Source organism: Phallusia mammillata, chromosome 1 (assembly GCF_965637545.1).
Source record: "Phallusia mammillata chromosome 1, kaPhaMamm4.hap1.1, whole genome shotgun sequence".
Taxonomy (NCBI): domain Eukaryota; kingdom Metazoa; phylum Chordata; class Ascidiacea; order Phlebobranchia; family Ascidiidae; genus Phallusia; species Phallusia mammillata.
The window spans coordinates 33,183,602-33,249,547 of record NC_137252.1 but is presented as its reverse complement, the minus strand read 5'-3'; the positions used below and the strand labels follow the sequence as shown (position 1 = coordinate 33,249,547).

The following is a 65,946-nucleotide window of genomic DNA, read 5'->3' as shown; positions in this document are numbered from 1 at the left end:
AGATACAGTAAAATTTTGGTTTACAACGGTGGAAAACATTTTCCAAAGACACTAGGTAACGTCCGACGCTGAGAAATTCTGTTTAATTGTCTCTGTGTTGAACCAGGCACAAGCGCAAAAGGTTAGCTGGTGTCTTTGGAAAATGTTTTCCACCGTTGTAAACCAAAATTTTACTGTATCTGTCCACAGGGGAGGTAAATTAAGTTCATCAATCCCAACAGGCGCAGAATTAATTTGATAGCGAGGTGTAGCATATTGTGCATCACACGGTGCCTGGCTACGTGTCAAAAACGGCGATGCTACCTGGTCTCTATCTGAAAACTTGACAGAATAATTTGAGCGGAGCTCAGTCTCAGAGTAATACAATACCGTTGGTGAAGTCCATGCAGAGTGGACAGGCGTATTATAAAAATGCGTCGCAGCGCTTACAGAAACGGGAACGAAACTAGCAATTGTCTGCATCATTAATTTAGGCGATTTTATCAGAAGGTTGCGTGTTCAAATCACGTCGGGGTCACCAAATTTGTACTGACCCAGTGGGTAGACAATTAACAACACTGCCGTATATCTGACTCCAATGAACAAACTAATCGCTGTCGAAACAAAACTAAAAAGACGCAAAGCCAAATTAACGTTGCCACATTATATTTTGATAAGGCATACCACGAGAGCGCCTCTTGCGGATAAACACGCAACACAAAAGTCACCGCGCCACGAATAATGCGTACTCTAGTCACCCTTATGATAACCTAGGTAACTGATTTTAAGTTTAAAACACCTCGGTCTTTATAGTATTCAGGTCAAATTTCGTTATACGGGTTTAGCTGTAAAACGTTCGCCCGAAAAGATTAACTGTGTTCTAAACCGTAATTATTCTTTAAATCGCTTTACAGAAGTGTCATATATAACATGGCTGGAGGCCGAGTAATACGTGGGTTACTGTTAACACGTTAGAAGCGATACAACGATAGCCTTAAGCAGTAATTGACCGGTCCAGTAATAAGAAAAACAAGTTTAAATAGCCGGTCAAGCTTTTGTGTGGAAAAAGGTGAGGTTTGACCGAATTTGACCGGGACGATATGACACGACAATTACACGAATTAAAATGTTTTGAATTAAAAAGTCCAAAGTCCGATGTATTTTGAATTAAAAGTCCAAGGTCCGATACAGGTCATTTTATAAATGTGTTTATGACTCCTAAATGTCAATTACGTAAAGGGTAAAAATTAAAAAATTTATGTTGATTTAACTACGATGACCTAATATGTCATTCTGCATTACAATAATTGTTCCGTACATTTAAAACAAGTTGCTTAAGTTGCATGTTGTTTACTCGGTACGTATTTCTGTTTTATCCTTTTTTATTTTATCCACTAAGTGCTCTATGGTTCCACGCTATTACCGGGGCGCGCTTACTGGACGTTACAACTTGCTCAGTGGTTTCTTGTTTGTATAAGAGCTGACGCATGTGTGATCTGCTGTGACAAGTAATTACATGACCTTCGTACCTGCATTGATGATCACAGCGATTGTTTAAAAGTCTGCAAAATGTAGCCTATTCCACATCTCAGGCAGTTTTTAATTTACCACATACAGCCAACATGAAGAAGTTCATCACTTCAATGACGTGGTTTACAAGCTACCAATACAAGTAAACTAAACACCGTTAAAAATTTGAATACTGCTAATCCCTTCTTAAATCAGTTTGCTCATAATAGTATATAGCTTTTCCATTTACCAGCATAACGATAATGTTTTTGTGCTCCTGGAACATGATTTTGTGCAAAATCTAGAGTTATATTTCTTGAACATTCTTTGTGTATTTTTCCGGCCCACTGTCTAGACTTTTTGTTTTAAATAAATATTGTGTTCAAAAAACCCCATTTAAACCTGTGGATGTGTTTTTTAGCAGTGTCAGAAACTAAAGGTGATGTACGCTAAAATGTGAAGATCAAAATGTGCGCACATTATTAGAAAATGTGCAGATGTTAAATTGCAAAAAAGGCAAGTTTTTCTGTCTTCTTTACACAAAGGATCCCATTTGCATAAATGTTGCAAACATCTACCTGTATTTTTTCAATTTGAATGGTGTTTTGTTACGTGAAGTAAGTTATAGATGCTGTTTTTCTTGTTAGATGCTGTGGATTAAATTTTTATAAAACACAATGGATCTGTAGGTCAAAATGACATAAAATGCAGCAATGTGGTTTGAAACAAATGCAGTATTAAAAACCTAATGGCTACAGTTAACCATAAATTGTGAAACTCATGCTTATGCATTGTACATCTATTATTCTTTTTTTGTTTCTTACATTGTTATGATCAAAATGTTTTTTTTTTATACCGACTGTATTATTTCAAGCCACGACACGAGCACAGTAGAGGAATTTTAAAATTACCCAACTAGAAGAAACGAACCGCTAACTGCAAGTTTTGCTTTACAATATCCACTCTAGCTTGTTTTATTAAGGGTGTGGTGCATTGGGAAGTGTGTCTAGAATTATAATTCTTGAACATTCTTTGTGTATTTTTCGGGCCAACTCTCTAGAGTTGTTGTTTTTAATAAATATAGTGTTTAAAAAAACCATTTTTAAACCTGTGGATATGTTCTTTTTCTCGCAGTGTCAGGAACTGAAGAAGTACGTGATAGCTCTATTATTGCGTGAAGATATTCAAAAGAGATGTATTTATGGTGCATTTGTAAGCAAGGTGATCGTGATCCAAAACTATCCTGCAAATGACATTTTTTAACTAATATATATTTCAGTCTCACTGCTAATCGTTTAAACTTGAAGATTTTTTACAACACACCCTTTATTTCTCCAACCAGCCTTTAAATTCATGCTCATCAAAAATAGCACAGACAACAGTAACGTAAAAGTTTTATAATTGTGAGAACTACCATAAGTTAGGTTCGTATACTCTACACATGGGTTTGAATTCGAATAATTTACGAATACCTGCATGACTGTATTCGAATGCATGAATAGTAATTTTTGAGTGAGAGCAATTCGAATGGTATTCGAATAAAACAAGTCATGTGTTTTAGTATTAATGAATTGTTGACCCAAATACAACGACATGTAATTCGAATACTATTCGAATAACCCCAAGCATGTATTCGTATTCATGAATACTTGCGCACTTTTTAAATTTCAGCAATTCGAATTGTATTCGAATTAACGGTTTCAGCTTTTTGTATTTACGAATTGTTGTTGTAAGAAGCAAACAATTCGGATGCACCAATTCGGGTATTTGTAGTTGCGGTTAGAAGGTATTCGAACAAAAAGTAGCATTTGGGTTTATGCATTCCAAAATTATTGGTAAAAATGTAAACCAACAAGCTTTGTTTTGCCACACTAGCTTGACTGATTTAAATCTCCGTCATATAAATTTTCCCAAATTTACATGAGATGTTTGCTTCACCTGTCATGCGTTGAGAACAACCTAATGTTGCTCTGTAACACAATTGTATTTATGTAACGTCATAACCAAAGTTCTATTGGTCATTGTTTTGTAACATAAACAAAAACCTGTCAAATCAGGTCACATTAACTGCCGAATCGAATTGTATCCGAATATATTTGGCAAAAATATGTGGCAACATATTCTCGACTACTCCCAGTCTGTAGGTAATCGACAATTCGAATTGTATTCGTAAAAAATGTAGTCATATATTTGATTTTACTAATCTTACGTTGCCAAAAGCAGACAACAATTCGAATAGGATTCGTAAAAAATACTGTGTATTCGAATTTGCATATTCTTAGGTTGGCAAAGACCTACAACAATTCGCATTGTATTCGTATAAATATAGTCATGTATTCGATTTTACGAATTGTTACGTTGCCAAAGACCAGCAACAATTCGGATTGTATTCGAATGAATTTACTCAAGCTTTTGTATTCATGAATCGTTGATTCAAAAGTTAATATCAACTATTCGAATTGTATTCGTACACTATCAAACGAACGCCAAAATCATTCGAATACGTCACAGTGCATTAACGGCGTCACAGTGCATTAAATTTGCTGTGAATTTCAAAGCACGAAAAAATATGTTAGGAGTAGGCTAAGTTTTTATTATTGTTTTCAGAACAAATAACTTCCAAGGCCACAAAAAAAGTCTTGGTGTGGCACAAAATCTGAGGGGCATTTTTACAAGTCCAACACCGCTTAAAACAACCGCATACTCAATATCCACGTGCCAAGTTCGTCACACATATTACAAACAACAGGGTCGTTCAAATCTTGCCCCCTATAACAGATATGGCTCAATACAATATTAAGTATACAGGCAAAGCGTAAAACTTGGTTAATTCACACATCAACTTACCTGTAAATTAACCAGGTTGTAACAAGACAATACAAAACTAGGATTTATGTCCAACTTAACTTTGCTAAAAATTTAAAACGACATGACGTCAATTACTGTTACTGTATCAAGGAAAACATAAAAATACACAATGCTTACCAGTAATTCAAGTTTCGGACACAGGTCCATTAGGTCGTCAACAGTTTTCACAAATTATTACATGATCACTTTCATGCGGTCAGCACATGTAACAGACACTGATAAACGCAAACCATGCGGTCTGATTCCGCAACCTGATTCCGACATTTTTCTTTCCGACAAAAACCTATATCGTAATTTTGTGCTGCAGTACCGAAAATAATACTCATTACTGACACCACGTGGCTGACATGTGTTCCAGACTAGTTGTGTCTGATGGCCTCGTTGTTCCTTCTCTCCTTGATATGTTGTTTATTATAGGGTTGCCATATTTTATGATTCACAATCCCTGACAAAATTTACCTCGGTTGCGTTAATCCAGTTTTTCTCAAACATTTTCGTTATTTTTTCTAAATGATCCCTTTGGCATTATTTCGAGGGCTCGCGGTCCGCAAGCCTAAATGTGTATTGAGAAAAACGAAAGTTTAATGCATGATTTTAGCTAGTTATGCAAAATTGCGCATAACAATGATCCAAATCTGACATCACAGACAAGACAAAAAGCATTACAATTGTGAGCGAACAATTGCATTCATGCAATAAAGCTTGTTTAATGTTTAGCAATGGAGATGGTCTATTCTCACTTTCACTTTGACTTAAACTTATTCAGTTGCACAAACTGATTCCAAACAAGATTATAGAATTCCACCATTTCGCGAGCTCTGCAAAATACCCCAAAGGGCCGCGGATCCCAGTTTGAGAACCGCTGCGTTAACCATTTTTGAGGTCCAAACACTTCTATTCGGGAATATATTTAGAATATTCGGAAGTCATAGGGACGACGACTCGAGTAAACGTTAGATACGATACTCTGACCCTTGTCAATTACCTTTCTGTGTAGGCTTCCGTTTAGTTAAGTTTATTAGGCTAAGATCACTACTCTTACTATCCTTGAAACGATAAGCACCTATATCAGGGGTTTCCAACCTTTACCACTTTAAAAACCATTCGGACCAATTTCACACAGAAAAAAACTAACAACGAGAGAAACAAAGACCAATTTAAATTTAAATCTGAAAAAACGTTTTTATATGTCTCACTACATTCGATTTTTGTTAGTTAGTTCTTTGCATATTAGGTACACAGTTAAGGCAAACGGAATTTCCCACGTTCCCACGTAGCATCGAATGCTGTGTTTTCTTGAGACGCGGTTTTATTTGTGTATTTAACGCGTATTGTTAGACAACTAGCAACAAACAGGTTGTTACGCGCACATATACAATGTAAAACGCAACAGTAACTTCGCGCGTTAACTTGCGCGCCGCCAGTTTACCGCTTTACGTTTCAATGGCATAGACGCGGTTGTAGCTAACTACTAGAAACTTTCTCTCGCAGTCGTTTCTCACAGCCATCATGCTGCTCATGCAATCCATAGCTCGCAAGAACGAATGGCCGCTCGACAAGATGTGTCTGCAGTGTGACGTCACAATGAAAAATAAAGAGGATTTCAACAGCCCGCCACACGAGGACGCTCGAGAAATACAGAAAAATGCGAAAATTCAGTTTAAGCCATTTGAAACCCATCAGCCACGGTGTTGAAACCTTGTCTATACGTTATGTTTAAAATGTCGACTAAAAACCTGCCAATAAGGTTACTTGGTTACGTGAATGCTGTATTGAACTCGCAAGGATGTGGGTTCGAATCCCGTCCAGCACGAAGCACGAAGCACGCAGCCTGTTCATACATCGCTAAAGCCACACAAACCAAAAACATGTAACTATCTTATCGCAGGAGCACGATGGGATACGCAAACCGGTCTAATGGCGGAATCCCATCTAAAGGAGTTAAACCCAGTAATCAGGGAGTCGAACCGGAACTGAACCCGAACCCACGAACCGGTTTGAGCAGTTAATTTCATTAAACCCGAACCGAACCCGAACCGCTAATTACGATTTTCGAAAAACCCGAACCGGAGTTCAGCCCCATATTTTGTTTTGCGTTGGACCCGAACCAGTAAAAAATGCAGTCTGTTTTGGATTTTGTGATTTTTTCCAAACAGCGGACTGACGAAAACACGAGATAGCACTTATAGGGCGTGTTAAAACTAACATTGTACAGGCAAAATTATTTTGGAGTGTGGTATAGGCAGGTAGTTGATGGGTAGAATAAAATTACAACGAATAAAAATTTGAACTGGTTAAAAAAACGCAAACCGGTTCGTATCGAATAATTTTCCCAAACCGGAACAAAACCCGAACTCGAAAATATACGTTAAAAACCTGAACCGAGCCCTTAAAACAAAACCAAGTAAACCTGAATATGACAAGCTCTTCGACTCCCTGTCAGTAATGCCGGCGATCTTTATCAAAGCTATACCCGTAGATAGACAGGAGACCAAGAACATATGCGAATGTCCTGTGTACAAGAACAAGTCTCGTGGTCCCACCTTGGTGTGGACATTCAATCTGAAGAAAAAAAAATCATCTTGATGGGTCCAGCTTTGTTGCTGCAAGTTTAAACTGTTAATGCAATGTGTAATAGTTGCTGTATTATTGATGTAGTTTTAAATGCACTTTCTAGTAAAATTGGTATTGTGTTTGTTGTATTTCTTTGTATTGTTCGCTCGAAGAGTAAAATAGAATGAATAACGAATAAATGAAACAAGCATTTATAGCTTGGATAATTGGCAATTTACATAGCACACACGAATAGTAATCACCACAAGCAAAATAGTAATGAATGCGGTACAATTAACGAATCACGTGACTGTGGAATGCGCGTACGCGAATACTGCCTTAAGGACAGTACATGAAGCGGAACCACAACAGTGTTAATGTGTTCTTTTTTTTGAAAAGTGTCACATAATAATACAGATACCACACTAGGGACGCAGAGCCAAAAAAACAGCTTCAAACGAATGTAAGGAGAAAAGCTGCGGAAGTCGAACCTTTTATACTGTCGTTTAAAGCTACGAAAGAGGGACAATTATGTAACGTAAAAGTGTCATACGTAAAAAAAGAGGTTTCGTATCAAGGTAAAGTTTTAGCTAAGCTGAGTTTTCAAGTTTATTCAACCAAAACGAAATTTAACCAAGCATGTAATTTCAGTTTAGGGGTTTTACCGCTATTATATTGTAATTTTCGGATTCGGTCACTTTTAATCTTGCTGCAATAATTATTTCTGCCCCACTGTGCAGAAGTATGTTTGGATAGGGAGGGCTGTTGTGTGGGTAATGTCTTCGCTTGCAGAACAGCTGCAATTACTGCACGAATGTGGATTTAGCAGTGATGACGCTTCACTGTATGAAGCAGAAAAACAAGTGAAAGAAATTGAACAAACATGCTCGAGAAGACTCACAAAACAAGATCTAGGTATATTTTTTATTGGTATATTTTTTGTGGTCTAGTATGATAATTTGCCTACAGATGCATAACATAACAATTTCTTATTTTATATGAATTCAAATTAGATTGTTTTAATGTAACTGTGCTGCTACAGTGACTTTTACTTGGCAAAATAAACTTAACTCAGATTACAGATTCAGTATTACTATCTTGTAATTCCCAAACTGCAGCCAACTGTTTTTATACTGATGTATCACATAAACTTATGTTTTTTTTGTTGTGTTTTAGGCTTGTATTGCTCTTTGCTGTTCAGCAAGGATGGTGGAATATTGCCCATAATTTCTAAGAATGTTGCCAAACCACAGGTAAAACACTACTCAGAAAATGCTAAACTATTTTTGCTCGGTTGCATATTCATAAAGTTTTCATCCAACTGGTATAAATTTGTGCAAAATACTTTTTTTTAATTAAAAACTTGAATTTTATCTTTGTAAGACTTGTCAAATCCAGAATCTTACTTAATATCAGCACAAAAATGTACGAGAAGGGATTCTGACATTTCTGTCCACTTTTGTGCCCCGTATTGGCTCATACGTACGACCATATGTTAGTGACATACATGGATGTTGTAATGTGGTGTATCGAAGCGACAGATTTGCAAAAAATAAAATCAAGGCCCTACAAGTTCTAGCAGAAGTAAGTTTGTTTTGTGTAAAAAATTATTGTCTGTTCTTAACCATACTTTTCTTTAGTTGATAGCTAAACGAAGTATAGCAGGGTCATTTGAACAGGAACAGATAAAAGGTTTGGTTAAAATGTTGTTTGAAGAGATTGCCACGACTAAATGTACATCAACAGGTGTGTAGAAACCAGTTTGCACTTTTAAATGTTATGTATCTTATGGATTTTAAAGTATTTAGGAAATATGATTGTTTGCATTGGATCTTTCTGACAAAAATATGCTCAATTATCTAATAGTCTTAAATCTGTCAACCAATGTATTGCTGTTTTTTAATGTGCTGATATGAAATTCAGAGCTGTTAAGTTTTGGGTTCTGGTTGCAACCTTTTTCAATTTGGTATTGTGTTATTCATTTTTTGTGTTTGTTTAATTGATTTACAAATTATACCATTTCAGTGAAAGGTCAATCATTTTACATGCTTGGTACACTGGCAAGGTGTTACCCTGAGTTTATGACAAACCACTCAGAACGACTCTTCGACATATTTCTGAGAGGACTCCGTAAAGAGGTGGATTGTAGCAACTTTGATTAAAATCCTACATTCCTTTCTATTTTTATTGCTATTCTAAAATAAATATTCTTAAAGCAGTTTTTAATGCAATTTTTTTTGTCAAAGTTTTATTGAGGAAAAAAAACATCATCAAATTTATTATTTTGCATTTGAAACAGGTAGTAAGTTGTATAGCAAATTCTGTAAAGCTTATAAGTTACTGGTTCGAAACAAAATGCATAAAAACCAAAACTCACAGTATTAATTTAATTCCCAGCCAATCCGTGACATTTGAACAAGTATAAATGTCAATTTTAGCATTTTTCATGTAAAATCATTTTTCAGTGTCTTTGTACTGTTCTTAAAATTAGTTAAAATATACATTATTTTTTCCAGATGATTACGTCCAACAAGGCTTCAGATCTCAAGCTTATTGAGGGTTATTTGTTGGGGCTTCATGCACTCTTGTTTTCATTTACTGCATCGTATGATGAAGATCCTGTTACGAGATGCAAAGAGATTTTGAGGTTTGCAAGAATGAGTTTGCAGCCACAAAATGAACTGAGTAGATTTGCTGTTCCTTTGGGTAAGTTATTAATCTTTCTTTGTTAATAAGTGGTTCAAAATAAAACAATGTGCTCAAATGTAAAAAATATGTTTTGTTTAGCAATATATTTGCCTAAAACATAAACATTAATTTCAAAATCCTATTATCAACTGAAGCTGGTGATTGTATAATGTACTTTTCATACGTTTCATTACCTTTCTGTTGTCATTTAAATGATTTACTTTTCAGCTGGAATGAAACTGCTTAAGGACCATGCAGCCCAGTTTGGTCCGCTGCTTGTAGAAAGTTACGAGTCATACTACAATGTTCTCAACTCCTGGTTTGAACACAAAAATCCACAATTAAAACATGAAGCACACGCTGCTTTGGACTCATTTTTACAACAGGTTTATAGCGACCAACTGCTTATAAAAACAATGAAACAGATTTGTTTTTTTGTTCATTTTTAGGTGGCTTCAACAATAGCTGATGAGAAAGGAGCAAGTTCAACATCCAAGCAATTGTTTATGGTCAGTATTTTTCATTCATACGTTTCACATTGCAAAGATCAATGTTAAATATAACCCAGTTTGTATGTTGGAAATTTCCTCATTTCAGAAATTTTTCTCCAGGGTGAAGTAATAGGCAACAAACGCAAATTATTTTTTACAGGCATTTTTTGTTGTTGTGTACTCTATCCTTAAGTTAAGACTATCATCAGGTAAATAAACACACGTAAATTCGTAATTGTATGATTTTGGTAACGAAAATGATTGATAACAGAAGGTAATGCACTTAATACAAGCATTACCTTTTTTCTAAGTCATGAATTTTGTTATGCTAGGTGCTTTACCATATTTTTTAAAAATTAGCTGGGTTTGTCATGCATAATGTCACAACACAACTAACATTTACAAAAATAGGTATTTTATGTTAACATTTTGCAAAAGCTGCAAAAAATCAGAAAATGGCTGCGAAATTTTTGTGTTAACTAAGAAGTAACTATTCGTTTAGTTTTTCATTCGAAAGTTTAAATTGATGATAAACTCGTCTGACACATCAAGTAAAGTGATGTCACTGGCTGTTAGAGGCTATGGATTGTTCGCTGGAGCATGTCGCCTGTTTCTGTCAAAGTCTGATGTACGTCACATGTTTTCAGAGATGATGAGCAAATGTGAACAGATGTTTTTGAGGTAAATATTTTTGTAGTATGAATGGCTGAGCACCACCATTACCATTTTTGTGCTACATTAATAATAAAATAATTGACATGACTTTGTTTGTGAAGTGGTGAAGAAGGGATCGATGACAACAAGATTCATCAACTTCCAAGTTTCATCCAATCACTTGCCAACATCACTCAGCAACTTGAGATGGATGACGATGGTATGTGATAAACAAAACAAGGTTGTATAAACCTTGAGCCAAATGTGGCCATGAAATAAAGAGTGTGTAATCCAAGAATACTTGCTTTTGAACTGAAGTTAGGCCCCTAGTTTTTTGCAAGCGAGCCTTATTCTGTTTTCTTTCTAAACATTTTTGCAGCCATATTTACACAGCTAGAAACCTTTTAGGAGGAAGTGTTATGTTATTGTGCAATTTTTTTTCATACATTTAGGTTCCAGTCAAGGTCTCTCAGAATCTTTTATGTCGTCTTTGTGTCGACTCTGTGTTCTTCTTGTCGAAAAATATCCTCGTCTGCACAGGAAATATTACTTCTTCTGTCACTCATGTATATTATCGGCAGTTCATGCTTTTGATGGAAGACCAGATGTTAGAGATGCTTTCTTGGAAAGAATAAGTCAGTGAAATTTTTTAAGCAAAAAATTAGTCAAAGTTTAAAAATATGTAAAGTGGAAATATTCTCATCTTTAATGATAACAACTCATGCCCATAAATAGTAGTGTAAAATAGGGATGTGCCAAAACTGTAAATGTTTGGTTTGGTTGAGCATCTCACGTTAATGCTTGGTGCTGGGCCGAGAATGCTTGGTGCATTGTGAAGGCACAAACATTCTTAATTCCATGCTAGTTTGGAACTATCCTCTAGGTCACCAGCGGCGTGTTAAGCTGTACAGACCCCAGAACTATGAGATATTCCAACATATGACGCATGTAATAAAACAGTCGTTTTTGTTCGTGGCTACCCTTTCGAATCATAGTTTTGTTTTACATGGGCATAAATATGCACATATAATGCCCGGGTCAGTTTGTGCAACTGCTCGGCCGAGCACCAAGCATAAAAAACAGCGATGCTCGGTACCGAGTAATCAGGTTCTGGCTTGGCTCGGCCCATCTCTAGTGTAGGATTGAACATATTTCAAAAAGTAAACATATTTTATATGGTTGGAGTACAAGTACAGTTGCCCATCTGTTTAATGTTATAACAAAATTTTAACCTGTCTGAAAACCAATTTCTTTCCTACATGTTTCACAAAACAACATAAAAAAGAATGTAAAATGCGAAACAAAACAAAAAGCATGGGTGTAGAATTTAATATCAGTGTGATATTAAAATGTAAGCTGCACGTGCGGTAGGGTAAAAATGTGTCGCAGCTTACAAGCTAAAATAAATACGGTAGTGAAAAAATTATGTTTGTCTGCATAAATAAATATTTTTGATGTTCTTCTGTCTATTTTGTATGACAAGTACTTCTTATCTTCAGCTTATCATGGTCTTATACGATCATGCTCTTATGGAGTCGTTCTTGGAGAGGAGAGAAGCAAAAATGAGGAAAGAGGCAGCTCTTTAGCTCCTCCAAGTGGTGTGGAGGGTGATGACATCATAGATGATGTAATCAATGATACTCGGACAATCACATACAAGGATTATGTTTCATTGTGGAGCAGTCTCATGTCTGAGAATAGATGGAGTGAGGTAAAATTAGTTTTTTTAAAGTGTATGCTTCTCTGCTTTGAGTCTTATTTTGCATTTTTGTAATATAATGCATGTCAAAATATAATGCTAAAGTTGATGGCTTGTTAAACTTGTATTTAGGTTTTTGAATTGGTTCATTAAGGGGTTTTAATAAATGCATAGAGAAAACTGCATCAACAATTTTAAGGACTATTTTTCTAAACTTTCAGTATTTAGCACCATTGCTCTAAATTCAAAGCGGATTTTTTTGTTGCAGACCACAGATTTTGTTGACAGATTAAATCTCGCTGTCAACAGGAAGGAACTTTGTCAAACTTTTACTTCCATATTTATAAAATCTGTTCTTAAGATTGTGACCAAGCTCAACCTGTCTGCAAGTAATACCAAGGTCTGTCATAATTTTGCTAAAAATCATCATAAAATCCCTTTGGGGGAATTTGATTTATGATTTATTTTTCTTTGGAAACAAAACTTCCAAATTACATTTAATTTATACACAATTTCTAGCCTCAGAAATTGAGCTATAATATTGATTTTTTTTTGGTTTAAAAGTTTTATGAAATTAAAATTACCAGAAAAACGAAAATCTATCTTGCAACCAAACAGACTGTTTGTTTTATTTTCAGGACCAAGATGAAGACAGCATTGCAAACCCAGGCCTTTTGGAAAACTTACAAGCTGAAAATGCAGATGATTTTAAAATTTTCATCAACATTGTCGATTTATGTTGGGATCTTCTTCCAAACGTGATGTTACTGGGATCACCAGCTGCCAAGGCTTTTTCTTTGCACTTTCAGATCACACTCCAGCAGTTAGTTGCTTTGTCAACCAGGTGAGTAATGCTTGTTTGTGTGTTTTTATGAATACTAATGAAAGGAAACAGGTGAAAAAGTAGGGTTAAGTTTTCGGTTAAATTCGCAAAAATTCTCAAAGCGTTAAACTCGAAAAAGTTTAAATTTTAAAATATGTACAACCCCTCAGGGCATTGTGTGATTATGTTGATTGAACTATGTTGCATGTCTCCAGATAGGTGCACATTGTTCTTGTATGATTTTTTTATATTATTTTTTTACTGACTATTATATTATTTACCCACTTACAGTCACCAATTCCTTTTAAAGTTTTTTAAGCATTTTAAAATCTTTTTCACTAATGAAGGTTTCCATTGGTCAGTGGTTTTTACAAGTTGTTGGCAACTATTGTGAAAATTTCCTGCAAACTCAACTACTTCTGTGTCACTAAATCTGCTGAATCATTCCTGGAAAGTCAGGGTGACTCGCAAGAAAGTATGGTTGTTACTGAAAGCGATAAAATGATGAATCTTTTTGCCAGAGATCGACAACAGACTTTGGTGCTGCTGCAAAAATTTGCTGTAGAAGTAAGTTATTAGGAGTTTGCATGCCATATATACAGTGTAACAACAATGAGCCATTTCATGACAACTAAACTAGAGACACACTGTTTTGACCTGTGATGTCCCATCAGTGAAGTTGGTAACAAGGCATACACCGTATTGGCTAGTATAGCCAGGCTATGGCACTCCAGTTTTGTTGGATTTTACAGGTTGAAAAGAACAGCCACAACTGCATATAAACCAATGTATTGTTATATTTGTTTTGTATCAAAGTTTCAGTTTTATGCCATCTTTTATGTTTCAGGTTGTGTCGAGACAAAAACAACACAAAGACGACCTGCTTGCTTCCAGTTTGTTTTTTCTTCTTAGTCTTCCAGCCAATGCAGCTGCTGGAATTATTTCTCACTTAACTCCAGCTGTACAGGTTAGTTTAGCTTGCAAAAATCTGTCAATAAAATGGTGTAAATATTGTAAATAGTTGTTTTGTTTAAAGAGGAAATTTTTAAGTTTCACAACATTTTGCAAATGTAACTTTTTTATTATGTAAACATTCACAATTTGTTCCTTGCATTGTTCCCCAGATCCGAGTTGCCAGGTTAAAATGGCGAAATTCTCGCGTATTAATTAATAGGGCCAAACCGCAATTAAGACGCTTTAAGTCAATACACAACATAACAGAATGATTGAGTTTGTTTGTTCGCCTTGCGTTTCATTTTTTTGTACGCACCTGCCACCCATGGCGCTATAGAGCTACAAGCAGTTAGCCTTATTCGCTTTTGCCGAGTGTGACGAACATGAATGGCAGAGACGTGAAAAAGTTTTAATATTGATCCACTTTTTTCTCAGAGAGCTGCAGTACTTGGACTCAGCTACTTTCCTCTTGCCAATGCGCTCATTAGTGCCCTCGAGCGGTGGAAAGAGGATTACATAAAAAATCCAACTGAGCTTAAACAAGTTATCATTTCACTGCAACCGTTTCTTGCATCAGAACAAAGTACAGAATATGGTGTTTTCAACCAACATGCTGCATAAATCATTTTAAACTTTGAACTTTTTTTGTATTTAAAGCTAAAGATTATGTGGTTCAAGAAAAAGTAAAAGTCAACAAAAAGTCAAAGTCCTCAATCAAAAAACAAAAGAATATCAAAGAGGCTGAAGAAAGCACAAGAAAAAAGGTAACGCTTTTTTTTATTGATAAATAATAAAAAAGAGCGAAAAACGGTAACAAATTACATCACACTTCAGTACATAACAGGCGACACCACTTTTTGCGGTAAGCAAGAAAGTTTCCACGTTTTTTTGATACATGACATTCTGATACACGTACTGAGTTAAGGAAGCATACAAATCTAAATACCGTCGGTTTATTTTCACTATATTTGCATTGGTAAATGACATATCTGGCACATAACAACATACAGTTCACCAATTTATCGCCGGATCCACCATTGTGGACACCAAAGAGTAAGTTCACGGGAGGTAACGTCAGTGGGACTCTGGTTCTAGCACTAATCCATGCACAAACGTTTTCCCAATACAGTCTAGTTACATGACAAGAATAAAAAACATGGTAAACGTTAAGAAAAAAAGTAACGCTATGTGTTCTTAAAACACTATTACGTCTGGCACCTCCTAGCGGAAGAAATCTGACAATAATTGAACACAAAACTGCCAGAGAGCGAGGTTTTTGTCATTACTGCTAATATAACAACACAGAAAAATGAACGCAGCGATTATTAAATGATTTGATATCAAGTGCATTTACATGTACAATCTCTCTGGTAGTTTTGTATACGGTCACCTTTTATGTCCGTGCCCAGTGTCCCTGTTAACGTAATGTCACACGAAACATTAACCGATTTAAAAATAGGCTATTGCTGCCAGGCATAATGTATAACAAAGTATTGCTCGTTCAGCAGTTTTATTATAAATAATCGACGTTTCGACGTCCTATACAAGACGCCTTCATCAGGATAATGACATAACTTGCAGGACAAAATTCCGATTTATTGACCCATAGGACTGTTGCAAAGAACTTGGCCTTATTAACCGACTTTTAGTTTGTAATCTGATTCAGCTGCCGCTTTTGTGCATGCAGATGCGATCCCGTGTTGTCAGATACCTGGGTAGTTTAGGTGGAAGTGTGCTCTCGTTCTTAAAGAAACCGGATGAGGGCAACGACGTCGCTGTAGCGGATTGGGACAAGGACATCGTCATCAAGTACGCTGTCCCGTTTCGTGACTTAAAACCTGAAATTCGACTGGGTATGTTTTTCAATTTTAGTTTTGTTGTATTATGTTTGTCGTACAAGCGCAAAAAGTTGAATATCTGCTCTCTATAGATCTATACCTCCCCCGGGTGATGGAAATCGCGTCTCAGTCGAGCGACCGACAAGCCAAGATAGCGGCGTGCGAGTTGATGCATTCTATTGTGCTGTACACGATAGGAACAAACGCTCAGACATTGAATATGAAGTCTGTCTCGGGTCTGATGCCTTCACTGTACAAGAAGTTGTTCCCAGTTCTGCTGAGACTTGCCTGTGATGTTGATCAGGTAAACTATGTTTTACCCTCAACCCATTTCAATTTTTGATTTGAGAGCATTTTTGTAACCTTCTTTCGCCAGCCATATCTAGTAGGGATGGGCCACCACTGCAAATGTTGTGTTTGGTCCGGCACCGAGCATCTCACGGTAATGCCCGGTGCTCGGCCAAGCACGCTCGTTGCATTGTGACGTCACAAACATTCCTTAATCCACGCTAGTTTTGTCTTTACGTCACCAGGGGTGTATTACGCTGTACTAGAAGTATGCGTTTTTCCACCTGATAACGCATTAAAAACACAGTTTTTTTTTCTTGGATACCCTTTAGAACAGTAGTTGCGTATGTTAGCAGGCCTTGAATATGCAAATTTAACGCTCGGGTCAGTTTGTGCAACTGCTCGGCCGAGCACCGAGCATCAAAAACAACGATGCTCGGTACCGAGTACTCGGGTTCTAACTCGGCTCAGTCACCCCAACCATCTAGTCACCTTAAAAAATGCAAATAGCTCCCTTATGGTATAATGTGTAAAAAAAGGAAATGAAAACTTCGTTTCAGCTGAAGATGCATGGAACTTTAATATAGTGGTTTAAACAACCTTCGGAGAACTTGACGTGTATGAGAATTAAGAGTTAAAGTTTTGGAAAAAATGTTAATTGCATTCCTGCCCTTCATTGGAAAATCCTGGTCATTTTTAGTCTTTTGTTTCAATTTAAAACTAAACAGGACCACATTTCAATTACAAATGATTCTATAGATTGGCATCATATTTAAGCAAATTGCTGCAACAGCTAAAGCTCTAATTTTGTTTTCGAAGGTCTGCAAGCAAATGTTCGAGCCTCTCATGAAACAAATCATTCATTGGTTCACGAATAATCAGCAATTTGAGAGTCCGTCAACGGCCACATTACTCAATGCACTTATGGTAAGTTTTAGGCGCGGTTTTCCTACTTTAATGAAGTGTTTGAGTTACAATATCAACATAGATTTAACCTCGATTGTTAAAAATATTTTCGTTTACCAGGATGGCCTGGTCGATTTCGATAACGCAGCATTGCGGGAGCTATCAGCCCAATTCCTTTGCGAGTTCTTGGCTTGGTCAGTCAAGCAGAACACGGTTAATACGTCATCATCTCCAACCAACGCCAAATCCATCTTGAAACGCATCTACAGTTTGGCTCGGCACCCGTCATCGGCAAAGAGGCTCGGAGCTACGGTGGCTTTCAATCATCTGTACAGGGTGTTCAGGTGCGTTATAGCGATGGACCAAAACTCCAATCAATCTGTGTAACTCCGGAGTGCACGACCTACAGCCGAGCATATGTAGGCTAAAAGATACATTAGGTTAAGTAAACATAAACAAGTGACTTACGGATATCTCATTGTTTACACAAAGCGTAACAATATAGATAGAAACGTCATACGTAGCCGAGAGTTATAGAAAAGGCGTTTTAATTGAAATCAATGAACGAAGTTAGTCATTAATCTTAAATTTTAAGTGAATAGAATACTAGAATAAGTTGTATTTTACTGTTTGGATTTCTTAACTGTTATTTTGAAACAAAAACATTGACACACTGGCGGTGGTTGATAAAATACGAACATGTGATGCGGCCGTCAATAGTGAAAAGGTTGTGCATCCCTGGCGTAACCGCTTAAAACTACCGGTAGCTTTCTTTCAGTGGTTGTTTGTTTCGGTCAGTTTTTGTCCTGTTTTCTAACAAGAATGGTTGGTTTTAAACTGGAATGTCCAAATTTGGTACAGAACGTTCTGTGCAGAGTGTACATATACGTTGTGTTAGTGAAGTATATTTCTATGAATTTGCCAAGGTTTTTATGCGAATAACCGGTTTGCAGTTAGCTGGATTCATCTGAGCTACGTTGGGCGTTATTGAACCCTAAGTAGAATAAATGTCTTGAATTTAGGAGTAACGTGGTTTGCATGTATTAGACCAGTGGCTGGACCGGTAAAAACTTACAAAATTTCCACGGACCGGCAACAAAAGATCGTAGTGAACCAAACGGCTAATTTGCGGACCGGTACCGGTCCGCGGACCAGCGGTTGGATACCACTGTATTAGACCATATGTTTCTTATGAACTGTGGAAGCTTCAATCACACCTACCCTATCTGCAACTGTTCTGTATATTCATTGGAGTGACGTCACACAAAATTGGTTTGTCTTAATCTGACTATTTCTCCCTAAATGGGGTTGGAATCAACAACCTTGTGTACACAAAGTAACACAAATTCTATTTTCCGTTGTATTACAGTTCTGAATCGAGTTATAGGAATAGAAATGTATATTTCATTGCAAGGCATTGTTGCGTCACACTCATTGCAACACAAAGCAGATTTACAACAAACAAAGTTCACCACTGTGACGTCATTATGATATTATTGTTTTTTTAGTTTTTCTTTTGCAATCCGCAAACTATCCTGGCTTGAGTCCATGAGTCGCTTTCGCTCTTCCTCGGTCAAATCCTTAGTTTTTTTGCAAGCTTCAATTGCTTCTGTGTAATATTTCACGGCCTCCTCATCACGTGATGTTTTTCCGCAAACGAACCCAAGGTTGTTCAAAAAGCCACCGTAGACTAGATATTTGGTTGCATCATCTCCAAACTTGCGTTTCAACAAACTTATTCCTTTCCTGATAGTTTCTTCCCACAGTTGATAGGAGCCGATCAAATATAGACTGTATCCAATATTACACAAACACTCTGCCACACATACGCATCGAATTTTGTCGTCGACTTGTGGTAGAGTTTGAATCTGGTGACGCATGTCAGCGATTAAAGGAATCACGTGATCTTTCACAATGGGTTTGTTTGTGACGTCACTGTCCACCATTGATTTGTTTGTTTCATTCAATTGCCACGCACAATCCTTTACACCTCTCGCTGCGTCGTCGGAACTTTGTTGCTTTGCATAGAAATCTGATGCAATATGGCAGAACAGGATCGACTCGCAATATTTCTTCGCAGTTCTAAGTTTTACAGCAAAAGTTTTTAATTCATTTGCTGCGGTTTTGACTTGGCTTTCAATTAACCTTGAAAGTTGTTGTTTTGTCAAATTTGCTACGTTGTATTTTCCCCGTTTCACAGAATCTGAGTATTTCTGAACCAATCGGGATTTTTCGTTACTTCCACCTGTAGAAAGAAGGAAAAACACAAAATAGTAAAAAACAGGCGGAAACAGGAAAAAAAACAGAAACGATGAAAACTTACTTTTGGGTTGAAATATTCCATCGAGATCTGTGCTAGTGACATCACCTGAAATAATCAAGCATGTTTTACTTACCAATATCTCCAAGAAGACGAAAATATGTCGCACACTCAGCCCAAATACGAAAAAAAAACTTTTTTTTTACTCCACTAGTTATATCAGCTAGCCACTGAAAGTGTTTTCTGCTGTTGGGTGTTTATTTCAAACTGACCCCGATATTTTAACATCTTTTTACAAGGCTGTTGTGGCGCAACATAGGGTGTTTTGATAGAAGTTAACATTTCTGTCCCAAAATTTGATAGTTCGCATAATTAAATGGAAGGATTTCGTCTTTGCTATCGGTTTAAATACGTACAAGCTTTAACAACCCGGAAATGAGATATGAATATTATAAATGCGCAATACTGAAATACCTTTTTGCTGTGGTGATGTGACGCCATGTGCTGCACCCATCTGTTGAGGTCGTGAACTTTGACCTGCTGGTGTGTCACGTGATGTGCTGGGAAGGTCGATGTTGATTGCTGGTCTGTTCGATTCTGTCAATCAACAAACATCGGTTGTAAACACACATGAATGACGAAAATGACGTCATCGCCATGCAAATAACGACAGAACGTTAAAGTTAAATGATATTTGTAAAGTTTTGTGTCTCGTTATTCAACCAACATTCGCTGTACCTTGGGTTGTCAGAAATGTTTGGTCACGTGGTGAAAACTGGCGAATCGGAACAAGTTGATTCTCAGCTGGTCTTTCAACTTTCAAATCCATTTGCCTCACACAATTTGTCACTTGTTCCAGAATCGCTGCTGGGTTTTGTGCGTCAACTAAACTCTGAAATTTGTCTCTAACTTCAGTTATATCTGGACGTTTTGTTGGATCGTGCTCCCAGCATCTTTTCATTTCTTCTTCCATCACTTCGACTGCTTCTTTGTCGTTGTTTTCGAGACTTGCTTTCAAATCATCAATCCCATCACAATCAGGCCTTTCACCGTTGATGATGGCATTCGTCAAGGTATTTATTTCTGTTGGTGGATAAGGCTCTTCACAAGTAAGAGACATATGGATTACCAAGCCATACCCATACACGTCGTGCTCTTTTTTCGGTCTCATAGTCACTTTTTTAAGTCAATTTTGCGTGTAGATCCCTCGTAAGCAAAATGTTTTCTGGTTTTATGTCGTTATGAACCAATTTGTGACCAGGCAAATTGTGAATAAAAGCTATTCCGTCCGCTGTTTGGACCAACTGACGAAGACGGAGTGGAATTCCTTTTGTGATTCGGTTATTGAGAAGGAAATCTCTGAGGTTACCACCTTCATAATACTGCATGACAATTCCCATGCCACACGACAGCGTCAACCAGCCATATGTCCTCACTACGTGTTCAGTTTGGGCGGTTTGCAGCTTGCCTAGTTCTTCCATGACGCTGTAAATAAAATCAGGCCTAAAATATTTGATTTTAACTCAATGTCTAATAGTGGCGGGTTCATATCCTGCCCATTCCTAACGCCTAGTGTTACTCAGAAAATAGGAACCGCAGATGATCTTGGATTTGTTATTCAACAACTTGTCACAAAATATATTTGGCACCTCCAAAATGTTCTGTTGTCTACTCTACGACATTGTTTTTAGTCAACACACCCCAAGCACATAAAAATGATTCACTGAAACATTTTGCCATGTTACATGGATTGGTCGTTTGTCGTTACTGTATCTGTCTCACACTTTGGCCACAGAGTAGCGTAGGTTGGTTTATTACGTCACAATTGATCAATGAGTTAACTAGATTTGGTATAAACTAGACAAGGTTGACTAGATTGTACAGGCGAGCGTTGTTCGCCACAGTGATATTATGAATCATTTTTGAATTGGTACAAGAAAGCTCGGGAAACCCCTGCGGAACCCCTGAGAAAGTTGTACGAAACCCCGGTTGATGAGCCCTGCTTTAATGTATAGGCGGGCTCCAAATTCAAGCCAGATTACAACTCTGAGACAATCTATGATGACAAAAAAGGCATATGGCTCTTTCTCAAGTGGCGCGGTATTTTAACATATTGCATTAAACCGCTCGTTCGCATCCACGCGAAAATAAAATTGTTTGTTTTATTTTAGGACATGCGAATAACGCACAGTCGGCGACCAAGTCGGTAAAAATTTAGCTTGAAAAAAGTACTTAGCATCTAAAACCCGGAAAGTCGTAGGATTGGAAAGTAAAAAAACCCGGGGAATATTGATTCCGGGATTTTCTATTTTTGTCCTGAAATCCCAACCCTAAATCGTACTCGGTGGTCTCTATGTGGACACCAAGATCGGGTGGGAAATAGTCGATTAAATCAAGAATACGAACACATCCACTTGTAATAAATCCAAACTCGATAGATATTTGCAACTAACCCTTAATTTTGTGCATTACAACAAAATTGGTTACATCACATTACAAAAAAGTGGTTAAGCCACAATAATAAATGGCAGAATTTCTTTTGGTGGATTTTTCAACCTGTGGCCCTGTTCGCAAAACGCTGATTTGGAGCAAGGTCGCGCCGTTTTACATTCCGCATTGTTTCGTCACATAAGCGGCCGCTCGCTTTGTGTTCATTCAAGCGTGAATTGCAGAGGTGACGTCAATAGAAACTTTTTAGTTCATTTTGTTTTTAAACGTTTTTCTCATGAGCTTTGTGCGTTCAGCCGTGAAAAGTTTTGCCGTTTCAGTCTTGTTTTGTGCTCAGCTCTTTAAGCTAAACACAGTTGGCTGCATAAAGTTTGTTGCCTTACCACTGTTTAAACCGTTCCTTTGTTTGTTTCCCGCCATGGCATTCCATGACTTTAACAGCAAGTTTGTTGAGTTTTTTATGTTTTCCGACGAGAACCACTCCGAAACTTCCAGAACCCACAATACTTGACTTTGTGTTTGGGTCGCACAGAATATCATCAGCATCAAATTCACGCAACTAAATGCAAATACTTTTGTTAACTAATGCAAAATTTTACGAACTATTACAAGTATTAAAAACTGTTAACTAATCTGACTTACATTAGATTGACTTGCCATCTTCAACTTTTGTCACTTGAAGTAAAGATTTTGTTAAACGTTTGTCAACCACTCCTTTATTCAGCAAAGTTTCAACTTAGTTCCTCTCTCAGCTGATCATGTGCTTTGATGTGAACTAACTTTGTCCCTAGATTCGCATGACTGGGTGCGGTGGCAGCGCCGTTTCATGCGAAACCATGCAAAAACATCTCAATTTAATTACGTTCACAGTAGTCATGGTGGCGAAAATGGCGTTACAGTCCATTAAATTTCGCTGTGAAGTTCAAAGCACGAAAAAATATGTTAGGAGAGGGTTTTTATTGCTGTTTCTGCAAACCAAACCAAACCTGAGTGTAGCGTCGCATCTATGGGGGCAGAGCCTTGGAATTAGCCAGTGCGAGCAACAGATTTGTCAGTTGATCAAGTTGAATTACCCTCGTGCAGATGTAACAGTTATGGCACAATATTAGGTATACAGGTGGTTAATCACACACCAACTTACCGGCGAACTAACCAGGTTGCAGCAATACAATGCACAACGCAAAGTATGCAGATCTAACTTGACTATGCTAAAATCGAAGCGACATGATGTCAACTACTGTTCCTGTAACAAGTAAAACATAAAAACACACAATGCTATGACGCAGGATAAATAGGCTCGGCAACAGTTTACATAAATTATCAGTAAACTTCCTGTTTATAGAAAGAAAAACACATATCAATCAGTTATTTCTTATTTGTTACAAGATTTCTTTCATGCGGTCAACACATTGAGCAGACACTAATAAACGCAAAACCATGCGGTCTCACACAAGGTAATTGCACCACAATGGATTTCACGTCACAAAGTCATTGTTGCGTCAGTTCGCCGTAATTTTGTGCTGCAACGCCGAAAACACGACTCATTACTGACACCGCGTGGCTGACATGTGTTTTAAGCTGGTTGTGTCTGATGGCCTCGCTGTTCCTCCTCTCCTTAAAATAATGTTTATTACCAACCTAGCAAATGAGCCACAATCAGTATCTGGGCAGTATCTGAAGGCAATTACTTAAAGACAGTCTATGTTTTATAAAATTATGCTTGTAAAATATAGTCATTTCCATCGTACAATCAACCGTGTTATGAACTCGCACTTTCAAAATGTCCCTCCTTTGCAGAGAACAGGAAACATTGGTTGATGATTACACGCTAGAGATTCTTGTCACTTTTATTGATTGCTTGGCTCTCTCACATGACGATGATTCATCACTTGGGACCGAATCTTCATGTGTACAGGTAAATTACAAGCGATCAGTTGTTGCTATTTTTTTTGTTCCAAGAACCCATCGCGAAACTAACTTCTATCACTGGTAATCATAAATACACTACCAGGATCATACCTGAAGCGTCCATGCAGACCAACGACCATGTTGCACTCGGTCCATTTATACACTCATATGTAAAGTTTTACTGCACCAGGCCCTATTGAAGACTTCATAAAGTTTTTAAGCCAAGCATTTACGCAGATGGCAAAGAATAAAAAGCTAACCTGCGGTATATATAGAATTCATACCAACGGCACGACTCTTTCAGGGACTTGCGCTTTACCATCTGAGCTACTAAGACCCTGTCCTTTTTAGTAGTATAATTATTCAAGTGACGCAACATTCATTTTAGAGTTTGAAACACATTGAACGGATTGTGAAAGCCAAGTTCAAAATCCTCAACAAACCTTCGAACAATCGTCGAATCCCGAAAGGTTTTAATCCGACTCAACCTGTTACTCTTGTCCATGTTGTGGAGTGGATGTTTGATCAATGTGGAAGACCTCAGACTGGTGAGATTATCAGTTTGAAAAACGGAACGAAAACTTGAGTAGCTTAAATTGGAAGAAAGTTAATCAAAATCATAAATGTCAGAGAGATATTGTATGTAGTGGAAACATTTCATTCCAGGAATTTTATGAATAGCTGTTGCCAAATGGAATACCTTAAAAGTCATTGTACAACGTTTTTTTTGCCAATAATGACAATGTTTAGTCAAAAAGATTAAAAATTGTAGTACGTACCTACGTTTGTGCTACTGATGTGGAACTTTTATCAGTAGGTAAGCTCTCGAAATCCGTGTGTTCTAACGTAGAAACTTTATGAACCTTTTCTGTCCGTTTTTAATGAGTAAATTTTGTTTTCAGAATGCAGACACCAGTGCATGCGACTTTTCTACGATTTCGTGAAACTGATTCCTGACGATAAACTCCGCTCTGCCACCTTGTGGATTAATAAGAAGAAGGAGAAAGACGGAACACAATATTTTGTAAAGAAGTAAGTTCAAAATGACTAGTCTTGTATGTGTGTCTGCATTTTTTTTAAAAAAGAGAAAGACTGCGCCCAAACGGATTTTTTTCCTATGCCAGGATTTATTTTTTGCCTCCAACCTCTTGATGTATTTGCTTTTTCCCCCTCATACTGTATATTGTGCGACATTTTTCGCCAATAAACAAACATGTCAGGATTTATTTCTCTGTATTAAATTAAAATATTAATATTGATTTATATTTTGTTTAGTAAAAAGCAGGCGTGTACATTCAATATGATTTCTATAATTTATGACTTAATTGCTTTTTAAAAAAGGCAAAAAAGTAATGCTTTGTTTTAAGGTTCGAAAGTGGCAATGGTGGAAATGGGATCCAGACTTACACGTTTCTCTCGTCAGTGTGCAGCAAGTTTTCGGTGAAATCCGCTTGTAACTGGTTTGATCTGGTTCTTGCTGCACTGGAGGCTTATTCGTGGCTGTTTCAAGAAAAACTACTCACACCGGTTGAAGTCCTTTGTGGTATTTTATCTTTTTAAAATTGTAAATATTTGAAAGGGTTCACTTTAAAAATTACGTCACATTCATATGTCGTCATAACGGATAATAACTTTATATTTCTATTGGTCCAATCAGTCAAAACACTTGTGTTTTTTGCTCTTTTCTTTGCATTCTTAGAACTGTGTTTTAGTCTGGTTTGCAACTAACTGTCCTATTTTTTCTTTGCAGAAAATCGATCCGCGAGTTTCCTTTTCCGAAGTCTTCGCTATTTTATCTGTGACGTAGCGCAGATAGGAATTGAGGACTTGGCTTCAAAATTGGTCAAATCAAAATCTCAAGGTATCAATCTCATTGAATTTAATTAGTTTTGATAGACAGAATATACATATCTAAGTTTAACGCGACGATTCTATGTCTCATCTCGACTAAAGTATAGTTGGCGTTAAGGGGATTGGTAACTCGATGTATCGCTAGAATAAAGCCTGACCTTAGATCTGCATTAAACAGTACACTTTATAATATTGACTACCTTTTCATGGTAACTGTGGCATTCATGAGCTTGAATTTAAGATAACATATTTTATGTCTTGTATATCATTAATGTACGATAATTTAATCTATGTCTCTGTGTACTAATAAAAAAGGATTTAAGGCACAGGTAGCAAAAAAAGTTTTTGAGCTTAGATTAGACTTAAGCATATCACACTAAAACACCCTATAACATATGGACTACATTTACTGTGGAATAGGTGAGCCTTTTAAGCTATTTGCAACAAACTTCTTGCCCAAGCTGTCACATACATTCTTTTGTACATTTAACTAAACATGAATATAATAAACCCAAGCCCATAAAAATGATAATAAACTGACAATCTAGCATTAAAATGTATTTTATTTTCAGTGTTTGTATTCACCCCACAAGACACGCAGACTTACAATCACAACAAGTGCTCACTCATAAGTAGAACTTTGCAGTTCTTTGCCATGTTGCTGCAGCGATTCCCTGACACAGTCATGAAGGTAAAACCGATTTATCAACCTGTGTTTTCATGTAAATCTTTCGACTTTTAAATCTATTTTTTTACTCCACTTTCACAAGTTTCAAAATAGTTTTACAAACTTATATGAACGTCATTTACTGCTTTGGACTATATTTTTATTTTAAATTGCTGACATGTGATTTATGTTGCTGTTAACATTTTCAGAACTATCGTGTTTTTTTGTTTGTTAGCTTTTTCGTGAATAAAATAGATTTCCTAAAAATGCTTTCAAAAAATGCAATGATGATATTTTAAACTGGTCAAGTCGAAAATCTTCTTTTATCATTTAAATTAGATTTTTAATAGTTTAACCTGTGATGTCTTTTAACTGTAACAAAAGTTTAAAACTGCGTGTTTTCAATTTCATTTTCCGAATTCTATATTCTCAGGTTATTCCGGACGACTTCTGGACGCGCGAAACTCTCTTATCACTGATTTGCACAACAACAGTTTGTCCATCAACACTTGGCTTCGATACTTTGAACGATGAAAACGTGGTGGAAAATTTACGAATGCTTTCCACCAAAATCGTGTCTTTGCTCCTTAAACATCTTCCTACGGATAAGAAGCTTTTGTTTGTGAAACTTATGGCAGAAAAGTTGACAGAATTCGGGTAAACATCTGGATTTGTAGACCCATTTGTTATCTTATTGTGTATAATGCTTGGGTGATAGTGGTTGCTTGTTAAGTTTGAACATTAAATTTTGTTTTCTTTAGCCGGACATTCCTTTTAAAGTTTGATTGAATTACGATTTTACTTTTCTTTGAGTAACGATTTATTTTACTTTGAGCAACGTTTTAACAATCCTAACAGCATCTATATCTATTTTATTTTATTGTTTTACTAGTAGACTTTTCTATTTTTTTCGCACTGTAATTCTGAAAATCTTAGCATTTGAAAGTGAAAGTGCAAATCACCAAAAAAAAAATTAACAAAATCTCAGCTTATACGCAAACGTCTGTTGGTTAAATCGTTGAACTCAACTGAACACTGCTATGTTTAAAAACAATAATCTGCGATGCAATGGCAAATAACCTACGAATCGCGGTAGAAAATTAAAAGTTGTATATTTCAGAAACCTGATAGATTTGCTGCCTATCCCGTTTAACGAGGAAGGACCAGAAAAAAGTCTTCCAATTCAGGACTTGGTTCGTGGTTACGCAATCCTGTCTGAAAGCAAAATGCTTGATGAAATCATCACAAACGAAAGTCAGGTACAAAAAATACTAGGGATGGGCCAAAACTATAAATGCTCTGTTTGATTGATCAAGGCCAGGCATCTCACTTTCATGCTCGACCGAGCACGTTCGGTACAATATGTCGTCATAAACATTCCAAGTTTCACGCTAGTTTTGTAGTTTTCCAAGGTCTCTTACGTCACCAGCGGTGTACTAAGCTGTACAGGCCCCAGAAGTTTGCATTTTTCGAGCGCATTTAAGAATCAGTCTTTGTTGTATTGAATACCCTTTCGAACACTAGTTTTGCATGCAGGGTACGAATGTGTTCATTTAATGTTTTGGTCAATTTGTGGAACTGCTCGGCCGAGCATCAAAAACAGCGATGCTCATGACGGAGTACTCAGGTTCTGGCTCGGCTCGGCCCATCCCCCAAAAATACTATTTTACATTCATTCTGTATAGTTTTCACTTTCGGTTGTGATTTTTTCTAATTTGTTTTCACAGGGTTTGAATCAAGGATGGTTTCGCAAGGTTTTTTTGTCTTTGTTAATTATTCAGGCGCACTGCACCTTTCGGCCAAGTTCATATCTGTCAGTCATAATTTTTTTACAGAAAAAATACAGAAAAAAAACACTTTAATTTCTTCCTCAAACAACAGCGCAATATAATCACATGTGTGCGTAGTTTCAGTGCGTGATGAGTTTGTTTTGTTTTCAGGAGAATTTCGATGTGGAAATGTTACGTAACAGGATTTTTGAATCAGTTTTTGGATCAGTTGTATCAAAAGGGGACGATTTGCAACTGAACCCTGTAACACTGGCACCGAAAGATGTTGAAATCGGGAACATGCTGCTCCAACTAGCGTTAAAACTCGGTAAATGCGTCATAAAATACGGCGTTGTGTTACGTCATATAAAATTGTTGTACGTCATCAAATTGTTCTACGCCGCAAAATATGACGTCGTAATACGTCATCAATGAAATGTTATACAGAAGACAGGATAAAACAATTAATAATCTTTTTTTTAACACAGCTTATATGACTTTTTTCCAGGTTTGGATTCTGAAACCTTGGTGTCGCGTCTTTATGACAACACGGGTTTGATTTCGTACGACAGAGAAAATAAACTGAGAAACACCCACGGACAAATGTTTGTTGCTGTTTACTCTAAAAAGGTGAGCAAGGTTCAGTGAATATGCATGTCGCCTATAACTATACGCAGACTTGTATCTTTATCAAGAGGTAAACTCCAGAGCCTGATACATAAACTGACGTTGAAAACTGGTCGTTTATAAACACTTGAGTCAATATTGATAAAAATGTGGTAAACTAGCATCGCCTAAAAATGAGTACTTAAAAAAATATTTTTTGACATTTTTGTTTAACTACTGTTCAACCACCTTTGTATACACCGACTTTGCAACATTCTTTTGTCATATACGCGAAATGATTAATTAACTATAAATAATGTTTTATTTTTTCAACCAGATTTGCGAGGCAATTGTCTCCAACCCTTCATCATACATTCCAGCACTAATTGATGCTTCGTCGTCCAACCTTACAACATGCACAAATATTTTGATCTCAACTCTTGAATATCTAACCACAGACAGGTATTTAAGGTTTACAACACGGGTTTATTCAAGTTTTTTTAACGCTTGTAGAACAATCTTTCAAGAACATCAAACGTCGTTTCGAATTTACCTTAAAAGTTTACAGAAAATTTTGCTTTTTAACAAAAACGGTATTGTTTTTCATACATTTTTGTGTAGACCTGAAAAAAAAACAGTGGCTTAAAATGACTTAAAAACGTGTACAAAGCATTTTAATGCTAAGTTGGATGCATGAATACTGTTTCGACCTATAAGATCTGAACAGTGCAACTAGAGACAAGACATTGCCAATACAGCCTAATATGGCCAGACGGAGACACTGCAATTTGTTGGGAGTAAAAAAAATAATGCAACTCCTAATTTTTGACATTTCGATGAGTTTAACACATAGTTTTCTTGAAGTGAGGGCAACAATTTTACGAGGTTCACAGTGTAAAAGACTAAGAGTTTTTCAGCATGCTATTTTTTTCCATAATACAGAATCGCAAGAAAGAAATATTCTGCTTCTGTTTGCGGCGAAATCCTTAACAGTTGGTCGAAGTTGAAGTGTTTCTGGCATGACGACAGCTCACTTAAAGATGAAAACAGCCAAAGCAATGCACTTGATATTCTGCGTAGAATCTTCGCGCTTAATGCTAAGGTTTGGTGACAGTTACGTTCGTAATTAAGAAAGTTCCGTTTGAATATTGTTCCACTTTTTAAAACTTATAGGAAAAAGTGTATAATGTGTGTACAATGTTTATCTTTTCTGTGTGATATATTTTTTTTTAACTTTTCATGCATTACACTATAATCGCTAATAAAATGTTTTGCAATGATTTCAAACTTTTTAATGCCCAATAAAAAAACTATAGTAGGCCTACCTGATATGAAATATCGTAGGCCTACCTGATACAAAGACCCTGTTTTCAAACATTTAGTTGTGTTTACAAGCGAATTACAACAACTGTTTAACTTTGTGGGTTTAAAAGATTTTTCACCTAATATTTATCTATTTAGGTTTGCACTGAACCAAAACATCCTGCATTTGAAGCTGTCTTTGAAATGTACAAATATATGCTGACATCAGCAAAACTCAATCTTTCCTTCAAACTGCAGGTGAGAAATAAAAGGCTTGTATCACAACGTTAACTTTTATTCGAATAAAGAACTAAAAATGCAAAAAATTGAAATATGTTTATTATTACCTGATCTTGTAAATTGAAAAATTTTACCGAGAATTCTGAGAAAATTAAATTTACCGAAATTTGCTTTTTACCAAAATCCATCTTAACTGTTGTCTGAAACCAACTAATACACTAAATAATTTTTGAAAAATTGTTTAATTCAGTTTATTTTGTGTTATAATGAACTTCCAGCAGCATCGTTGCCCTAACATACTTTCTCAAAATGGTGTAAAAGAAAACAGAATATGGTAAAATTCAAGCGGAAGCGTAAAATTTAGAAATATAACTTTTTTGTCTATCAACAGGCGTTGGATTTGCTTAGTTTCTTCACTTTGGCCTCTGACCACAACGACCAGCTAAAATCGTCGTTGGAAAATTTCGTGGCGAATCGTTTTCCTCTCAGCTCACGTGAACTTTCACCCGGTTCCACGTCACACAATGAGTATTGTTCCGCCATAAAGAAAATACTTTTGTGTCTGGAGATGACTGGAAACCTCATGGTGAGGAAGAAATAAAGCAATCTTGTAATCACAATCATCATCATCAGTGTCACAATCACAATCAGTGATGTGACATCTGTAGAATAGGCTCAGCATAATTGGGTTATGCATTTTTTTATTTTTTCCTGTTTTGGCTACATCACCTAAAAAAGTTTTTTTTTTATATGTTTCTGTATGTGTTTAAACATGTTAGTCTGGTATGTCTAACATCTGTAGAATAGGCACAAGTGGATTATGCATTTTTTTATTTTTCACCGTTTTGCCTATCTCATCCGCAAAAGTTTTTTTTTATGTTTCTGTATGTCTTTTTAAACACGATTTAGACTTGTTCAAACATGTTAGTCTGGTATGTCTAATTTATTTACTTTATGCCATAAGTTATAAAACTGCTGATTTAGACAAAGAAGAACTAATTATATTATGTTGTGTACGTTTTAAGATATTTATCTTTTTCTTTCCTACCTCTTTTGCTTATTGAAACGTATTGGTCTTGTCTGGCTAATCAATGTACTATATACCATCGGTCTTAGAACTATTGATTTAGACAAAGGATAACTAACAGTATGTTGTGTACTTGGTTATGTTTAGGGTGATACTGTTTAGTTATAAATGTGAGGATTTTAGGATTATTAAGTTTAAATTAAAATACTTTTTATTTAGATTCTTCAAATCGTTATCAGCATTTTCTGTCGCGAAGAACATCATTGTTTGTTCGATGAAGTGCAAAACACTTTTCACGTGTGCGTCAAAAGGTAAGGGTACCATCACAATACTCTCAGATTTGACTAAAACAAGGTTTAAATTCAAATCCACTGTGAAAACTTTCAAGAATAAATAAATGTGCAGGATTTGTCCCTTTGATAGACAACATCAGCATTAACTATCGTCTTTAGCATAAATGGCTATTTACACAAAAATTACAATTTGTTTAAATACTGCAATCGTATTGCATAGTCAAATCTTATTCCAAAAAAAACCCTACCGTGTTTCATTTAAACAAATTTTCATCTCGGTTGCATTCACAGCTTTTCAAACATTTGCATCGCATATACGACTTCATCACTTCCTTATTCAAATACAACTATAGCGGAAATTGATTCATAAAACTAATCTTCTCACATATTCACAGCATTCCGATCCACCAACAGAAGTCCGCTCTCGATCTTCCCTTTCACAACTTCATCACTTCCCGATCCCCAGTGACGCGTCGCCACGCGGTTTGTGACGTCATTGTTCCCATGGCGACCCGATGTGACGTAATATCGCTTGTCGAGTTCTTTGCCGCGCATCTGAACGAGGTCATGGATATACTGAAGGAAGACACGAAACGAGTAAGGACAATGGCATTTAAGTCGTTTCAACATAAAATACATCTGGGGTTGTGTACTTTTGACCCCAATCAACGCATTTGTCATACAACGACAAATAAATAAATGGGTTTATTTAACAAGTTAAAAGCCTAAATAGTTTTATTTTATACTCGATGGTTGGTGGAGTTCAAAGTGTTTTGTGAATATCTCTTGTAGTCGTATTGGTATAATAACAACGATTTTGCTTGAAACTTTAAATTCGCCAAGCCAGAGTATGCATTTAGCGGAACACTTTAGTGACCAACGCTAAGATTCAGTATACAATAAAATAATTAGATTGTACTTGCCTTTCAGTATCCCGAATCTCAGTGGATCGATCAACTGGAAAGGAAAAGTCTCGCTTACCGAATACTGGAGCTCATGTTTTCACTTTTGCCCAAAGAACAGGTTAGAGAAAAAACTTCTATGGTTTTTTACCCTTGTTCAAATAGAATCAAGTAACAAATATTTTTGAAGTATAAACAAAAACAATTCCAAAAATATACACAATCACAGTTAAGGTATATCAACGTGAGTTCTGGTGTGCAATTGACAAGACACTATTGTTCCACTTGTGCTTAGGTTAGCATTGAATTTTATTGTTTTTACACAGATTGAGCCTTCGTCAAGCATCGGACAAGCTTATGCTAGTTCGCAAAATAAAGAATCTCTCATGAAAGCTTTTATGATGAGAGCAAACAGGTTTGTGTGTAGATCAATTTCTCGATTCGAGTCTATTTATCTACTATTTTTTCCGTCAGAAGATTTTCTACTTTTTTTCCCAATTTTTTCAAAAATTCAAAAAACCGATTTCAAAAATTTGGTAACTTATTTTGTAAAAAAGAATTAACGTAAAAGTTTTTGCAAGGATTGGAATGTGAATTTGGACGGTTGAAGTGTGGAACAATCCAACGTTAATTTAAGCAACCGAATCTCCAAACACTTATAAATCTTATTTGTTTAAACAACAAAATAATTTAAAAACAACTTTTGCCAAAAAGTTTAAACAATAAAGCATGTCGCTTTTTACGTCTATTTGGGTCGTTATTTTCGCCATTCAACTTATGAACAGATCCGTATGTAGTGTTCCAAAATATAAAAACAGTTATAAATTCTGAAATTTGCCTCGTTGTAGAAAACATTTTTGCAGGGATCGAAATGAGAACTTGGAGGGTGAAAGTCAGTTGTTGGAGGAAAGAAGGAAATTTCATTGTTCAGTTTATAACGCTATGATAGCATCGGTGGTCTGCACTCAAACTGAACAAAAGTGGTAAGTAAACTCTCTTACCATTTTCCAGTTTGCACGTTTTGTTTCGAATTCAAACGGACTTATCAAAGGTGTGTCGAATATGCCGAAAAACTTTATGAAAAAAACACTCCTATTTATTGTGATGTGTGATATGACTGCGCAAAGTAACACGTTCATTTGGTTGATGGAGGCCACAATTGGTGGATAGATGTAAACGCACTACAGCTACACCTGCTACAACTAGGCGCTATGTGGCGGGGACTCACGTTAGGGGGTGAGACTGGAGCGTCGGAAAATTGAAATAAATTCCTAACAAAGCATTATGAAAACTAACTTAATTTTAATGGGATGTGTGATTATTGATTAGGTACAAAGCATTTTTGTTTGATGAGAATCCATCCAAGAATCAGTTTTTCCTGAACAACGTCATACCGACCGAAAGCAAATACAAGTTTGAAGTTGAAATGACGGAGCCACTGGTGAAAAGGAAACGCTTTGTCGCCATCAGGAAAGCCAAGAAAGAGGAAAATGTAAGTTTGAATTCAAACTGACTTATCATATGTTTATGATTCAACTCTTAAATATTTAAAGCTTTCTTATTTTATTAATTCTGCTACAAGTTAGTCGAATGGTTAGCGCAGGAGCCTCTTGTTCAAAAGTTTGTGGGTTCTAATCTTGTCTCAGACACTCGTGTTTTCATGAGAAAAAGACTTGATCAGCATTGCTCTAAACCAGTGAAACAGATGTTTTAAAACTGAAGTTACCTACTCCCTAAGTCAAAAAAATTGAATTCAAGGTTGAACTAACTTAAAGTTGCCAACTTCCTGAGTCAAACAATCAAAGAAAGCACCTCGTATCCTGGCGTTACCTGCCCACCGTGGATAAAAATAAAACAAACAAACATGTTAAAACTTAGTGAACACTTTTTTGATGCAATAATAGAATACAATTTAACACAATGATCTTTTTGTTTGTGTAGAACGAGAATGAAGGCATGATGTTCGCTCCTTATATGGCATCAATAGCTGGCAGCAGTTTAAGTGAAGAAGTTAGCGCTTTTGATGGAAACAGGGGAAGAACCGTCCAAATATCGTCCCTCCAATCTGACACGCGTAAGTTACCAAGCTACATAAAAGCCGAAGCAATTTATCTCTAATCCAAAGATTGGATTTGATAAGGCATTTCGTTCACTTCTGAGCAGATTTTGAAGATACTTTTTTTCCTCAAATGTACCAAATTTACATCCTGTTGAGAACCACTGCGTTATACCTCAAGATAGCTTCTATCTTTGTTTTAAATCTCACCAAATGTTAAATTTAATTTAAATTAACTTTTGACATTTTTGCATAAATACTTCAAATCTTTTGTTTTAATTTTAACCATTTTGCGAATCAAACGCCTTGGAAATGACCCCAGCCTGAAAAAGGGCTTCTTTTGTGGGTTCGAATCCAATCACGGTCTGCATCTCTGTCTCTTCATTCTGAATATGCACCTAATTTTCAGCTCACTATCAGCTTGTGTAATTGTTTTCTTTTAGTTGGATTTGAATCGACATCAACAAGAGAAAGTCCAACCAACTTTTCTCACCAAAACAACTTTGTTGAACTTGAAGCAAACTCGTTGAATGAACACGAATGTATGCCAGCTATGGTTGGTGTCATCACTCATATGCAACACAACAAGATAGGTGAGTTGAACGAAATTTGAACTCATGATTAAACTATTTTGAATGGTCTGTTTTATTAAGATTCAAACTGTAGGATTTCGTCATTTATTAAAATATGCATGTTTTACAAATTTGCGTATGTAAAGATCTTTGTTCTTTTGTCTGCAGAAACAATTATTGCACTTTTGATAATTTTTTGACCTCATGTAAAGTGAATGTTTATCCTATTTTATTTTAAGATAGAACCTATTATTGTAATGTAGCAATGTTGTGAAAATCAACAAATTTTGTTTAACAGCCCTTAATCTACAGATTACTAGAAATTGATGCGCCTGGTAATGTAACAAGTAAAAACTTTTGTGCTTCTTGGACCCTATTTAAAAAAATACGTTTCAAGGTTTACCTGCAGGGGATGCACCACCTGGGCAACTTCCTCAATGGATGCTTTCCATTCATAAAAAGTTTGCATCGTCATCCACCCACCCTAACATCCGGATTTTCATCGCCAAACTCATCGTAAATTGTGAAGAATGTTTCAGGTAATACTGAGCAATTCAGCTGATATTGTCAATTTGGAAGAGGTGTTGTTGTTCTAAAACATTTCTATTGTCAAACTACGCCAATCTGGGTGATGTCAGATGTAATTTTACACAGTTTGTATTATTCGTTAACAATGTTCTTGCATATAGGAATTGTGTTTACATTTTACTTTGTATTCGTAAACCATTACATATTTCTGTGTATTACATTTTACCTTATTTTCCAATCATATTCAAAATTTATGTTACTTTTTTATCATAATCATTTGTAGACCATATGCAAAGTATTGGATTGCACCACTCATCCAGACAATAGTGCGTGGAGATTGCTGTGTTGATGGGATTGACTGGATGACATGTGATGTACTCGCTACCGCCCTTTCGTGGAACAGTGTGGCCATACCAGAGGTTCTTTAACTTGTTGTGATCAAAATTCAATAACTTGCGATCAACTTCCATAACTTGCGATCAACTTCCATAACTTGCGATCAAACTCAATAACTTGCGATCAAATGCCATAACTTGCGATCAAACTCAATAACTTGCGATCAAGTTCAATAACTTGCGATCAAGTTCAATAACTTGCGATCAAGTTCAATAACTTGTGATCAAACTCAATAACTTGCGATCAAACTCAATAACTTGCGATCAAGTTCAATAACTTGCGATCAAGTTCAATAACTTGTGATCAAACTCAATAACTTGTGATCAAACTCTATAACTTGCGTCAAACTCAATAACTTGCGATCAAACTCCATAACTTGCGATTAAACTTTATAACTTGCGATCAAACTCAATAACTTGCGATCAAACTCAATAACTTTCGTTTAAGTTCAATAACTTGTGATCAAACTCAATAACTTGCGATCAAACTCAATAACTTTCGTTTAAGTTCAATAACTTGTGATCAAATTCAATAGCTTTCAAACAAACTTCATAACTTGCGATCAAATTTTATGACTTTTGATTAAACTTCATAACTTGCGAATAAACTGGGATCAGCCTTCCCTCATAACTAAATCATAGTGTGCCAGGCGTATTGAAGGCAATGATTGAATCAAGTCGTCTTTCGATCCATCCCATTGTGGGTTCGATTCCCACCGCTGACTAGATTTTTGTAGTATTTGTGTTGCCACGTAAGAATGCTTGGGGTGGACTTGATTGGGCATAACGCTTGTAATATATCTGCCTTACTGTAAAGTTTTTGTTACCTGTACGAAGTTAAAAGTTGATTTTACCTTATACAGGTTTTTACAAATTTTTACATTACACAGGACACAGTAGAAGGTCGGGGTTTGGTGCAAGGCCTTCTCGAACATTTAGCCGAAAAGTTTTCGTGTGATAACCGTGCGCTCCTTCGACATAACTTGGACCTGATCAAGGCGACTTTGGAATGCTGGGGATCTCGTGTGAAATCCGGAATTAACCCAAAACTCATTTATGATCTTTGTGGCAGGTATGAAAATACCCAAAATACATAAAAAGATATATCACGTAAAATATGACATAACGGAAAGTCGAACAGTTTTTTAAGCACTTTAGCAGCATAATGTAGTCGCAAGTGGGATAAGGCATACTAGAACAGTACAGTATCGTAGAATTATTGTAGGCTAGTTAAATCAATCCAAGATTAACTAACCCTTTTTTTAAACAGAATCAAACGTCACAAGCGAATTCATTGGACTAGCTATTTTAATTTACTCACCCTTTCTCGCAAACTTATTTTAAACAATTGAAGAAACAAAATTGTAGCATTTATTAAAACAAAAACTTGCAATGTACAAGTTTAGTTGTAGGTTGCACATTTACTCTATTTAAACGAATTTGTGCAAAATGTACGTTAACAAAATGCCCGGACAAGCCCATTGTTCTTTTATCCACCACCAATTAATCGACTTTATAGGTAAAATCTCGTTTGGTAAATGTATTTTCAAGCCAGTAGTTTATCAGCTGAGTCGTAAACCTAAAACGCAGTTGAATTTAAGTTTAAACACTGCTGTTGCAAATCAATCGTCTGTTTTGTTTCAGCACTGATCCCGAATCGAAATCCAACTTCGCAGGTTTGCAGCTGCTCGGTGCGCTTCTTGCAAACGCGATTTCCCCTTACACATCATCGTATGTAGTGGACAGGTCTGCCTATTTTAAGAGGTGGGTAAGATTAATCGTTGGGGTTACGGGACGGGTTCCCACACCAACAAATGACACCTTTATGTTGAGCTTATATTTGTCATCCAGTTTGTGCGTTTTGCATATAAGTATTCATTACCAAAACACCTAAAGTGGTTCTTTAGCAGATGATCAACGCTTTGTTGGTGTAAATCCGCTGTATTTCTGTGTCTAAGTTCTTAGGTTGCTTTTTTGGCAGAATTGTGAAATGCGTTAATCAGTGGTTCATTTCTCAAAGAAAAAAAATCGACTGAAACGTCTTGTCTAAAATAGGTTTTAAATGAACAAATGTTTTATGAGTTGTTGCAAACTTTTGTAACGTTGGAGTATCCGACATTAAAGATTGTCACTTACAGCAAGGTTTCTGCAAAAACAGATGTGAAAAACATTTTTTATTTGTTCGTTTATACATTATGGTCTTCATCTTTTGCACAGAATTTTCCAAAACATTGTTTACAAGCGCAAGGAAATTTATGACAGCGCAGCAGAAGTTGGTGGAATGACGTTGAGGTATCTGACTGAGATTGAGAAAGAAACCGAGGGTGAAATTCACGAGATGGTAAAATATATTTGAATCAAATATTGGGGTCTGACGTGTCTTTTAAAAATCATTTTTAAACTTTAAATTCTCAACATTCATTGCCTTCTGATACATCTTTCAAAAAACAACATCTGATACATCTTTCAATGTAATAAAACTTTTAGTCAAAACTATACGTCTTAATTGTGTTTGTAAGATACTGATTTCATTGACTGTATTGTCTTTTAAACCGTCATTGAACTATATTGCTATATTGCATTTGTTTCCAATTAGGTCTTATACTAGACAAGAGGCTTAAACTCTTACCCACTTAACCAATTGCTCCTTAACTAAAATTGTCCATTAGGTGGTCGCCAAGCTCACCTTGCTCAACAGAGACCCCAAGCGGCAGGATGTCTTTATAACAAGTCTCCACAAGGTGGCGTCCCACTACCCACCGATTGTCGATCAGTTTCTGTCTCGTGTGATGTTTCTTATTCCAAAAGTAAGATCCATCTTATTTCTATGCTGTATGATAAATAGTATCTTGTTTTAATTGTTTGGCGTGGCGTTTAAGCCATTATGATTCGTGAAGCACTTGTGTTGCAATTAGAAACAAGAAAAATCCCCCAAAATAAAGCGATTTTTAGTCTTGAACGTTGGATTTAATTGAAGGGTATTACGACAAAAATGTGCACATGTGTTTAGTCAGGCCTGAATCTACTTTGTTTTATTCAAACGAGAAGCCAGAAAAGCCAAGCCAAATCGTTTTCGCATATTTAAACTTTACGTGTAACAGTTGAACAATGACGTACAAACCCTTACGATCTGTGAAAAACGTATACTGTTGTAATTTCAGGTTCATGGTGACCTTCTTACTTATTGCTTTGAGATTATTCTGGAGCGAGCCGACTCAATCGAAGAACTTTTCACTCAACTCAAGGCGAAAAACTTCACCTCAAAACTGAGTATCGGGTAAGGAGGCCTACAGAACAATCTTTCGACGACATAAAAACATTTGACAGATGACAGATTTGTAACATTACAAGCCACTCGTTTTCATAGCAAACTAATCAGGTCCCAACGGGTTTTACATTTAGGCGATTTACGGTTGTTACCATCATTTTGTTTATCAGTACAACTTCCTTGCAGTAATGAAGCCCTGCAGCTCGTCTGCCTTCGTCTCTGCCGGAGCGTCATATCAAACAAATCCTCTGACGTTACCAATGATGACGTTATGATGTTCTTCGGTCAAATAGCCAAACATTTTCCGCAGCATGCCAGTGTTCTCTGTCGTCAGGAGGCGGCGAACGTTGCCATGGAGATATACGACGCGCAAATGAGGTGAGATGTTTTTATTAAAAAGTAGTTTGGCTTTACACATATTTCGTTGCACAATTTGAATGTTGGTTGTTTGGAAAGTTAAGAAACCTATAAACTGATGTATTTTTCAATTTTGCACCTATTATGTAAAGTTGATTAAACTTCTAGTTTTAATTTAAATTTCTTTCGCAGCCTTCCTTCTGACAAACGCTCTTCTGAAATTCTTTCTTCATCACGACTTTTTCTTCTTAAGTTGCTGCATGATCCTGAGGAAGCGTTGAGGTGAGTCGTTGTGCAAATACTAATGCCAAGGCTCTAATTAAAACCGCATTTTTTGAACAGGAACCAGATTGTTAACTTCTGGAGCAGTGAGGACAGATTGCCGATTCAAGCTTCTGCTAAACTTGGCAGCTTACTTGGTCAAATGTACGACTCAGCATTAGATGAAGTAAATTATCTCTCCAACACTGTATCCCTGCTACTACAGAGTGCCTCGTTGAGTCCAGATTTTGAACGACCAATGTTTGACCATCCTTTGTCGGAATGTGTGTTTCAGGTGGGTTCAGGTTTCGTGTTAACAGAGATGACTAGCTAAAGGGATAAAATTGTAGTACTTAGTTTGAAACGTGATTCACTTGACTTGACTTTCGAAAGCAAATCCAAAATATAACGTGTAATTAGTCGTCTAGCTTTGGAACCACCGAAAACGGACTTAAAAACTAGCTAGATCAAAAACTAAACCATCTTTTGTTTCATTAATGAAACATTTTGCATTTCTTGTATTTGAGCTATTAGCAGCGATTCTATACTATCTTTTGCATATACGAAAGATACAAGTAATAATGTTAAATCATTGACTGGTGCAAAAACACGAACATATGGTAGTATTCTAAACAATCTAAAGTACTATAATTGCTGTAACATTTCACACTTTTTCAATTTGCACTGACGAAACCTAAGCTGTGCTCACCTTCCGTCAGCTAACGTTTGTGTTGTTTTGCTGAGTCATGCTGACGCGGCAAAACTCGGTATCCAATATACCTCATGGCATGCTGCAGGAGTACACGATCGACAACCGGTGGAGATACAGACACGCAAGCATGACTCCGCTGTTCGCTGACACTTTGCAAGCTGGAGGAAGCAGCGGGGATTCCCCAAACAAGCTACTGTCGCCGCCGTCTTCCAGGCAACCCAACGTCGTCATGGCGACTCAGGAGAATCTCCAGTTTTCAGCCACAGTCGACAGTAAGTCGTTTGAAAATTATATTGAGAACTTATTTTATTGCATTATTCAAATAGAATCTTAAACAGATGATTAATAAAAATCATCTTAGAACACACATGCAATAGTTGACGTAAAAACACGTCCATAGTAAAATTCAATTTAACTTCAATTGTACACCATCTGCAACTAAATAGACTGAGTGCAAATTCATGCAAGTTATCACTTGCCACATTGGCAAAATTAGTCGTACGTGAAACTCAGTCATAAGATAAATAAAAGAACAGCTTTTATATTTATTTGGAGACAAATTTAAAGTTAACATTTGCCATCAATATTTTCATAAGACTACACCGAATGATATTATACATTTCAAAATCAAATAATGCCCATAGAGTGATGCATCGTTTAATTTCTACAACATCGCTGTCATTTAGGAGTAAACTGAGCAGTGTTTTTCAAGCTCGATTTGTAAACTTATATTAATACCTTATTCAAATAGAATAATACACAAATATAATTAATAAACACCGTTGTAGAACACACCTAATTTACACAAAACACAAAATCAGTCATACTTGAAACTATGTCAAAGATAAACAAAAACATATTGATTAAATTCAGTTGAAGATAAATGTTAACGAATAACTTCTGCAACATATTACAACAGTTTACCAAAAAATTCATAAATTTCGAATATTTTAACATGTTGTGGTCATCCACAGTGACTGGCAAGAACACGTACAACTGGATGACTGGGAGCAGTTTAGATACTTTCTCCAGTCTGGCAGCGTTTGGGCAACCAGAACGAAAAAGCGCTTTGCTCGTTGGTTCCAGCGCCTCTGGTGGTAGATATCGACCAGCACTTTCGACACTGAAACCCACTGATCCGGATTTCGGGAAAAAGAAAATGGTTTATACTGGAACTGATAATTTTGGAAGTCGAAAAGGTGATAACCTGACACTAAACTTTTCTGAAATAATTACTTATATTTGGCGTTTAAAAATGAAATCAATTGTCATAGGTTAAATTGTTAAGAATATTGAGAAACAAAATGTCAATTTTTGATTAAATTGGCTAAGTGTGTTTGAAAGCAAGGATACATTAAAAAATGTTCGATTTTAAAATTTACTTTTCTTTTATCGATATTAGTTGTTTTAGGAGATTGCATCAAACAAATGGGTTTGTTGATCTGTAATTAAAATTAACTAACATTATATACGTTTGTAAATCAATATAGGAACTTAAGTGAAAAATTTTTATAAATAAGTTTACCCTTTTGGGCATTCCCAGTTTTGGTTAGGTTGCATAAATCATTTCAGCTTGTTGTTGTTTTTTTGTCCCAACAGGAACAGGTGTGGATGTGAATGTTGAAAGATTGCGGAGAAGGTTTCGGAAGGAAAGTGACGAATCGCGGATGAAATTTGCTCGAGCTCAGGAACGACGGAACAAACTTAAAGAGGTAAAATATTATTGATAAGATGGCTACACAAGGATTTTAGACGTGAAAACAGTGTGCACTGTCTGTACATTACTTGTATTGTGGCTCTGCGCTTTTATAAAAAAAATAAAAAAAAATATTACTTGAATTTTTGACCGTACTTTTGTCTTTAACTGCAAAATAAAACGCCCCATCCTAAAATACTTCTGCATGTTTTTTGTGGATATATTTAAAAGGTATGATACCTAGCGTGTTGTGTCGTAATACAAAATCTTTTCCTGTTTTAATATAATCTTAGAACTTGTCAGTAAATGTGAGATTATTTCCAGCTGATGTTGTATAACCTTTAACCTTTGAACCCAGGTCGCAAAGACGGAGGCAGCGCGTCGGCGCGAAACCGAAGTTCAACTTCATCGAAAGTACAGGACAGGGGAACTACCCGACGTGCAAATCCCGCATCGATCGATTGTGGCGCCTCTAGCGGCCGCATGTCAACACGATCCTCATCTTTGCAGGATCGTCCTCTCTTCTCTCGTCCTCGCTCTTCTGGAGGAAGAGACCAAAATTGGGAAGAAGTTATCCAAGGTACCACCTTTCATAGGAAAATACAATGTTAAATTTAATATGTTTAAGTGTTAAATTGATGACTTTTGCATTCCAGCAAGCACATATAAAGTTTATTAGCTATTTATTCTCGTTTACCCTTTGATTTTGCTGAAACTTTTTATGTCGACATGTTTTTTTAGAAAACTGGTCCTGCAAAACAGATGTTAAGAGACTAAGAAATGTTCCAAGTTTGTTGCCCAGTTAACAATGTTTTGCCAGTGTACGTGGCATTGTAAAAAACACAGGGAAATCCAATTACTCGCATTTTTTCTTTTGAGGAACGTCAAATCTGATGCTTCCTTATGTTTACCCCAACGGCATTTTAGATTTACACCTTTAAGTATAATTTCGCCCCGGTTGAGAACCAATAAACATTTCCGACCTTCAGCAATTTGCATAAAAGCAGTGGTTCTTAACCTTTTTTGACAAATTCCTCTATTTACAATTTAAAACATTTTCATTCCTCTAATATACTACATAGTAAATGTTAAACCATATAAAGATCATACAAATTTGAGTCTTAAACCAACTTCACAAATATTCCAATAGCTTCACTTCACTTATTTACAAACCCCAAGAACAAATTAAAGTAAATTCTTCCCCTTTAGTTTGAAAAATCCTGTCTTGTGAGGAATTCCTCCCTCGTTGGAAACCAATGCATAAAAGCTTTCATTTCGTGTAGGAGCGTATCGATGCTGTACTTTCCGGTCTGGGCTCCATTCTGAACCGCTCTGCGGAGAAAAACCCTGCGCTCATAGGATGCATTCAGGACGTTTGTTACCATGACAACCGGGTGGAGGAGCTCCTTCCTCCTGCTCTGGTCGCCTCCTCATCACTTGCATCCAACAAACACGCTCTGGGTAGGATAAAATGAAAAATGGAAAAACTAAACCAAAGAATCCAAGGAAAATGTGCAAGACCTTTCCTTTGTTGTAGTTCGTTGTTTTGGTTTACACAAAAATATACTTAAATTTTCTAAACACCTTATTAAATTTGTCAATGGGAAATTCTGGTTTAATGCGTTGGTTCTTTTTGCGGAAGAGTTTTTGGTTAAGATTTTAAAGGGAGAAAACAGCTTGTCCTAAGGATTTTAAACAGCAATATATCCTAATGCAAATAACCGGCTTTTTACGCAGCAAGGCGTGGGTTAAAAAAAATACCCGCTGGTTCCGGTGGAAATTAACATTTAATACCTGGTGATTTAATGTGCATTTCACCTACCAAAATATTTGCTTTGCATTTCATATCCATGTGTGTTTAACGAGGTGTTCAGTAGGTGCACTATTTTCGTAGGAATTGTGATACTTGAGCAGATGATTTTAAACAAACGAACTGATGAACCTGCAACGAAACGACGGAAAGTTCCAGGTCCTGGGTTCGAATCTTGCCCTGAAACTTGGCTTCAGCTTGCTCGGTAGGTTTTCGCAAGATTTCTAAGTTTATCTATTTTAAGTTTTGTTTCTGCAAGTGCAAAAGTTTGAATAATAAAAAACAATTTATTCAGTTTGTACAAATCTCTTGGCGACTTCGACGTTCTGAGTGGAATTTTCGGCGCGGGTTCGAATCCCACCTCGTCCCGTGGTTTGAGTCTTGAGATCCAGAACTCTTACAAAGAAGCAAGGAAGGTTTACGAGCAGGTAATAAATTGTGATATGGTCTGTACATACGTTTAATGTGTTTTATCAGCTTTTAAGTTGTTGTTATTTATGTTAACATTTTTTAAAACATTGTTTGCAAACACATTTCAGAAAAATGCCAAAACAATCCAGCATGATGTGAAAATAATGTTTTTGAAATGGTGGAATCAAAGCAAAAAATATAGTTAAAGTTTGTGGTATTAAACAAAACAAATACTAAAATGGTATTTGAAAGTTATTGTTCAATGCAAAGAGCAGTTTTTGTAACTCGTCAACAAAATTAAAATTAAAAAAAGTATATTTAAATATTGTGGTAATTAACAAATAATTTTAAAATGGTGAAAAGGTCACTGCACATTACAAACAGCATTCAACACAATGCATTGAAAAGATCGAACTTTTCCTTTTCCCCGTTTCATTAGCCTAAAGAGGTTTGCAGCTCAACATACACATTTACACCTGCGTATTGCACTGCAGGCTCTGAACGATGAGGACACAGATGCAAGTGATGTGGAGAGGGATATGTGGGAAGATTGCCTCCTCAACTGCGTCAAGCAAATGTCAAGGCAAGTTCATTTTAAACCCAATTCTTCTGCATTCGCAAACATATGTTTAAAAGCCAGGAATAAATAGTTGCGATTGAATCTGCACAAACGCTCTTATTTACTCTCTTTTGAAATCAAGTTAAATACCATGTATAGACAGGGTCCTAGTCAGTTAGGTAACAAATGTACATCTGTTGTAAGTACCACGTATGGTAGTAGTATGTAGAAACTGGCAAAAAATAGGAAAGCCACGTTTCTGGTTTAAACATATGCAGTGACATGCTCAAACAAGTAAGTTGGATGTTATTATTTTAACCTGCATCAAAACCTTGTAGCTATCCTATTAGTTTAAATAACCAGCGAGTTTGACTTTAGGTGGGACCACGTCAACTTCCTCTGCGACAGCTTGCTCGAACGATATGATAACGTCACCTCTGATGACGTCAACGCGGGAGGTTTGAAGGCTGCCTTGTTACATCAGGATTACCAGGTATAATGCGTGGAGGCTACCTAAACAGTAACTGAACAAAACTTATCGGAGAAAAGTCAGTAGCAACAGACAGTGCGTTTATCAGAAATCCTTAAATCCTTATTCAAATAGAAAATATGTCAAATGAATAATCGTTGTAGAACATACACAAAATAGTTTACATAAAAACATAAATTAGGTAAATTTAATACAAACAGTAACTGAACAAATAGATTGACAACATATCCATGATCGATGGCGTGGAATTAAAAGAAAGTTAAGACAGACAAAGGCTTTTGGAAGAAGGAACATAAGTCCGATTTCATCCGATTTCTTAAGATAGTTTTATCTCCAAGTTGATAATTTCATAGAATAATTACATCATTGTGGGGTCATGGTGGATAGCTTGATTTTTTGAAAAATAGTAAATAAAATTCATTGTGTAGTTCTCAGTGGTAGCGATAAAAACGTTTATGAATTACTGATCCAAAATGACACATATTTTTGCAGGGTCGTTTTCTCGAATCTGCCGTCCACGCCAAACTGCTACTTCTGCTACAAGGTCGTGTGGAGGTCGGCGAGCAGCTGTCTTCATTCTTCGATGACGTCATGCAGAGTGACGTAGACAGAAAGAGTCACGTCGAGAGAAGATATTCGGAGCATCTGACGATGTTGTACATTTACAAGGTATAGCTGTAGTGGGTAAAAAATACAAGATACAGACGAATCCGGTTAACCGCACAGCATGTTTACCAAGCGTGTTGATTAAGTTACCTGGACTTGGCGATTAAGGAATTGAATTTTATTACAAAATGGCTACGGTTGGGATTTACGAGCCCTATGCAATTTAACAGATTGTGCGATTGAGCGGAATTGTTTGTTGATGTAGGTTAGCACGTGTGCACTGCATTTTTGTCGAATATTTTGGATTGCTATGATGCAAAAACCTTTAGGCTGCCAAAATGCACCAAACAATTTTGTACTTTTACATAAAATGTTTTTGCATGTCGTGAGTGTTTGTGGAGATGCAATATTACGTAAGGAAGCGCAATACGCGTTGGATCGAATTTTCAATTTAGACATTGATTTTTGGACATTTACATACGAAATGTTGACGCGTGAGTGGTAAATGTTTTGCTTTGCAGGATGACTTTGACCGAGCCCGATATTACTTGAACCTCACTGCCGAGCACGCCACCCAGCGGTGGTCGGTAGGTGGTGGCGCTGGTCGCAAGGGGGAGCAAGAGATCTTTCGTGTTGTGCCGCTCGTGCCTGATCTTCATGAGTTTCTGGATTTTGCACAGAGCCCCGGTAGAAACAAGTTATTGTTTATTTGTTTTATTGTTTTTTAATCTTCTTTGATTTTTGTTAATTCTGCTTTTTTTCTGTAAATTTAACTTATTGCGCAGACGATGACGTCACAGAACATGACGTGCGACGCATCGTTGGTGGGTGGATGACGCGAATGCCACACTTGACATACGATCCTATTACGTCATGGCATGACGTCATCAGTTACAGGTTACCGGGTTCAGGAAGTTGCAGTTTTTTAATGATATTTAAATAGGAAAAATCATTATGTTTTGATTTTTTTTGTCAACTTTTTGTAAATTTTGAAGTCCACTAAAGAAATTGATTTTCCAAGTAAATTATTTTTTGACATTTTTTTTAGTTCAAAGAAATTTCCTCTTTTTTTCAACTCAGAACGTTCCTCATGGATCGGATGAGTGATCGGTTGAGCCGTATCTTGGATGATTCGGAGGAGAGACGTGACTCGTGGTTGTCAGGATGCAGAAGCAAGATGTTGATCGAAATGATGAGGAGCGCTTTCACGAGAGGAAACTTTGTTGTGGCTGAGAAAATTCTTCGGGCACTGGAAAAGGTGAAGGTTTGAGGTTACGGGTTCAAATCCCATGTCGATTGTGTTGCGGGATTTGCCAGTTACACAGAAAAGGAGTTCGATGATGCTTTTTACTGTATATCTTTTCTCGTTATTATACAAAGGTCAGCAAATTTGTTACTTGATGCGACAATTGAAACATTTGTTGAAATACATGTCTTTCTTTTCAATTATAGATTGTCATATCTGGTCTTGCTTGGCTGGGACCAATCCACAACAAATTGTTAACAAAATCATACCTAATACAAAAAAATGTCAAAACGTTACCCCTAAAGTCAATTTACAGAATATATCTGAAAATTTTACTAAAATTTATATAATCTACCCGCAAAAAATGCAAGTTCATTACTCTGCTAAAAAACCTAATTTGCACCTGGTTAATATTTTTCACAGGATTATGAATCGTTGAAGGAAAGTGCGAGAATCAATTTATCCCAGGCGACCGCTTCATTTTATCACGCACGCGGGCGACGTCTAGTGGTGACAGGAGAAGAGCAAAGTTGTGTGAAATATTATTTGGCTGCGTTTCGGGCGCTCCAAGAACAAACACCTGAACTTGGGAGGTAAGTTTTAAAACGCATAGGCTCGTTATAATGCGTCGATACGGTTGAGCAATTGTTCTCAACTGTGGGGCACTTATCATTATATTACTGGTGCAGCAATGCCTTACGGGTGGTAGGCAAATTTGCTGTAGTTGATTTAAAATAATAAACTTTACATTAGTTTTCAGATGATTAGTGTACAATTTTGTTCTATAATAACTTTATATCCCGTGTCACCTTATTTATGACACAAAAACTACTGCATTAATGGTAGCTGTTGTAGTGTAGCCTATTTTTTTGATATCAGTGATGTGCAAAAGACTTTCTAAGTTATACTTGAGCAGAGAAAGTTTTGGTATCACTACTGTGAAAATAAACTGTGAAAGCAATTGGACGAGCTTAATAGTTAAGAAATGGCACAATTCATTGGTTTTGCTTCTGTGAAACATTTTAAAAGTTGATGCAACTACTACAAATACAAAATCTGACGAGCGTAAGTTAAAAATAAAAGGCGAAACAAATAAGTTTAATAATAGTAAATGCAATATCAGCTGTTTCACTGGCATCTAAGAATGTAGATGTTGGTATTTTTTATGCCGGAGTTTCAGCTACCGTTAAATGGAACAAACTTCTTGAACACTCGCATGTTAAGTTTTTGTGTGAAATTGATTTTGCATTCAGGTACGTTATTTAATGAAAACAATTGCATTGCTGTATTGGTTAGCAAGATAGGGTGCCTTCGGATACTACAGGTGCGCTAAGTACGCTTAGTCCTCTAGGTACTTCGCTAGGTATACTACAGGTAACTCGTTTTAATGCATCAAAGCCCGTAAATAGTGCAGGTAACCTTTTTTGAAGCGAGGAAACTTGTAGTTACTGCGACGTAACGTAATAATGCTGAAGGTACTGTTTTTAATAATTGGGTTAAGAGTAGGGTTAGGGTTTAGGGTTTAGGGTTTAGGGTTTAGGGTTAGGGTTTAGGGTTTAGGGTTTAGGGTTAGGGTTTAGGGTTTAGGGTTTTAGTTTGGGGTATGTGTTAGGACTATCGTAACACTTTTCTAGCATTATATGCGTGTTTTTAACGTTCACTGGAGTATTTACGATTTGTCGCAAAAAAACAGGACGGCTGCAGTATTTTCGAGTTACGTCGTAACTGAGTTTAATCGCACCAAAGAGAGTTACCTGCAGTATATATTTAAGTTACGTTGCACGAAAAATGGTTACCAAGCGGGGTACCAAGCGCCACCTGTAGTATTCGAAGGCACCCATTTTCGAAGGCACCGGCAAGATATGGTTTCCAAGTGTTTACTTTGCACAATACGCATTTTATATGTTTTCAATTCTTTCTTCATAGCGTGGAATCAATTCGTCACAACATGTTGCTCGCAGCAACGTACCATATGACGTCACAATCACTCGAGCAACGTCATCTTGATGACGCAATAATGGAGGAGATTCGGGTCATGGCCGGAAATGACGAAGGTTTGAAAGACTTTGCTCCAAAATATACAGTTTCACAAATAATCCAAAAAAATCAAATTCCATTATAATCTGGAAACAGCTATTATACAACTACTGAGCAAGACGGTGTAATCTGAGGTCTATTGGCGTTCCATTGATTGGACAGTCCGCGAAAACGTTTTAGTTGTGGCAAACCAGACTTGTTTAATTCAGTGCTAGTCAGCGATTTCAATCCCTCCGTTTCTAAACGGATCAATGCGCCTGGTGTTATTTTTCTGCAACCTAACAATGTGGCTAAAACTACTTTTTTACGAAAGTGCTAAATAAATGAAAGTAAAGGCAACTTGTGTTATATTAACGTGCTGCACACACGGTTTATTCATGTTAATAGTATTCGGCCCACAAATAATCACAAGGTTACAGGACACTGGTTTTAATTACTCGATTGTAACCTAAACCTATATTTGCTCGCTACCGAATATTCCCAGTTATAACGCACGGTGCTTTTGATAAACTTTGAAATTTGTCGTTTAATGACCAACTAACGTTTATTCCAAACATACTGCTCGGTGTCTGCCATATTTATGAAGTCATAATACGACCAGTGACGTCATCATGTTGGGTCGAACAGAACAACTTTAAGTTTTTATAAATTCGCCATTAAGGGTGGTTTGTTTTTCACACAGGTGACTTGCAGCAGATTTTGATCAATAACGCTTTCGGGGTTTTCGAGAAAGCTGTGAAAGAAAGCGAGAAGTATGGTGAAGAACTTCAGTACGAAGCTTACACCAACCTCGCCTCATTCTGTGACAAGCAACTTCAACGACAGGAAGAAAATAGTTGTAAGTGTTTTAAAGATTCGTTCGCCAATTAAAATTTTCATAGTTAAGTTGTTAACCCATAAACTTCCACATGTCCTGTACATTTAAAGCTGCCTACTGTCGTGTTGCACCATTTGTAGCCAAACCAGAGTTCTCAACATTTCAGAGGCTCAAAATTGAGGCCCGAACTTGAAACCTGTTTTTAACAAATTTTTAGCTCTTCCAGCAGTTTTTAACATGCCGACGTTTCGATGTCCCATACGAGACACCTAGCTGGAAGTAATGACATAAATTGAAAACACTAAGTTAAAACTTTTTGTGTGAAACCAAAATTAGGCCCAAAAGTTAGAATTAACAAGATAAAATTACGAAACAACCAAACAAGTTTGTCCGAATGAAAGATTAGACCCTTATTCAACCAGTTTTCTCAAACTTGAGATCAAACGGTAAATTTAACATTTTTACAACAATGGAAAGCTTTACTTTGATTTTAGTCAGTCAGAGTACAGGTCTAGTCAATTGTTTCGCAGCAACTGGCCAAGATCCTGCAGCGCGTAAAGCTGCGCAATACGCGGTTACCATGACGACATGTTTTCTGCGTGCGATGCGGCTCCACGGCGGCGGACGCTCGATCGCCACCTTGCGATTTCCTCGTCTGCTTCAGTTACTCGAGGAATTCGGAGACGAGATGAAATCGGGATTCGTGCAAGAGGTAAGTGGTTATGAAGCGAACAGAACAATTGTTGCTAATTATTTTTGCATGAGAAACAAGCATGATTTACACTCGTTTGTGATTGCGCATTTGAAAATATAAGCTGCACAAAACATGAATGTTTTTGTAGACAGTGACGGTGGTTTTTCCGGTGTTTTTTTAAGTGTTGTTTACATTACTCGACTTTGTCAAACCTTTTCTAAACCTTAGCATTAACAGTTTCTGACTAAGTTCATGCCGAAGTCTTATTTAATTGTGGCTAATTGTTTTTTGTTCCTTAAAACTTTAATTTTTTTCTTACTATTTATTCGCAAACATAAAATCTAAAATACATAGATGTTTTCTAAATACAAATCAAAATCTATCCGTTTTTTCCACACTTTGCGGCATTTGACTACCGGATTATACATTTTCACTACAGAGTCAATCCGTTCCTTCCTGGAATTTCCTACCTTGGCTCGGACACATGGTGGCGTTGTTGGACGGTGACGTGGCTACATTCCTTCACCCCATTATGACGCAAGTGTCACGTGATTATCCACAAGCGGTCGTGTATCCCCTGTGCGCTGCACAACAGGGTTTCTGCTACAAAAGATCTGATACTGGAAAGAAAAACAAAAGTTTTGTGAAAAAGTCAGTTGTTCTGCTATTTCCACTTCATGTAAAATCCACAGATCTAGTTTAAGGCATAGTTTGCTGTGTCGGTTACACTATTTAGTTGTACTGTTAACGTGAACACAACTGTTAAATTAATTGTGGTAGTTGTGAGCTTTTTGATTTAGTACTTACTTATTATTATCACCCTGCCGTACAAAGATAGCATTGTTTTTTCGTTAAGTGTCCACATGGCATTTATGATTGTTTTCTTTTATTAGTTTAATAAAGGCAATGCATATGGTAATTGCGAGAATGTATGTGGCAGTTAAATATTTCGCGAATAAATTAACCAGCTGTGCTTGCATTAACTGTAGTATCTGTTATACAAAAAAATCTAACGTGTTTTTTTAATTTTTGTAACAAAAAACACGACCAGGTAGTGCAAACTCTTCTCATTAGCGTAATTTCAAATGTAAAAGCTAAAAACGTAAAACGTCCCAGCTTGACTATAATACCTTCATTTCTTGCCCGTTTCTGGAACATGTCACTGTTTTCCAGACTCCTCACATCTTTGCATGAAGCCATTCCACTTGCGAAAGAATTCATTCGTCAACTCCAGCAAGTTTCCGATCCTGTTGTTTTATTCAAAGTAGGAACGTTCTGTGTTTTATCTCATAAATAGGCCATGTCACTGCTATTTAATGTTTTATGAGTTGAATGGTCGTATTAGTTATTCTTGCCCAAGCACTTACTACTTCGCCAAAGTAATTTACGCATAGATATATTATCTTTTGGAATGAAAAGGTGTTTGTAAGTGTGGTTAATTGTTGTTCAAATATTTCAATACACCCTAAAGATAGAAAAACATGGTTTTTTGAAAACTATAAGAATAAACAATTGAGGTCAATGGTTTGAAAACTAAGTTTCAACAATAATTCTATATTTTTTTGTATTTCTATGGCATGTAACATAATTGGGTTATTGCAACTGTAGTTTTCTTTTTATATTAATATTATTTATGCTTATTTATCGACAGGATTGGTTCAACGAGTTCAGCAAACTTCACAAAAGCAAGAAAGAAAAAACAGCGACCAACAAGGATTTGCTGGTCAGCTACCAAAACATGTATAGGGAACTATTCGACCATGACCGACCCCCCGATGACGTCACAGAGCAGGGAAGTGCGTCACTTTTCGGCTCAGTGACGTCACAATCACCTGTCAATGTTGGTGCGCTGAGAACAAAGTTTGCAAAAGTAAGTTTACAAATGTAAAAAAAGTTTTATATGTTCGAAATACATTTTTGTCTCCTAATTTTTTTTACCGTTTTTCTGGCCATTTGCGGATGAACATTTCCTATATCACTGTGTTTAAGTGTAAGTTCGTGTTCATATTCAAATACAATAAATAATCAAGTCATCAATCAAACAATCAACAGAAGGGTAGATCTCAACACAAAATAGTATGTACACACACAACCTATACACACAGGTGTACACCAAATGTCACAAACAATAACAAAACAGATAAAAACAACATTTTTATTCGACAAGGATAAAAGAAATAGTTCGGTAGTTTTATTTAAACGTCAGTAAAACGAAATATTTCGGAAATATTTTTTGGGTGAGCTAAGGACAATACTATCAACATTTGAACAGACTAAATGATCGCAAAAGACCTATGATCTAATTAAGGGATAGTTAAACATACGACATTATTAAGTTAAGTATTTTATCACAAAGTTTTCTTTTATAACCCGGTCAATCGCACATATTCACTTTGTCTTTTAATGCAGTTTTTTTCTTTCTTGCCTATAATAATTTTGTGTTTAAAATGTAATTTATTGTTTTCACCCCATTCAATTAAAATTTGACTGTATTCAGGATTTCAAAGCGGACGTGGATGGTTTATTCGGTGGTTCTTCGGGAAGTGCTCTTCTTCAAATGCGCGATTTCAAACGGGAGGCGGGCGCTTTGTGTGAGAAAATATCGAAGAAGTTTCAGTCTAGAGCCAAAACACTTCGAGATTACAGCCCTTGGTTGGCCGACTTTCAGAGCCTTCAACGCGGCGACAAAGATCTTGAAATTCCTGGTAGCCTTGAACTTCCATACTAATAAATCAGCCCCGTCACTAATAACTTCAATTATTTTCGCTAGGTCAATACGACGGTCGTGCTCGCCCTCTAGTGGAGTACCACGTGACAGTGGTGGGTTTCGATGAACGCGTGCAAGTGATGTCATCGTTACGTAGACCATGTCGCGTCATCATACGCGGATCGGATGAGCGGGAGCATAGCTTCCTGGTTAAAGGCAAGTTCACTTCAAAAGCGCATTGTGGTTTGGTACACACAATCTATACCGACACAAAATGTCACAAACAGTAACAGAACAGATAAAAAATGTTTTCTAAAAGCATAAATAAAGTAGTTTGGTAGTTTTATTTAAACATCAATAGAACAAAATATTATTTAGGTGAATTAAGGACAATTTATTAATATTTGAACAGACTGTCTGACCGTAACAAACCTATGAAATGATAAATTTAAGGATAGTTAAAACAGATGACCTTTTAAGATGCCATTTTATCACATTTTCTCTTATACCCTGGTCAATCACACTTTGACTGTTAATACAGATTTGATCTTCCTTGCCTATTTAAATTTTGTATTCAAAAATAGTTTGTATGAACGATTTTTTTTCGATCACTTTTTGGAAAATTTTGATCGTTGCTTTCAATTTTCTTTTTTAAAAGAAATTATAAACACTAGTGAAGAAAATTTGTTCTCTGTGAAATGTGAATGCGTTTGTTTGAAACTTTATGTTGATACCATATGCAACAGAAATACAATTACTAAAATAATTAAAAACATTTCTAAAATGCATGGCAATATTTGGACATTATAGCGTTAGTTCAAATTGTTTGCTTTTATAGTTGTTATATGTTGTATGCTATTTGAGTAACGAATCACGATTAGGTTTGTTTGTCTGTGTATGGTTTAGACGTCTCATATGGACCGAGAGTCTTTTATTTCGATTGTGGTCAAGTCTCGGAAGGCATATCACAACCGTTTCCTGATTATTAAACTATTAGCAAAGTTTCTGCATAGAGACACTGCCCACTACAATGTGCATAGACACGGTGCCTGGTTAAAAAAATGCATATCAATAATTGTTTGTTTTTTAAATGAAATCTGATTTTGTCAGACACTTTCATGAAAATCCTCATTGAAATAAGAATAGTAGAAAGTGACATTTTAACCTCAGTTATTTGTATCAACCTTGCGTTTTTTACTCCCAGGTGGAGAAGATTTGCGACAGGATCAGCGAATCGAACAAATCTTTGTTTCGATAAACGATATTTTTAATGATAATTCTGCGTGCAGGGATCGAAGCTTTTCCATCGTTACTTATCAGGTGAATTTCTCTTTGTACAAAAACTTTGTCGATAAAACCATAATTTACTAAGAACCTCTAGACACGGGCTTATTAAGAAAGTTGATTGAAAACAAAACTGCCAGAGAGTTTTTGTATAAGGAACACATCGCTTTGTAGGCACAAATTGCAATTGTCATTGCAAACTTGTACTTTTGCCTTATTCAAATAGAAATAAACGAGTTTGAATGCATCTATTCATAACCCTGAACAATAATGGGCATTGTTTACATATTTACTCTTTTTCCATAGTTATCCTGTTTTGTTTTGGTTAGGACAGGTTTTTACTATCCCACAAAGTCATGTTTCTGATCTTTGCTGTGCTTTCCACAGGTGATTCCCATCAATGCAAAGGTCGGTCTGATAGAGTGGGTTCCCAATGTTGTACCTTATCTCGAACTTATGACAAAACAAGCGGGAAAGAGGGGGTGGTAAGTATTTAAACCAGCGGTTTCCAACCTATACTGATCGCGTGCCACCTAAACCATGTTTGAATGGATAGACTATTCTTTATGGCTAGGCTAGCATATTTCTGAAACCAGCAAGGTTAACAATTCCAAAAAACTTCCGGGACACGAGTTTCGTCAAACGCCAGGGCCGGTCGGTTGAGTCCGTTAAGTTGCAATCCTTAAACGGACTTAAATTAGGAATAGAAGAAAGCTCAAATTAGTGGTACCTGCACCACAGGTTAAGAACCACTAATTTAAACCGACTGTACCCTAAATTATACTACACAGAAATCCTTTGACAAAAGTTTGCGTTGTGATACATTGTCATTCATTTTTGGCGCTCTTTTAAAACCAGTCATTTTTCGCAGAAAGGCTTTCAATAAAATAACAAATGTTTAGTGCATGGAAATTTACAGCTTATCATCAGTAAATATGACTCGTATGTTGTTTTTAGATTTTCTTTTGTTTTTGCAAAAAATTAACAGTTTGATTTTAAAACCCGAAATTACGACACGAATGTGTGAAGTGGGGCCTGAATTTGCTTGATTTAAAGTTTAGCCGAACCTGATCGTAGCTTGAAGGAAACATTACTATTAGGTCTTTTAGCATTTTAGCATTTCATACATCGTTGACGCAATACACCAGATGTTGAAAACTTTTGTAAATTTGTTTTTTTTTTCAGACACAGGGCGGCACAAAAAAGTTTAAGAAACACTGACTCAACATTTATTTCTTCTTTTCAGCGAATCAACAATGGGTGAGTTGAGCAGGTCGAGTTGGGTTCCAGCAAATATTTCACAAGTTGCCCGGAATCGTACGGAGGAATACGGTCTGCTCATGCACAAAGGAACTTACACTGATGTTGTGGATTTGTTCAATCGGCGACAAAATAAACTTCCCTGGAATATGTTGAGGTAAAATTTTGTTGTGACGTTGGTTTGGGTATGACGTAATATACTCTTAGCTCATATGTTCTCAGCACAAGTAATTCTATCGGTGGGAACTCGTTTGTTTAAATGTGAATGTTAATTAGTTTTAAATAAACCGATCTTTTTTAACATACTGAAGCAAAAAAAATCAAAGTGGTAACAATTTTAAATAAATCTTGTTTTAAAAGGAAATATATATCAAAATATAAACGATTTCAAACAAATAAATTAAAACGTAATTAATTTCGCATAAATCAAAATGGTAACAATTTCAATAAAATCAAAATTGAAACAATAAACTGTTCCAACGAAATAAATCCAAATTCATCAACCCATCGTCGCATACCTAAAAAATGGCAAACCAGTGATTTTCAAAAAAGGAAAAAAACTCTCTTTTACAGAGAGGTTTATTTTCGGATGAGCGCAGATCCAGAATCCTTTCTCAATCTCCGGAAGCGCTTTATCTCGTCGTACGGCGTCATGTGCATTGTTCACTGGTTGCTAGGCATCGGCGACCGCCACCCCTCAAACTTCATGATTTCCATGACAACGGGGCGTACGGTGGGAATCGATTTCGGCCACGCATTCGGGTCTGCTACTGAGGTTCGTCAAAAATTGTAAAACTGATTCTGTATGTTTTGTTTAAAACGGAGATTTCTATTACAATTTCGTTAGGCGTGCGAAATTACGTTGTTAAGAAACTTGGTTAATTTTTTTGCGCGGTAAAATTTTGCTTCGAAATCTGTAGAGAGTAAACAAGAGATAAAAAGTTTGAGAACCTTTTTTTTTCAAGTGCTATATATTTATTTATTAGTTATGCACAAGCGAATGTTCGTTACTAAGATCTGCTTTTAAGTTTTCTTATTTGTGTTTAGGAAACGACTATTTCGTTGTTTTGTATATAGCCTAACCATCATTCATAAAAGTATTTCCGTTTTTTTGTGTTAAGGTTCTTCCAGTACCCGAGCTCGTACCGTTCCGCATGACGAAACAGCTTATCGGTCTGTTGCTTCCACACGCAGTGAATTGTGGTGAGATGCGTCAGGTCATGGTTCACTGCTTGTCGGCGTTGCGGTCACGCTCCGATGAGCTTTCTCCTTTGCTTGATGTTTTTGTAAAAGATCCATCCGTCGATTGGACAGTGAGTGACAACTTTTGCGGTTAACGTTTTATGAACGCATTTCCAAGTAACAAATATGGGCCTGTTTGTATCAATAATGTCACTGACATTATGTTATAACCAGTGGTTGGATTCAGCCGGTTCGCACTGGTTCCATAGAACCATCTCACGAAATTAAAAGATTTTTTGTAACAGAACTGGCTGAAAAATATGACTTTTGTAATGTAACCGGCTGACGAAAAATTTGAATCCTACCACTGGTCATACAAAATTTCTTATAACCACTAATATGACGTTATAATTTAAAAGCTTGAACGTTCTGGTATTACGTCACAATTTCAGTTTTTACAACATCACTAAGATGACGTAATAATTAACATTTTAAAACATCACAATAATTGCGTGGTGATGTTTATTTTATCGCGGCACAAATTAATTGCGATTGACGTCATAACTTATGTTTCTCACAGTGGCTGACATGACATTATTATTATTTTCGGGATTATTAACGTTACTAATATGACGCAATACACTGGTTAAATCATTTTTTGTTGCAGAATTTTGCGAAAAAAAGTCGCGCGACGGAGCTTCAGGAGAGCGGTGATGACGTAACGGACGTGACGTCAGACCGTACGTGGTACGCGCGGCGGAAGATGAAGATCGTCGAGCGGAAGTTGAGCGGAGGAAATCCGGCTGCGATCACTTGGTAGTTGGAATCGATTGAAAAATTGTTTCACTTCGTAATATTTTAGAAATACGAAATGTTTTTGAAGCATGTCGATCCTGGTTGTACCATGTGGTGAACTTTGCGGCAAAACTCTACTGCGGAGCATAGATTCTGGGTTGTATCTTGTGTAATTTAAATAATCACTCTTTACTGTAAAATCTCACATTTGTGCTTGTTTATAAGAGGCCTTGGACCAGCGGCCTAAGCATCAGCCTAGAGTTCAGGCACCTCCAAGTAGTCTATTGAGCAATATTAGGGGCCGTTGGATGCAAAATATTTGGGCTTTCAAATCAAGGTTATTTGTGCGTGGGATTCACATCCTTAAAAAACCTTTAAACGGGAAACGTCATCACGAAAAGGTTGGGCACGGTCTCAGAGAAACCAACTAAAAACTTTCCTTTTTTTCGGCAGCGATGAGGTCGAGCACAACGCTGATGTAAAGCGCTTCCGAAAAGACTACTGCTCCGTTGCCATGGGCGACAGTAGCCACGGCAACGTGCGCGCGCAACTCGACGCCGACAATATTTCCGTCGACGAGCAAGTCGACTCGCTCTTGGACCTCGCCACCGATCCCAACGTGCTCGGGCGATGCTGGCAGGGATGGAAATCGTGGTTGTGACGTAATAACATTACAGCAATCGAAACGTTATCGATGAATATGCGTGTTTTTGTCTGGTAATCGCTGCAAGTTCAATTTCGAATAAAAAGAATGATGTTTGGTTGTTGAATTTATTCAATTATTGCAAGTTAAGTTTCTAAACAAAGTCAGTGAAAAGTTCAATCAAGTGAAAAAAAGTTCAAAGCACATGTTTGCGGAATCAAAAAATTGAAGAAAATCCGGTTTGGGGTGGGATTATAGCGGAATATTCCAGTTTCAAACTGGTTTCAGCCGGTTTCTGCCTCCCACCGAACCTCCACACCGGTTTAAACCGGTTTCGAAATATTTGACCCGATTTCAGAAAAAAACATAAGGCTATAGCCTTTCCGTTTTTTCGATTTTCAGGGGACAAAAAATTGAATTAAAATCCGGTTTTGGGTGGGGTTTTACAGGAATATTCCAGTTTCAAACTGGTTTCAGCAGGTTTCTGCCTCCTACCAAACCTCCAAACTGGTTCAAACCGGTTTTTAAGTTCGAAAATTTTCACCCGATTTTTGAAAAAACCCTAAGGCTATAGCCTTTCCGTTTTTTCGATTTTTGGTGACAAAAAAATTTAAGAAAAATCCGGTTTTGGGTTGGTTTTTTCCGGAATATTCCAGTTTCAAACTGGTTTTAGCCGGTTTCTGCATCCTACCAAACCTCCAAACTGGTTCAAACCGGTTTTCAAATTCGAAAATTTGGCCCGATTTTTGAAAAAAAACCTAAGGCTATAGCCTTTCCGTTTTTTCGATTTTTGGTGACAAAAAAATTGAAGAAAAATCCGGTTTTGGGTGGGTTTTTACTGGAATATTCCAGTTTCAAACTGGTTTCAGCCGGTTTCTGCCTCCTACCGAACCTCCAAACCGGTTTAAACCGGTTTTCAAATTCGAAAATTTGGCCCGATTTTTGAAAAAAACCTAAGGCTATAGCCTTTCCGTTTTTTCGATTTTTGGTGACAAAAAAATTGAAGAAAAATCCGCTTTTGGGTGGGTTTTTACCGGAATATTCCAGTTTCAAACTGGTTTCAGCCGGTTTCTGCCTCCTACCAAACCTCCAAACTGGTTCAAACCGGTTTTTAAGTTCGAAAATTTTCACCCGATTTTTGAAAAAACCCTAAGGCTATAGCCTTTCCGTTTTTTCGATTTTTGGTGACAAAAAAATTGAAGAAAAATCCGGTTTTGGGTGGGTTTTTACTGGAATATTCCAGTTTCAAACTGGTTTCAGCCGGTTTCTGCCTCCTACCGAACCTCCAAACCGGTTTAAACCGGTTTTCAAATTCGAAAATTTGGCCCGATTTTTGAAAAAACCCTAAGGCTATAGCCTTTCCGTTTTTTCGATTTTTGGTGACAAAAAAATTGAAGAAAAATCCGCTTTTGGGTGGGTTTTTACCGGAATATTCCAGTTTCAAACTGGTTTCAGCCGGTTTCTGCCTCCTACCGAACTTCCAAACCGGTTCAAACCGGTTTTAAAATTCGAAAATTTTGAACCGATTTTTGAAAAAACACGAAGGCTATAGCCTTTCCGTTTTTTCGATTTTGGGGGACAAAAAATTGAAGAAAAATGCAGTTTTGGGTGGGTTTTTACCGGAATATTCCAGTTTCAAACTGATTTCAGCCGCATTCTGCTTTCCACCGAACCTCCAAATCGGTTTAAACCGGTTTTCAAATTCTAAAATTTTAAACCGATTTTTGAAAAATCCCTAAGGCTATAGCCTTTCCGTTTTTTCGATTTTTGGGGGTCAAAAAATCGAAGAAAAATGCGGTTTTGGGTGGGTTTTTCTCGGAATATTCCAGTTTGAAACTGGTTTCAGCCGGTTTCTGCCTCCTACCGAACCTCCAAACCGGTTCAAACCGGGTTTCAAATTCGAAAATTTTGACCCGATTTTTGAAAAAACCCTAAGGCTATAGCCTTTCCGTTTTTTCGATTTTTGGTGACAAAAAACTTGAAGAAATATTCGCTTTTGGGTGGGTTTTTACCGGAATATTCCAGTTTCAAACTGGTTTCAGCCGGTTTCTGCCTCCTACCGAACCTCCAAACCGGTTCAAACCGGTTTTCAAATTCGAAAATTTTGACCCGATTTTTGAAAAAAACCTAAGGCTATAGCCTTTCCGTTTTTTCGATTTTTGGTGATAAAAAAAATTGAAGAAAAATCCGGTTTTGGGTGGGTTTTTACTGGAATATTCCAGTTTCAAACTGGTTTCAGCCGGTTTCTGCCTTCTACCGAACCTCCAAACCGGTTTGAACCGGTTTTCAAACTCGAAAGATTCGACCCGATTTTTGAAAAAACACGAAGGCTATAGCCTTTCCGTTTTTTCGATTTTGGGGGACAAAAAATTGAAGAAAAATGCAGTTTTGGGTGGGTTTTTACAGGAATATTCCAGTTTCAAACTGGTTTCAGCCGGTTTCTGCCTTCTACCGAACCTCCAAACCGGTTTTAACCGGTTTTCAAATTCGAAAATTTTCACCCGATTTTTGAAAAAACACGAAGGCTATAGCCTTTCCGTTTTTTCGATTTTTGGGGGTCAAAAAATTGAGGAAAAATCCGGTTTTGGGTGGGTTTTCACCAGAATATTCTAGTTTCAAACTTGTTTCAGCCGGTTTCTGCCTCCTACCGAACCTCCACACCGGTTTAAACCGGTTTTCAAATTCGAAAATTTTGAACCGATTTTTGAAAAATCCCTAAGGCTATAGCCTTTCCGTTTTTTCGATTTTTGGGGGTCAAAAAATCGAAGAAAAATGCGGTTTTGGGTGGGTTTTTCTCGGAATATTCCAGTTTGAAACTGGTTTCAGCCGCATTCTGCTTCCCACCGAACCTCCAAATCGGTTTAAACCGGTTTTCAAATTCTAAAATTTTAAACCGATTTTTGAAAAATCCCTAAGGCTATAGCCTTTCCGTTTTTTCGATTTTTGGGGGTCAAAAAATCGAAGAAAAATGCGGTTTTGGGTGGGTTTTTACTGGAATATTCCAGTTTCAAACTGGTTTCAGCCGGTTTCTGCCTTCTACCGAACCTCCAAACCGGTTTGAACCGGTTTTCAAACTCGAAAGATTCGACCCGATTTTTGAAAAAACCTAAGGCTATATAGCCTTTCCGTTTTTTCGATTTTGGGGGACAAAAAATTGAAGAAAAATGCAGTTTTGGGTGGGTTTTTACAGGAATATTCCAGTTTCAAACTGGTTTCAGTCGGTTTCTGCCTTCTACCGAACCTCCAAACCGGTTTTCAAATTCGAAAATTTTCACCCGATTTTTGAAAAAACACGAAGGCTATAGCCTTTCCGTTTTTTCGATTTTTGGGGGTCAAAAAATTGAGGAAAAATCCGGTTTTGGGTGGGTTTTCACCAGAATATTCTAGTTTCAAACTTGTTTCAGCCGGTTTCTGCCTCCTACCGAACCTCCACACCGGTTTAAACCGGTTTTCAAATTCGAAAATTTTGAACCGATTTTTGAAAAATCCCTAAGGCTATAGCCTTTCCGTTTTTTCGATTTTTGGTGATAAAAAAAATTGAAGAAAAATCCGGTTTTGGGTGGGTTTTTACTGGAATATTCCAGTTTCAAACTGGTTTCAGCCGGTTTCTGCCTTCTACCGAACCTCCAAACCGGTTTGAACCGGTTTTCAAACTCGAAAGATTCGACCCGATTTTTGAAAAAAACCTAAGGCTATAGCCTTTCCGTTTTTTCGATTTTGGGGGACAAAAAATTGAAGAAAAATGCAGTTTTGGGTGGGTTTTTACAGGAATATTCCAGTTTCAAACTGGTTTCAGCCGGTTTCTGCCTTCTACCGAACCTCCAAACCGGTTTTAACCGGTTTTCAAATTCGAAAATTTTCACCCGATTTTTGAAAAAACACGAAGGCTATAGCCTTTCCGTTTTTTCGATTTTTGGGGGTCAAAAAATTGAGGAAAAATCCGGTTTTGGGTGGGTTTTCACCAGAATATTCTAGTTTCAAACTTGTTTCAGCCGGTTTCTGCCTCCTACCGAACCTCCACACCGGTTTAAACCGGTTTTCAAATTCGAAAATTTTGAACCGATTTTTGAAAAATCCCTAGGGCTATAGCCTTTCCGTTTTTTCGATTTTTGGGGGTCAAAAAATCGAAGAAAAATGCAGTTTTGGGTGGGTTTTTACAGGAATATTCCAGTTTCAAACTGGTTTCAGCCGGTTTCTGCCTCCTACCGAACCTCCAAACCGGTTCAAACCGGTTTTAAAATTCGAAAATTTTGACCCGATTTTTGAAAAAAACCTAAGGCTATAGCCTTTCCGTTTTTTCGATTTTTGGTGATAAAAAAAATTGAAGAAAAATCCGGTTTTGGGTGGGTTTTTACTGGAATATTCCAGTTTCAAACTGGTTTCAGCCGGTTTCTGCCTTCTACCGAACCTCCAAACCGGTTTGAACCGGTTTTCAAACTCGAAAGATTCGACCCGATTTTTGAAAAAACACGAAGGCTATAGCCTTTCCGTTTTTTCGATTTTGGGGGACAAAAAATTGAAGAAAAATGCAGTTTTGGGTGGGTTTTTACAGGAATATTCCAGTTTCAAACTGGTTTCAGCCGGTTTCTGCCTTCTACCGAACCTCCAAACCGGTTTTAACCGGTTTTCAAATTCGAAAATTTTCACCCGATTTTTGAAAAAACACGAAGGCTATAGCCTTTCCGTTTTTTCGATTTTTGGGGGTCAAAAAATTGAGGAAAAATCCGGTTTTGGGTGGGTTTTCACCAGAATATTCTAGTTTCAAACTTGTTTCAGCCGGTTTCTGCCTCCTACCGAACCTCCACACCGGTTTAAACCGGTTTTCAAATTCGAAAATTTTGAACCGATTTTTGAAAAATCCCTAAGGCTATAGCCTTTCCGTTTTTTCGATTTTTGGGGGTCAAAAAATCGAAGAAAAATGCGGTTTTGGGTGGGTTTTTCTCGGAATATTCCAGTTTGAAACTGGTTTCAGCCGCATTCTGCTTCCCACCGAACCTCCAAATCGGTTTAAACCGGTTTTCAAATTCTAAAATTTTAAACCGATTTTTGAAAAATCCCTAAGGCTATAGCCTTTCCGTTTTTTCGATTTTTGGGGGTCAAAAAATCGAAGAAAAATGCGGTTTTGGGTGGGTTTTTACTGGAATATTCCAGTTTCAAACTGGTTTCAGCCGGTTTCTGCCTTCTACCGAACCTCCAAACCGGTTTGAACCGGTTTTCAAACTCGAAAGATTCGACCCGATTTTTGAAAAAAACCTAAGGCTATAGCCTTTCCGTTTTTTCGATTTTGGGGGACAAAAAATTGAAGAAAAATGCAGTTTTGGGTGGGTTTTTACAGGAATATTCCAGTTTCAAACTGGTTTCAGTCGGTTTCTGCCTTCTACCGAACCTCCAAACCGGTTTTAACCGGTTTTCAAATTCGAAAATTTTCACCCGATTTTTGAAAAAACACGAAGGCTATAGCCTTTCCGTTTTTTCGATTTTTGGGGGTCAAAAAATTGAGGAAAAATCCGGTTTTGGGTGGGTTTTCACCAGAATATTCTAGTTTCAAACTTGTTTCAGCCGGTTTCTGCCTCCTACCGAACCTCCACACCGGTTTAAACCGGTTTTCAAATTCGAAAATTTTGAACCGATTTTTGAAAAATCCCTAAGGCTATAGCCTTTCCGTTTTTTCGTTTTTTTGGTGATAAAATGTTAAAGAAAAATCCGGTTTTGGGTGGGTTTTTACCGGAATATTCCAGTTTCAAACTGATTTCAGCCGCATTCTGCTTCCCACCGAACCTCCAAATCGGTTTAAACCGGTTTTCAAATTCTAAAATTTTGACCCGATTTTTGAAAAAAACCGAAGGCTATAGCCTTTTCGTTTTTTCGATTTTTAGGGGTCAAAAATTGAAGAAAAATGCGGTTTTGGGTGGGTTTTTACCAGAATATTCTAGTTTCAAACTGGTTTCAGCCGGTTTCTGCCTCCCACCGAACCTCCACACCGGTTTTAACCGGTTTTCATGTTCGAAAATTTTGAACCGATTTTTGAAAAATCCCTAAGGCTATAGCCTTTCCGTTTTTTCGATTTTTGGTGACAAAAAACTTGAAGAAATATTCGCTTTTGGGTGGGTTTTTACCGGAATATTCCAGTTTCAAACTGGTTTCAGCCGGTTTCTGCCTCCTACCGAACCTCCAAACCGGTTCAAACCGGTTTTAAAATTCGAAAATTTTGACCCGATTTTTGAAAAAAACCTAAGGCTATAGCCTTTCCGTTTTTTCGATTTTTGGTGATAAAAAAAATTGAAGAAAAATCCGGTTTTGGGTGGGTTTTTACTGGAATATTCCAGTTTCAAACTGGTTTCAGCCGGTTTCTGCCTTCTACCGAACCTCCAAACCGGTTTGAACCGGTTTTCAAACTCGAAAGATTCGACCCGATTTTTGAAAAAACACGAAGGCTATAGCCTTTCCGTTTTTTCGATTTTGGGGGACAAAAAATTGAAGAAAAATGCAGTTTTGGGTGGGTTTTTACCGGAATATTCCAGTTTCAAACTGGTTTCAGCCGGTTTCTGCCTTCTACCGAACCTCCAAACCGGTTTTAACCGGTTTTCAAATTCGAAAATTTTCACCCGATTTTTGAAAAAACACGAAGGCTATAGCCTTTCCGTTTTTTCGATTTTTGGGGGTCAAAAAATTGAGGAAAAATCCGGTTTTGGGTGGGTTTTCACCAGAATATTCTAGTTTCAAACTTGTTTCAGCCGGTTTCTGCCTCCTACCGAACCTCCACACCGGTTTAAACCGGTTTTCAAATTCGAAAATTTTGAACCGATTTTTGAAAAATCCCTAAGGCTATAGCCTTTCCGTTTTTTCGATTTTTGGGGGTCAAAAAATCGAAGAAAAATGCGGTTTTGGGTGGGTTTTTCTCGGAATATTCCAGTTTGAAACTGGTTTCAGCCGCATTCTGCTTCCCACCGAACCTCCAAATCGGTTTAAACCGGTTTTCAAATTCTAAAATTTTAAACCGATTTTTGAAAAATCCCTAAGGCTATAGCCTTTCCGTT

General features: G+C 36.9%; 1 protein-coding gene across 1 annotated transcript; it reads left to right on the top strand.

Annotated features, from left to right (window-relative positions):
* The first annotated feature begins 7,609 nt into the window (after positions 1-7,609).
* Positions 7,610-59,040, top strand: LOC145224736 (DNA-dependent protein kinase catalytic subunit-like). The gene is made up of 83 exons (XM_080091318.1): positions 7,610-7,824; positions 8,086-8,162; positions 8,326-8,493; positions 8,550-8,655; positions 8,935-9,047; positions 9,426-9,615; positions 9,826-9,983; positions 10,047-10,106; positions 10,591-10,769; positions 10,865-10,962; positions 11,195-11,377; positions 12,242-12,453; positions 12,710-12,841; positions 13,080-13,285; positions 13,612-13,831; positions 14,112-14,231; positions 14,654-14,801; positions 14,876-14,982; positions 15,906-16,071; positions 16,149-16,360; positions 17,164-17,271; positions 17,371-17,594; positions 23,756-23,873; positions 24,255-24,414; positions 24,769-24,898; positions 25,234-25,409; positions 25,617-25,727; positions 26,290-26,408; positions 26,818-27,041; positions 27,505-27,643; positions 28,325-28,481; positions 28,662-28,783; positions 29,097-29,221; positions 29,702-29,861; positions 30,221-30,319; positions 30,693-30,887; positions 31,548-31,639; positions 32,017-32,218; positions 32,552-32,644; positions 32,850-32,938; positions 33,387-33,506; positions 33,853-34,015; positions 34,465-34,597; positions 35,023-35,172; positions 35,549-35,690; positions 35,963-36,098; positions 36,965-37,146; positions 37,719-37,838; positions 38,292-38,415; positions 38,744-38,881; positions 39,236-39,351; positions 39,529-39,720; positions 39,892-39,981; positions 40,042-40,255; positions 40,758-40,944; positions 41,647-41,871; positions 42,272-42,384; positions 42,727-42,948; positions 43,652-43,829; positions 44,263-44,383; positions 44,474-44,606; positions 45,084-45,172; positions 45,527-45,641; positions 46,131-46,307; positions 46,766-46,931; positions 47,030-47,141; positions 47,325-47,502; positions 47,914-48,083; positions 49,417-49,544; positions 50,210-50,365; positions 50,875-51,056; positions 51,478-51,689; positions 52,212-52,302; positions 52,690-52,908; positions 53,536-53,743; positions 53,809-53,961; positions 54,950-55,065; positions 55,417-55,514; positions 56,276-56,446; positions 56,863-57,064; positions 57,411-57,602; positions 58,139-58,287; positions 58,720-59,040. The coding sequence occupies exons 1-83, from the start codon at positions 7,686-7,688 to the stop codon at positions 58,925-58,927; spliced, it is 12,528 nt and encodes a 4,175-aa protein (XP_079947444.1). The 5' UTR covers positions 7,610-7,685; the 3' UTR covers positions 58,928-59,040.
* The last annotated feature ends 6,906 nt before the right edge of the window (positions 59,041-65,946 follow it).

What these genes read in the sequence shown, in the direction of transcription:
- LOC145224736 (XM_080091318.1), top strand. Translation starts at nt 7,686, where the DNA reads ATGTCTTCGCTTGCAGAACAGCTGCAATTACTGCACGAATGTGGATTT. An exon ending in ACTTAACTCCAGCTGTACAG is followed by an intron (nt 14,232 to 14,653) that starts GTTAGTTTAGCT and finishes CTTTTTTCTCAG; the next exon opens with AGAGCTGCAGTACTTGGACT. An exon ending in CACTTTTGCCCAAAGAACAG is followed by an intron (nt 32,645 to 32,849) that starts GTTAGAGAAAAA and finishes GTTTTTACACAG; the next exon opens with ATTGAGCCTTCGTCAAGCAT.